General features: G+C 44.2%; 2 long non-coding RNA genes across 2 annotated transcripts; one reads left to right on the top strand and one right to left on the bottom strand.

Moving 5' to 3' along the window:
- The first annotated feature begins 17,505 nt into the window (after window positions 1-17,505).
- Window positions 17,506-18,484, top strand: LOC142142936 (uncharacterized). The gene is made up of 2 exons (XR_012689409.1): window positions 17,506-17,995; window positions 18,370-18,484. It is a non-coding gene; the product is annotated as an uncharacterized LOC142142936 (long non-coding RNA).
- Window positions 18,485-31,411: 12,927 nt separating this feature from the next.
- Window positions 31,412-70,304, bottom strand: LOC142144496 (uncharacterized). Its single transcript, XR_012689729.1, has 4 exons — window positions 70,204-70,304; window positions 48,628-48,686; window positions 47,385-47,593; window positions 31,412-32,146 (listed from the first exon to the last, which is right to left on the bottom strand). It is a non-coding gene; the product is annotated as an uncharacterized LOC142144496 (long non-coding RNA).
- Between the last annotated feature and the right edge of the window lie 1,785 nt (window positions 70,305-72,089).

Below are 72,089 nucleotides of genomic sequence, written 5' to 3'. Positions count from 1 at the left end.
GTTTTTGGGCTTATTTTCACTCCTACGCTATTATTAACCTCAATAAAATTCAATAACAATCATTTCCACTAATTTACAGTGTATTCTGAACACCTCACAATATTGTTATTAGTCCAAAACGTTGCAACGAGGTATCTTTCTGGACTGCGTAGTGGAGTGGTCCCCACAATATAATAAGAAAACCATCAACTGGTCTTAATTACACCAAAAATTGTACCTGGACTGCGTAGAGGAGTGGTCCCCACAATATAATAAGAAAACCATCAACTGGTCTTAATTACACCAAAAATTGTACCTGGACTGCGTAGAGGAGTGGTCACCACAATATAATAAGAAAACCATCAACTGGTCTTAATTACACCAAAAATTGTATCTGGACTGCGTAGAGGAGTGGTCACCACAATATAATTTAAAAACCCTCAAATGGTCTGAATCCCACCAAAAATTGTACCTGGACTGCGTAGAGGAGTGGTTACCACAATATAATAAGAAAACCATCAACTGGTCTTAATTACACCAAAAATTGTATCTGGACTGCGTAGAGGAGTGGTCACCACAATATAATTTAAAAACCCTCAAATGGTCTGAATCCCACCAAAAAATGTACCTGGACTGCATAGAGGAGTGGTCACCACAATATAATAAGAAAACCATAAACTGGTCTTAATTACACCAAAAATTGTACCTGGACTGCGTAGAGGAGTGGTCACCACAATATAATAAGAAAACCATCAACTGGTCTTAATTACACCAAAAATTGTACCTGGACTGCGTAGAGGAGTGGTCACCACAATATAATAAGAAAACCATCAACTGGTCTTAATTACACCAAAAATTGTATCTGGACTGCGTAGAGGAGTGGTCACCACAATATAATTTAAAAACCCTCAAATGGTCTGAATCCCACCAAAAATTGTACCTGGACTGCGTAGAGGAGTGGTTACCACAATATAATAAGAAAACCATCAACTGGTCTTAATTACACCAAAAATTGTATCTGGACTGCGTAGAGGAGTGGTCACCACAATATAATTTAAAAACCCTCAAATGGTCTGAATCCCACCAAAAAATGTACCTGGACTGCATAGAGGAGTGGTCACCACAATATAATAAGAAAACCATAAACTGGTCTTAATTACACCAAAAATTGCACCTGGACTGCGTAGAGGAGTGGTCACCACAATATAATTTAAAAACCCTCAAATGGTCTGAATCCCACCAAAAATTGTACCTGGACTGCGTAGAGGAGTGGTCACCACAATATAATAAGAAAACCATTAACTGGTCTTAATTACACCAAAAATTGTATCTGGACTGCATAGAGGAGTGGTCACCACAATATAATTTAAAAACCCTCAAATGGTCTGAATCCCACCAAAAAATGTACCCGGACTACGTAGAGGAGTGGTCACCACAATATAATAAGAAAACCATAAACTGGTCTTAATTACACCAAAAATTGTACCTGGACTGCGTAGAGAAGTGGTCACCACAATATAATAAGAAAACCATCAACTGGTCTTAATTACACCAAAAATTGTACCTGGACTGCATAGAGGAGTGGTCACCACAATATAATAAGAAAACCATCAACTGGTCTTAATTACACCAAAAATTGTATCTGGACTGCGTAGAGGAGTGGTCACCACAATATAATTTAAAAACCCTCAAATGGTCTGAATCCCACCAAAAATTGTACCTGGACTGCGTAGAGGAGTGGTTACCACAATATAATAAGAAAACCATCAACTGGTCTTAATTACACCAAAAATTGTATCTGGACTGCGTAGAGGAGTGGTCACCACAATATAATTTAAAAACCCTCAAATGGTCTGAATCCCACCAAAAATTGTACCTGGACTGCGTAGAGGAGTGGTCACCACAATATAATAAGAAAACCATTAACTGGTCTTAATTACACCAAAAATTGTATCTGGACTGCATAGAGGAGTGGTCACCACAATATAATTTAAAAACCCTCAAATGGTCTGAATCCCACCAAAAAATGTACCCGGACTACGTAGAGGAGTGGTCACCACAATATAATAAGAAAACCATCAACTGGTCTTAATTACACCAAAAATTGTACCTGGACTGCGTAGAGGAGTGGTCACCACAATATAATTTAAAAACCCTCAAATGGTCTGAATCCCACCAAAAATTGTACCTGGACTGCGTAGAGGAGTGGTCACCACAATATAATAAGAAAACCATCAACTGGTCTTAATTACACCAAAAATTGTATCTGGACTGCGTAGAGGAGTGGTCCCTACAATATAATTAAAAAACCCTCCACGGGTCTGAATTCCAAAAAAACAAGTATCTGGACTGCGTAGTGGAGTGGTCCCCACAATATAATAAAAAACCCCTCAACTGGTCTGAATTCCACCAAACAAGTATCTGGACTGCGTAGTGGAGTGGTCCCCACAATATAATAAAAAAAAAACCTCAACTGGTCTGAATTCCAGGAAACAGATGGCGGACACCGGATGGACGTCTAAAACCAACATAGCAGTTAAGGGCGCAGTTCCTTTTTTTTGTGACTGCACAAACAATTAACGTAGTAATAGAAATGACAGGTTTTTTTTGTTTTAAATATAGAAAGAAAGAAGGTAGTACTAGAAATGGCAGTTATTTAGTTTCTTTTAAAAAGAGAAAGAAAGAAGGTAGTACTATAAGTGTCAGTTATTTTATTTTTTTTAAATATAGATAGAAAGAAGGTAGTACTAGAAATGGCAGTTCCTCTTTTTTGGAACTGCACAAACAGTGATGAAAATGAAGGTGGAGCTGGTGGCATGTCACGGTCCTCTTCAGAGGACAATCTCCTGACCAGCAGGTCTTTGCACCGCTGTAGACTTGTGTCCGCCGGAAACAGAGACACAACATACGCTTTAAACCGAGGATTGAGAACGGTGGGCAGAATGTATTCCTCTGACTTTAAAAGACTGACCATCCTCGGATCCTGGCAAAGCGTACGAAGGGCTTCATCCACAAGAGCTACATGCTTGGTGGAATCGCAATGGTGTACCAGCTCCTCCCTCACTTTCTCCAGCTGCTTCTGCAAAAGCCTGATCAGGGGAATCACCTGACTCAAGCTGGCAGTGTCGGAACTGACTTCTCGTGTGGCAAGTTCAAATGGCTGCAGAACCTTGCACAACACGGAAATCATTCTCCAGTGCGCTTGACTCAGGTGCATCCCCACTCCTTTTCCTATGTCGTAGGTGGCTGTATAGGCTTGAATGGCCTTTTGATGCTCCTCCATCCTCTGCAGCATATAGAGGGTGGAGTTCTAGCACGTCACTACCTCTAGTTAATTTAGATTGCAAGGCTTGTTAATACTTTGAAGATAAAAAAAGCAGGCTGCACAGACTGTGGAGCTAGAAAGTGAAATTAAATGGACCACATTACTTTGGTGGCTATCTATGCCCCCCCCCCGCCCTACACTTGTAGTTGAATATAAAAAAAGCAGCCTGCATAGACTGTAGAACTAGAAATTCAAATATACAAAGAAATGGACAAAGGCAGTTTGGTATCTGTCTGCATCAGATCCCCTCTCCACTAGGAGTAAAATAGAAAACTATTCAGCCGTTATATAATCTAGAATATAAATGGAAATTGAGAAAGGCAATTTGGTATCTGTCTGCATCATAATCATCAACATCCTCAGCGCCAGCTACATCAATATCCTCCTCCCGGTGTACAACATTCACACCTTTATTAGCCAAATCTGTAACTGGACTGTGGGTGATCCTTCCAGCATATGCAGAGGGCATGCTGCAAATGCTGGATGGAGTCACCTCTTCCCGTACAGTGATGGGAAGGTCAGGCTTCACAACCACCAACACCCTTGGACTCGCCTTGGGGATTTGCGATGTCATCTGTTTAGAAGGCAGAGTTCTTTGCTGTTTTGTTTTTGTTGCTGACAGCATAACTCTCTTAAATTTTTTGTAGGGGGGGGAGGAGGGCTTAGATCCTTGGGTGAAGCTGGACCACTAGTCATGAACACGGGCCAGGGCCTAAGCCGTTCCTTGCCACTACGTGTCATAAATGGCATATTGCCAACTTTACGTTTCTCCTCAGATGATTTTAAGTTTCTCTTTTTGCTATTTTTTGAGAACTTGGGCTTTTTGGATTTTACATGCCCTGTACTAGGAGATTAGGCATCGGGCTTGCCAGACGACGTTGATGGCATTTCTTCGTCTATGTCATGACTAGTGGCAGCAGCTTCAACATTAGGAGGAAGTGGGTCTTGATCTTTCCCTACTTTATCCTCCAAATTTTGGTTTTCCATTATATGTAGCACAAGAGAGCGTACCCCTAAGCCACACACACTCGGCAAAGCCTTTAAAAATTATATGCGGCACAGGAGAGTACCACTGGACTTATACTGCTGAATCAGTGAACTTTGTAATATATCAGTACCACTGGACTTATACTGCTGAATCAGTGAACTTTGTAATATATATCAGTACCACTGGACTTATACTGCTGAATCAGTGAACTTTGTAATAGCAGTACCACTGGACTTATACTGCTGAATCAGTGAACTTTGTAATATATCAGTACCACTGGACTTATACTGCTGAATCAGTGAACTTTGTAATAGCAGTACCACTGGACTTATACTGCTGAATCAGTGAATTTTGTAATATATCAGTACCACTGGACTTATACTGCTGAATAAGTGAACTTTGTAATATATCAGTACCACTGGACTTATACTGCTGAATCAGTGAACTTTGTAATATAGCAGTACCACTGGACTTATACTGCAGAATCAGTGAACCTTGTAATATAGCATTATACCAATGGACTTATACTGCAGGATTGTTTTGGGATATTTTTTTTTTTTTTTTTATAATTTCTTTTTTTGTAATTTTTTTTTATAACTTTTTTTGAAATTTTTTATAATTTGGGAATAATGGGGAAATAACAATGCCCTTAGAAGGACAGAGCAGAGGACACAGCACCACTAGACTGAACAGGACACAGCACAGGACCCAGCAGCACCACTGAACTCAAAATTGACAGAGCACAGCACACAGCACCACTGGACTGATACTGCAGAACACAGCACAGCACAGCACAGCACAGCACAGCACAGCACAGCACAGAACTAAACAGCACAGCACGAGATCTACCAGGACAGAGGACCACCTAACACACCCTCCCTCTACCCTGATCAATGCCCGAGTGAAGATGGCGGCGACTAGCGGGCAGGGCCACCTTAACAACTTTATGGGCCCCCGGGCAATGCAGTGGACCGGGCCCCTAAAAAAAATATATATAATAGTGTGTGTGTGTGTGTGTGTGTGTAAAAAAAAATATATATGTATGTAAAAAAAAACGTGATTATATATATAATCACTTTTTTTTTACATATATATATATTTATATATATATATATATATATATATATAGGGGCCCCCTTAACTTACCTTAAGTCCAATCCTCTTCTTTTTTCCGCACCGCTGAGTCTCTTCTGCCGTCTTCCGTGCTGTGGTTGCAGTGAATGCTGGGCGTGACATCACGCCCAGCATTCACTGCGAGCACAGCACGGAAGAGGGTACCAGGGAGGGAGCCGGATCACCGCTGATGTGACCGCAAGGTAAGTATTTAAAAAAAAATAAAAAAATGTTTTTTTTTTGTTTTTTTTTAAGGGATTCGGACGGGCCCCCCTTGCCTGCATGGCCCCCGGGCACCTGCCCATCATGCCCAATGGAAGAGACGGCCCTGCTAGCGGGGAATTTATAGGATCCGAGTATCGCGAGATCCGACAGCGGGATTATGACTCCGAGCCTTGGTTTCAGGTTTTCATTTGGCGCCAATACCCGGATCTGTCTCGGATCCGACTCGGATCGGCAACGTTCGGGTGGGCTCGGATTCACGAAATCCGAGTGCACTCATCTCTAATATTATATATATATATATATATATATATATATATATATATATATATATATATACACATATCCTCACAGCGCTGGAGTCATGAGTTCAATTCCTGACCATGGCTTTATCTGTGTGGAGTTTCTATGCTCTCCCCGTGTTTGCGTGGGTTTCCTCCGGGTGCTCCGGGTTTCCTCCGACACTCTAAAAACAGTAGATTAACTGGCTGCTATCAAAATTGACCCTAGTCTCTCTCTGTCTGTGTGTGCATGTTAGGGAATTTAGACTAAGCTCCAAAGGGGCAGGGACAGATGTGAATGAGTTCTCTGTAAAGTGCTGCAGAATCAGTGGCACTCTATAAATAAATGGTGATGATGATTATATATATATATATTTTACACATATACGCACACATACATATACACACACACACACGCGCGATTTTAGGGGGGGGATCGCGGGGGTGCCCTCATTCTCATGCAGGGGGGTCAAGAGTGTGGAAGAGCCATGGAGTGCTGGGAAAGGGGGTGAGATAGCCAGGGGGTGCTGGGAGAGGGGGTGAGAGCCAGGGGGTGCGGGGAGAGGGGGTGAAAGAGCCGAAGGGGGTGCTGGGAAAGGGGGTGAGAGAGCCGAAGGGGAAGGGGGTGCTGGGAGAGGGGGTGAGAGAGCCAAAGGGGAAGGGGGTGCTGGGAGAGGGGGTGAGAGAGCCGAAGGGGTGCTGGGAGAGGGGGTGAGAGAGCCGAAGGGGTGCTGGGAGAGGGGGTAAGAGAGCCAAAGGGGAAGGGGGTTCTGGGAGAGGGGGTGAGAGAGCCGAAGGGGTTGCTGGGAAAGGGGGTGAGAAAGCCAAAGGGGAAGGGGTTCTGGGAGAGGGGGTGAGAGCCAGGGGGTGCTGGGAAAGGGGGTGAGAGAGCCAGGGGGAAGGGGGTGCTGGGAAAGGGGGTGAGAGCCAAAGTGGAAGGGGGTGCTGAGAGAGGGGGTGAGAGAGCCAAAGGGGAAGGGGGCGCTGGGAGAGGGGGTGAGAGAGCCAAAGGGGAAGGGGGTTCTGGGAGAGGGGGTGAGAACCAAAGCGGAAGGGGGTGCTGGGAGAGGGGGTGAGAGAGCCAAAGGGGTGCTGGGAGAGGGGGTAAGAGAGCCAAAGGGGAAGGGGGTTCTGGGAGAGGGGGTGAGAGAGCCAAAGGGGGTGCTGGGAAAGGGGGTGAGAGAGCCAAAGGGGAAGGGGGTGCTGGGAGAGGGGGTGAGAGCCAGGGGGTGCTGGGAAAGGGGGTGAGAGAGCCAAAGTGGAAGGGGGCACTGAGAGAGGGGGTGAGAGAGCCAAAGGGGAAGGGGGTGCTGGGAGAGGGGGTGAGAGAGCCAGGGGAGTAGGTGGTACAGGAAGATGTGTGAGAGCCAGCGGAGAAGGTGGTGCAGGGGGTTAAGTGAGAGGGACAAAGGAGAAGATGGTGCAGGGGCATAGGAAAAAGAAAGTGTAAAGGGAGAGACATCTTAAGAATTCGAATGTCAGGGATGCAGCTATCATAAAACACAAGTAGTAATGAAGAATGGAAATGCACAGAGGGGACAAGTGTATTAAAAAATAAAAAATCAAGCCTTCATACTCCATTCACTTATATTTTCTATACCTCCACTCCTAAATTTCTGCTTCGACCACTGCCCTCTATTCCTGCTCCCGACTGCCTGTGTGCAGGGCCCTCTTAAGAACATCTTGGGCCCCCGGGCACAGCAGTGCACCGGGGCCCCTTTATATACAAAAAAAAAAAAAAAAAGATTATATTTATGGGCCCTGCAGCCCAGGGGGGCCCGTCGGAGGAAGGAAAAAAAAAACCTGAACAAAAATAAGAAAATACTTACCGTGCTGTCAGCTGGCGATCCGGCTCCCTCCATGGTCTCCTTCTCCGTCGCGCTCCGCAATGGATGTCGGGCGGGCGTGATGAAGTCACCCTGCCGGTTATAGCGTCCAATTTGCCTGTCAGCTAACCTGTTTCTGTATCGTGTTGGTGACAATCTGTGGATTGATTTCTTGTGTATGACCCCTGCCTGGACTTTGACTCTGCCTGTTTGCCAGTGACCCTTGACCTATCAGCCTGTACTTTGGATCTTGCTACCGTGCCAGTGACCCTGACCTTTGGCGTGTTTACTGACTACTCCTGCTTGCAAGTGACCTCTGACCTTGGCTAGTTTACTAGATTTGCTGTCTGCCATTACTCCTCATTCCTGGGTTCTCCGCAGCCGGTACCCATCTCACGACCCTCTATTAGTCTGCAGCCAAGTCTGTCCCCACCACTAGGGGCAACAGTGAACACCAGACTTTCGGAGCAGACTCCGGGTTTTGTGGTATTGGCTGCTGGAGTTCCTAACAGGAAGAACATAACTAGATACTTACAAGCTGCAAAAGGCAAATCCTCCATGTCTTGATCTTTCTGCATTAAAATTAAACTTTCCAATCCTCCTTGATTACTGAATATTTTTCAGGTGAGCCAGACATGTTCCAGCTAAGGCCTGGTAGTACATAAAGAAAAGCCTTTAGTTTGGTCTATTTAAAATAAAACTCTACCAATCAAGCCTAATCATTTTTAAAATGGCTATGGCTATAAAAGTCACATCTGATAATCTCAGCAGGGGCAGAGGCAGCCCTTACAGCACCATTTCAATTTAGCAGAATTCAAAGGTACACTTTTGTTTAAGTCCAAACTATCTGGTGCCTGCATTTGTATATGTTTATAAAATGGAAACAAGCCTTTACTTTCATCACAATATAATTGTTTTTTTTTGGGATGACAGATATATTTCAAAAAGTGATAAACCATACTTGTCAGCTCTCCCGGAATGCCCGGGAGACCTCCCCGGAATTGGGGACTCCCAGGAGAGCTGACGATTTTCCCTCATCTGCCCACTTCCTAGTGAAGTGAGCAGATTTGAAGCCTCCGTGATGCAATTCTCTGGGAATCGCATAATTTTGGCCAACCCCCCCTTGTTAAAATGACATTTGCATCACTGCATCACCGGGGGCAGGGCCAAAATGACACAATTCACAGAGCCCCTCACACCCACCTCTACACCGAGACTCCCAGAGGACAATCATTAAACGTTGGCAACTATGATATAAACCATATTTGAAAACATTTTTGCCTTGCAAATCAATGTTGAATCTGAGGTGTTCTGTTTCTGGAGGGCTGGGGATCTGTTGGATAAACATGCACCAAGGAAAATTTCCAAAATCACATAAGATTTAAATTAATAGATATTAGTTTGAAAAGCTTCACAACACCACCCCCCAAAAACAAAAAAATATTGGGTTACAATTTATAAGACAAATAACACACATTAAAATGCACATAACATCTAAAAATAGAGGTGCACTGTTATTGTGTATCTTACAAACATTTAAAGTGTCTATAAAACAGTAAACTAAAATATAACTCTCAATACAAATAAAAGACCACTATTCACATCCCCAGCAGAAAAAAATACGCTATAGAGTCCTAACCAACTTCAAGTGTGCATGAGACATCCTTTTCTAGTGGATTGTAATGAAACAAGTATATGCAGGTGTATAGGCCCACTGAGGTATCAGATGATGAGATCTGATGCTGGGTCTATGCAATGCTGGTTAAGACAATCTATTGTTTCCTTTTATACTGATTAATACATGTTTGTGTTTTCTTTTTGATTGCGAAATGAATCTGATATGCATTAGCATAGACTTTCTTATTTTAATTTTTATAAAACAAAACATGATCCTTTATGTCTGTTACTAAGAAGGTGTGTGCAATTGTTCATTTAATTATGGTCATTAAGACTTTATTTTGCCAATAGTTCATGTGCTGTGTTGTATAGGTGTTTCAATCTGAAGTATGCCTTACCGTTTAAAGCCATGAGCTGGCAAGAGCAAGGTCATGAGTTCAAAATCAGATTCATGCCTGTATCTGTATCTCCATGTTTCTGTGGTTGTATTCCAGCGTGTCACTTATAGAAGAGTATGTTAGTATATGTTTTGGAGTGTAATATGGCTATATGGCATGTTGAACATTGTGTGCAACTACAACACAGAGAAGCAGCTGTTCAAAGTAACTTGAGTGCAAACACATAGGAAATATCCACAGATGAAAGCTAAAAAAAAAAGTGCCCAAAAAAAAGAAAAGAAAATCCCTTTTAAGTTCAATTATTATTATTAGAATTTGTATTAGTATTAGTATACATGACTGCATTTCCATATCCACAAATGTAAACTGTGCATGTGCCAATGCTTTCTGTATTTATTATTAAGTATTGACATTAATTAAAATTAAAAAATGAAGCAAACTTGCTAGGAGAGAAATTGCTGCTCAGCTTTTCTATTCTAGTCTAGTCTATTCCATTGCATATTGTATTCACCACTTGCACATTGGCGTAGCGGTTAGACCATTGATGGGCAAACCAGTCCTCAAGGGCCATCAACAGTTCATGTTTTTAGGATTTCTTTAATCATGCACAGCTGAGTTAATCTATTTGGCTGGGTCAGTTATTATCTGTCTGTTTCTACAGACAGAAATCCTAATGTTTGAGCTACATATAAAATATCTATTAGTTTTAATCCGGCTGCTGGAATGGGTCTGCCAGTACCTTAGCCATCCATTCCGTCAGCCGGAATGGAGGGAGAATTTACTCAGCGCCCCATTCCGGCAGCCGGAATGGATGGTTAGGGTATTCTAAGCCCCGGAATGGATGGGGAATGCACTCAGCAATCCATTCCGGCAGCGGGAATAAATTGGCGGAATGGATGGGGAATGCACTCAGCGCTCCATTCTGACATACATTAAGGCAGGTAGAATATATAACTAGAATATATAGGTGGGATATCCAATATGCAATACAATATGTGTAATAGTTGTTCAACATATTACAGAAAACATATCAGTGTAACAGAACAAAATACACTATACAGGCATAGAAAACAAAGCAAGTTTTACGCAAGAAACCAAGCAAGTCAGCTTACTATAGCGCCCTCTGCTGCTTGGTGTGTCTTGAGTAAAGCTTGCTGTGTTTTCTATGCCTGTATAGTGCATTTTGTTCTGCTACACAAATATGTTCGCTGTAATATGTGGAACAACTATTACACATATTATATTGCATATATATTGTATATCCCAGCTATATATTCTAGCTATCCGTTCGACCTGCCTTAATGTATGTCAGAATGGAACGCTGAGTGCATTCCCCATCCATTCCAGCTGCCGGAATGGACCGCAGAGTGCATTCCCCATCCATTTCGGCTGCCGGAATATATGGCTGAGTGCATTCCCCGTCCATTCCGACTGCCAGAATGGATCGCTGAGTACATTCCCCATCCATTCCGGCACATTCCAGCAGCCGGAATAAAATCTAAAACTATTTTATATGTAACTGTAATATTAAACATTGTGTATTTGTAAAAACAAACTACCTCTTTTTGAAAATTCTTTGTTTATTGTACAGAGAGATAAACAGGTTTACATCACATCAGATAATTACAACACATTTTCTCTATGTACAAATAACATTTTTCCTTTTTTTTAGACATACATGTAACATAAATAAGAAAAAAAATTAAAAAAATAAAAGAGAGCAAGAATGGAAACGGGGGGTGGGGGGGGGGGGGGGAAGGAGACTGACCAAGTCACTGGATAATGTAGCCTCCTAGTGTGTCTTATGATACATTCTACGGCATCCTATTAACACCAGTTAGTTGGCTATTTGCCAATCCCTCTCATTCAGGCTAATATTTATCTGAGTTAACCTCCATCTACCTTCCTCACAGATTCCTCAGTAAGGACCACCTAGTATCCTCAAAGACCCGCATGATATGGAGGTGAGATGATTCTTCCAAGGTGCCTATATACGCACCCCATTTAGCATGGAAGTGCTCCACTCCTTTTTCTAAATCATGGAAGGTTGCTCGTCTATCAAAAAATAGTGTTTCCATCAACTCCGATGTAACCTCCAGTATCGATGGGGTCCTTTTGGATGTCCAATTGCCCAAGATTGCTTTTTTAGCTAAGGTGACCATGATTGTGAGTATCGGTATAATCCGCGAACCTTCTATCTGTTCCTTCCAAGAATCAAAGACTGCGAACAACAGTACTTCATAATGAGCAGATACTTGTATTTTAAAGGTAAAGTTTATATATGTTACCAGTTTATTCCAAAACTTAGCAATCTTTGGACACGACCACATGTTGTGTATCAGAGAGGTCTGAGCTTTCTGACATTTCGGGCATATACCTGATTCTGTTACAACCATAAAACGCCTCTGCAGTTGCGAAATATATGCCCTATTAATTGTTTTGATATGGACCTCCTGGAGTCTGGCAGAACTGAGAGCTTTCATTGTGTGTTTCATATAACATAACATCTCTCCTGGAGGTCGTATATTCGGGAGATCTTGCTTCCAAGACTCCCATGTTTTGGCCCACACCTTATCAGGTACAACATCAATTAAGTCAGCATATAAATATTTGATCTTAAACCTATTTATTCTAGCAAAGACTAAGGTTGCTTCTAAATCACCTGTGCCTTCAACGCCATTGCTTAATAACCATTCTCGTTGCTTACTCTGAGCATAGTGTCGGATCTGTAGATACATATAAAACTGATTATGTGGGAAGGCAAGCTTTTCTCTTAGTTGCTGAAAAGAATATATTGTGCCCCCTGGGTCAAAGACATCTCTCACCGCCATAATCCCTTTCTCTCTCCAAGCTCTGAACATTTTATTTTCGAGTGAGGGCGAGAATTCTGGGTTTCCCCAAAGTGGTAGGTATTTTGTGAATCTCGGGTTGCTTTTAAACTTTTTATTTATTGCTATCCACGCCGTGTATGTATCTCTGAATAAGACATTGTGCAGTTTTACCGATGGTATCTTTGCTCTGGGTAAATGAAGTAGGGCGGCTGGGGCATATGGATAGAAACATTCTTCCTCTAGTGATTTATTAGTAAAGTGCTCAATCCCCAACAACCAGTCTGAGATGTAACGAAACATGGCAGATCTGTTAAATGCTTGTATATCTGGGAGACCGAGTCCCCCCTTGGTTTTTGCTAGTATCAGCCTTTTCCTGGCCATCTTTGGCTTCTTATTTTGCCATATAAACTGGCTAAACAATGTATTACACTTCTCTATATCCCTCTTACCTACTGCTATTGGAAGCATTAATATAGGATACGAGAGCTTGGGAAAAACTATGTTTTTGATGATTACTATCCTTCCCATTAGTGATACTCGTAGATATTTCCAGTTATTAAGCTGAGTCTGGATTTTGCTGATAATAGGGTTATAGTTGCATTGATATAATTTAAAGGGAGAGGGGGTCACCTGTATTCCCAAGTATTTTATTGCATCTTTCATTACTCTAAATACTCCAAAATCATGTTGTTATCTATCTATTGTTTGGGAGTTACCCAAATATAATATCTCTGATTTGTTAAAATTTATTTTGTAGCCCGTAAAAGAGCTGAACCTTCTTATTACGTCTAGGATTGTCGGAATCATCTCTTCGGGCCTGGAAATGAAGAGCAGCATGTCATCTGCGAACAAAGACAATTTTACTTCCTTTTCTCTTACTGTGATTCCTGTAAATGCCTGATTTTGCCTTAGAGCTATGGCTAATGGCTCTAACGCCAGTGCAAATAAGAGTGGTGACAGCGGGCAACCCTGGCGTGTTCCTCTACATATATGAACTGGAGGAGATGCATGGCCATTCACCACTATCTGTGACAAAGATCCTGTATATAGTGTCTTAAGGGTTTCTATGAATTGTATCGGGAAGCCAAATCTGGAAAGGGTCTCGTACAGGTGCTCCCACCCCACCATGTCGAAAGCTTTTTCGGCATCTAGGGACAGCAAGAGTGTCTGGTTTTCTCCCCTGCCTCCCCATTCTGATTGTAGTTCTGCAATAACTTTTCTGATATTTGAGACCGAGTTCTGGCCCCAAATAAAGCCAGTCTGATCTGGATGGATAATAGAGGGGAGTATTCCCTTAACCCATTCTGCATAGATCTTTGTGAATATTTTATAATCCGTATTCAGAAGTGATATAGGTCTATACGAGCTAGGTAGCGTCTGGTCTCTACCTGGCTTGGGTAACACTTTTATTATAGCAATGTTAAAGTGAGCAGGGGATTGCTTATCCGCTAATATTGCGTTATAGAAGTTCTGTAAAATTTTCGATATCCTAGGGAGGAGTAATTTATAAAACTCTCCAGAGAGCCCATCGGGCCCTGGCGCTTTATTATTCTTTAGATGTTTGATGGTTGCTATCACCTCTTCTTCTGATATCAGGGCAGATAAGGCAGAAATATGTGCAGCTGTTATTTTGGGTAACTTAATTTGGGACCAAAATTCTTGTTTATGCTCCATATTTGGATCCTCTTGCGCATACAGTGATTCATAAAATTTATGTAGTATCTCTGCTATGTCTTTCCCTGCATGCTTCACTACCCCAGAGCTGTCACTTAATGAAGTAATATGTGTAGGGGATCTAGTCCCTTGCAGCAAGTTAGAAAGTAGATGACTCATTTTATTCCCGTACCTATAAAATTGGTATCTGCCTCTCTTGATATGTTTGTTCCCTATCTGTGTGACCACATTATCAAACTGCACTTGTTTCTCTCGATACTGCGCCCTATTAGTTGGGTTAGGTACACGCTTCCATCTTTTAAAAGCTTTTTCAAGATCTTTTTGAGATTGCAGATATAACTCAGATTGTTCTTTCTTAACTTTCTTAACATAAGATATTATTTCCCCTCTCATCACAGCCTTCGCTGCCTGCCAATAAAGAGCAGGGTTTGAGATGTGCTCTATATTGTGCTGTTCGTACATGGTCCAGGCTGCATCCAACCTATTTCTAAACTGTTGTGAGGATATCATGCCTGATGGGAATCGCCATTGTCTATGTGTACCTGTGTTATTATTTAACTCCATGCTAAACCAGATCGGGGCATGATCCGATAAGCCTATTGGTTCTATTTCCGTTTCACTTACCCATTGGGTGATAGATTTGGAAATTAAGAAGTAATCTATCCTTGAAAATGTGTTGTACACTGCTGAATGGAAAGTATAGTCTTGGGTACTCGGGTGGTGCTGACGCCAGACGTCTGAGAGTTGCAACTGCTGCTCAATATATTGAATTCCCACTTTATATTTTCGTGTCCGGTGCTGGGGGCCCTCTTTGCCTGTCCAATGTGTCTGATAATACTATGTTAAAATCTCCCCCTAATATTATTTGCGAATCAATATGGGCATACAATTGGTTAGTTATTTTTAGATAAAACTTTTTGTGATACACTGTTGGTGCATATATGTTGCAAAGGAGATATTTACTACCTGCCATTGACACCTCTACACATACAAATCAGCCTTCTTCATCTACTTGCTTACTGTGAATTGTGATAGATAAATTTTTACGCATCAGGATTGCCACTCCCCTTGACTTAGAGGAATAAGAGGAATATGCTATCACTTGTTGGCCTAACATATTTAACTTCTCATGTTCAGAGTCTGTAAGGTGTGTTTCTTGCAGAAAGGTGATATCTGACCTCAGTTTGTTAACATAAGTTAGAATCTTTCTCCGTTTGATTGGAGAGTTAATCCCATGAACATTCCAAGAACATATTTCCTGAGCCTCTATGCATACCATTTGTAAAAAGCATGTACTGACCAGTATATTTCACCTCTTGGATCTCTTTGTTGATTTTTCAGTCTCAGCAATTGGGAATGGGAGGGGGGGGGGGGGGGAGGGAGAAAGAAAAGGAGAGAAGAAAGAAGAAAACATACAAATAACAAAAAAAACAATACAATAAACATTTCCGGTTGGTGGATACACATGAGGAAGAAGTGTAACCCACACCCCCGTATTTTACCGCAACTTGAGAAAATCTTCATCCTCATTTCTTTTAGAACACCAAACTAGTTATCAAAATAAGTGGTGGTCTCTGCCACCCCACAACTTGTAACTCTTTGTCAACAATCTTGGCGTATGCTTAGCTTATACGTTTCATATTCTAACAGTGCTTAACAATTTAAAGACAACTTGTACTTTCCTGGCACCGCCAGTTATTTAAAACTCTAATATTCTGAATGACAAACTTTAGATTCACATATTTTGCGTTCATAGGCATCATGATACTCTGAGTACTGTAGCGTTGCTTATCTGTCTCAGCCATTTCAGTAAGCTCTATGCTAACTTCCTTGTGTCTATAGAGAAGAGTGGTCAAGGACTATGTGTGTCTTGTACTCTAGTGAGTGCTAACACTCTAATCATTGAAGAATTCAATTTCGAACTATATAGAAGTTTAACTGTTATAACTTTGATATACCTCAACAATACCATTCTCTATCCTATCTATTACCCCATTCTAATGAAGTCATCCAACTATAGCTTATAGGAATCTCTAAGGTAACAATTGCAAACCCAAATGTGTTTTACTTATCCGCTATCTGGGCAAGTCTCTCAGAGTTCTCTTCGTCTAGGTAGGCTTGCGCATCTTCCACTTTATTAAAGTCCCGGAACTCTGTGCCCTGGAACAGACGAAGTTTGGCTGGGTATAGAAGAGCGAACTTCCGTCCTTCCTTAATAAGACGTGTACATACCGGCGTCATTTCTTTTCTAGCCCTGGACACCTCCGTAGAGTAGTCCTGGAATAGCAGTAGTTGTTTGTCTTGCCACAGGATTTTCCCTTTTTGCTTTACTGCCGCCCAGATTTTGACCTTATGGATAAAATTTAAACATTTAAAAATGACTGTCCAGGGTCTTTTATCCAGGTTGTCTCTAGTCGGGCCCAGTCTGTGTGCTCTTTCAATTTCTATCCCTTTCAAATCCTCTGAAATTCCCAGCAGAGATGGCAGTTCAGATGTAAGAAATTGAGTTAGGGCTTGGCCTCTAACGGATTCTGGTAATCCAACCAAACGGAGATTGTTGCGGCGCGATCTATTTTCCAAATCATCGATCTTGTTGAACATTTGACTCTGTGTCTTATGTAGCATAGTCACCTCTTGTTTTAAGGTAGAGACATCTTGCATGTTTTCTCCTATGCGCTGTTCATTTGCTACCACTTGTTTTTTTGTAGCAGCAAGTTGTTCTGAAAGTTCTTTTACAGCTTCTGCAAATTTATTCGCCTACAACTGCAACAACGGTTCCATGGTCTCGCGTATAGCTCTCACCACCTCTGTGTAGGATACAGGCGCCTCTTCCGGATTTAAAGCCATTACTTCTGTTTGTTGTATGTTTTCCGCCGGCGTGACTGTGTCATCATTAGCATCACTGTTGGTTACATTTTTCCTCGACCTTTAGAGCGCTGCTGTTTAGCCGTTGACGAAGGGGTATTCATAAATTTTTCCATCGTTGTCACTGACTATTCAAACTGCCATAGCACTGTTAATTATCGTTGTGGTAAATGGACAGAGACCGTGCCTCCTAGTCTCTTACATAATATACAGACTTTTCCTTTATTACACTTTAATTACACTTTAATTCCAATTTCCAGCTGGATGCCCTGAAGGAAACTGACAGTCATATATTTAGTAAACCCAGATGTAATGGTATTAATAGGGTCGCCACTAGATGGTGATGTTTACCAATATATTCTTTATTTAGTGCTATGGAATGTGCAGGGGGATAACACTTTAATCTCTGCTTGCTGAACCTCCGTACAAATCTCAAATCTCAAAGCCCAGAGGAGATCTTTCTATATATTTAGAGCTGCAGGGTACACTCACTACTTTCTGCACACACTCCTTTCTCTCTCCCACCTGCAGTTCGATACTTGTTAGTGTCGTTTTCCTTAACGTGACTGTACTCACAATACTGCCGGCCCCCGGGTCTTCACTGTGCTGTTTGGTTTTCTGCCTTTAGTGGTGACTGCTGCCTGTTGCGTGCTGTGTGTTGTGTGATTTATGATGCACACACGGGATCACTACTTTTTTTTTCCCCTCCACTGTTGTTGTTTGCCACGCCCCCCCGACCTCCCAACCTCTCCCAGCAGGCACTGCTCCGGCTCTCCAGCCGGAAATGAAGCTGGAAATGGCGTCCGCGACTTCCGGTCCTGGCCAGCGCAGATCTCATAGGGGATACCCACGTTTCTCTTCCCCACCTTTAACCCGGTGAGTACTCGGGTTTTGTATGTCTGTGCCGCTTCTCTCGCTGTTGTTCTCAGGTTTAGGTCCCAGACGCGTCTCCCCTCTCCTGTCCTGCTGTCTGGGTTGTTGCGTCCCACAGATGAGGTAGGGATAAGACAGCAAATCTCAATCCCGCGGGGATAGACACAGGCCCGATTTCCCCTGCCTTTTATTCAATCTCTCGGCCGGTCCATAAGGTCAGCTCACCGCGGCGCACAGGTTCCGCTATCTCGGGTCTATGGCCGAGTGTTACACCAGGTGTCGGGGGATCTAAAAGACACAACTCCGTTCCCTGCTCTCTCTAAGCCCAAAATCTGCTGTGGCAGCAAGTTAATATCTGCTTTTTTGGTGTTTTCTAGGGGGGAAACTGAGGAGCTCTGATGGAACACGTCCTCACTAGATGGCTGCCACGCAAACAACCTCTTTTTAATTACAATTGTAATAAATTGCAATGTAAAGTGGCTGATATGTCAACAGTTTGTTGGTAGTGTTTGTAACAAAACATCTTATAATACTTTAGTAATAATATGCAAAAAAGTTATGAGAATTAAACGGATGATTTGTGCAGCGTACTCTTACTGTCACGGGCACTAGGAGTCTTTACCCAGGGATCACCAGGTGATGGACTTACCAGAGTAATATAGGTGGTAATATGGTACTTTGGTAGCGGGGTGATCACGGAACAGGAGACAGCAGATGGTAGAGAATGCTCGTGGAAAGTCTATGACTAGCAGCACTGGTAATATATAGGTAATAGTACACGAGGAACTGAATGGACAAAGGAAACGTGAGGGTAGTCAGTGGTCTGCGGATAGCAAGTTGTACCACTGCTATAGTGAGGAGGAATGTCCAGAAGTAATGAGGAGGTGATGAGAGTCAGCGGTCTGCGTTAGCAAGTTGTACCGCTGTCTAGGTGAGGGAACGGAATCCAGGTGGAGGTATCCGGGAAGTCAGTGGTCTGCGTTAGCAAGTTGTACCACTGCTATGTGGAAGGATACTGGAAACAGGTAACACAGGGAACAGGAATCAGTGGTCTGCCTCTAGCAGTTGTACCACAGAAATATATATGTGAGGAGGAGCACAAGGAGATAAATGTAATGCAGAGTATACACGGGCACACTGAACTTGATCCCACGATGATATGCACAAAGTATTAATAACTGAGCAGCACTGCACAAATATACAAATTCACAGGAACTATCCAGACTACAAGGTAACACAGTCAAATGATGGCAATAGTCTCAGTGGATAGGTAACTCCAGAGAAGAACAACTCAGTCCAGCAAGGTATGCAATACACGAGCACAGTCAATGATAAGTATGCATACCGTGGTTCAGAAGAGCAGGCTGTCAGAAAGGAGTGCAGGGATACCTGAGCGGCAGGAGGCCGGCAGGATGCGAAGTCCCAGGGAAATAGAAGCGGAATCCAAGTAGGTGCAGCGCACAGGTAGGTAGACCAGCAACGATGGAAACAATACTCAGGAAGCAGTAGTATATAGGACTGGTCGCCTGGAGATCACTGAAGAGTAGAAGTGGTATGGCAGAGAAGACAGCAGCGGAGCGTTGATCCAATGCAGACAGGCGAGTTGACACAGGCAGGAACACTGTAGAAGCACGGAGAGCGGATCAGCTGGCTGCAGACACGAGGAGTACTGGAGGGTAGCAATAAGCAGGACACTGCAGATACACGGAGGTAGCGGATAGGAATCAGCAGGTGCAGTCACGATGAAACACGGGAGAGTTGAGGTAAGCTGGAACTGTTGAGCACGGAGACAGCGGATAGGAATCAGCTGGTGCAGTCTTGATGAAACACGGGAGAGTTGAAGTGAGCTGATAACTGTAGTGCATGGAGGCAGCAGATAGGAATCAGCTAGAGCAGTCATGATGAAACACGAGAGAGTTGAGGTAAGCTGGAACTGTTGAGCACGGAGACAGCGGATAGGAATCAGCTGGTGCAGTCTCGATGAAACACGGGAGAGTTGAAGTGAGCTGGTAACTGTAGTGCACGGAGGCAGCGGATAGGAATCAGTTGGTGCAGTCTCGATGAAACACGGGAGAGTTGAAGTGAGCTGGTAACTGTAGTGCACGGAGGCAGCGGATAGGAATCAGCTGGTGCAGTCTCGATGAAACACGGGAGAGTTGAAGTGAGCTGGTAACCACAGGAGAGTTGAAGTGGTCTGGAAACCACAGGGAAGTTGAAGTGGTCTGGAAACCACAGGAATCAGCTGGGCTGAATACACGAGGAAACACAGGAACACCTTCAGAGGCTCATGGGGAATGAGACTCCAAGATCAGGCAACGAGGTGTAGACAGCAGGTGCTCTAAATAGGGAGTGTTGCCTGATCAGCCAATTAACTAAAAGGAACATGTACTGAAGGTTTGAAAGGGCTGCACATGCGCAGACCCTCAGGATGGTGGACGACCACGGTTCCTAAACATACGGGAAGAAGCACTCACAGTCTGGTGAGTGACACTTACACTATGAACACACACACAAATATGGGAAGAATATTTATTGATCCCACAGAGACAAGAGCGTTGGTGAGAATTCGAACTCAGGTTTGCACTGTTGCAAGGTGGATTGTCTCACCACTACGCCAATGTACAAGTGGTGAATATGATAAAAATGAAATAGAATAGACTGAAAAGCTGAGCAGCAACTTCTGGCATGACAAGATTTTTTCATGATTAAATTTTAATTAATGTCAATACTTTGAAATATTATAGACAGAAATCATTGGTACATGCACAGCTTACATTATTGGATATGGAAAATCAGTCATGTATAATAATAATAATAATACAAATTATGATGATAATACTTGGACGTCAATTTTTTTTTTAGTTTCTTTGGTTTCTTGGACACTTAGGGCTAGATTTACTAAGCTGCGGGTTTGAAAAAGTGGAGATGTTGCCCATAGCAACCAATCAGATTCTAGCTATCATTTTGTAGAAGGTACTAAATAAATGAAAGCTAGAATTTGATTGGTTGCTATAGGCAACATTCCCACTTTTTCAAACCCGCATCTTAGTAAATCTAGCCCTTAGGCTTTTTGGGCTTTCATCTGCGGATTGGTCGTATGTCTTTGCAATCCAGTTATTTTTAACTGCTGATTCTCTGTGTTGTAGCTGCACACATTTTTCAACATGCCATTTAGCCATATTACCCAAAATGTAGGAGGAATCAAACTCATGAACCCACTGATGCAAAGGGATTGTTTAACTACTACGCTAACATGCATGTGGAAACAGTATGTGCATGAAATTGACTAGAAGGAAAAGCTGACCATCACCGTCTCTTCTAACAAACAGTTTAACGCCAATAATATTGGTCAATCAACCACTGGGAGTCAGATTTTTACATTGATTTGGAATAGCATTCACTTTGCGAATGGTCACGGAATGAAACAAACATTAGACTTAATCTAGAATCATGATGGGAATATCTGCAAGTAGGATCTGTCAGCGTGTGTAATTAATAGGTTGACCAACTTTTTCCCGTAGTAAGACCAATGCTTGCTTCAACATGTGTCTAAATGTAAGGTATCACAGGTACTTGCAAAGTGTTAGACATAATAGTACTATGAGGGAACAATTTCATTCTCCTTACACAGCAGAGTGACCATCCTCCAAAATGACAGGCAAGCAGTTAGTAATGACCACTGGCACACAATCCCTAGGGATATGTCAAACCCCACCCCCAACCAAGGTGAAGTTATAATTATCTCCATTCACTCAGCAAAGTTTTGTGTGCCTAAGTAGCTACTGGCGAGGAATATGCCATGGCTGCATGGCCATCCTGTGACCTAGAGGGACTGTGTTATAAAGGAAAGGAAAGCACTACCAATCTTGCTAATGTTAACTGTGCACAACCATGTCACAAAGCGATGGAGACCCCATAAAATCAAATACCCAAATTAAACATAAATATGAAAAACAAAATCACATTGTCCACCCAAAGCACTCAACACAAATTTGTACAGTTACACTAGGACAAGCCCTAACCCTACTATAAATCTTCCACCCATTCCCTAAGGATTTTCCACATATACTTTAATGCAAGTTAACTCAATGACAAAACTGACCCTATACCATTTAAGATGTACTTTTTATCTTCAAGTGCCCCTAGAGTGTCTGCCCTAGCACACATTAACACTGGAAATTCAGTATGTCTGTTTTCATTCACATAGCATGTCTGTGCTCTGCACCATACTGTGGTTGGATATGAGCCTTAAGATTGGTCATATATGAGATGGTGTAACATTATCTATTAGACTGTAGTTCATGTATTCATGTTAGTCTGAGGTTTCCTATTGTTGACTTATGGCAAAATGCTAAGTGTATGTGTATTCTCGATTTGTTGAAACATACATCAATAAATCGGTGTTCACGTTTCGCCGATTTAGCCTTAACATTACCTCTCTTTGTTAACATAAACAACCGGAGATCTAGCTAGGGCTAGTGACCTGTCCTCTGTAAAAAACTAGTCAGGCAAGTGTTTTTTTTTTAAACACAATGGACTGAATAACCAACATGACATTATGCTGTAACCATTTATATAGATTGTGTATATTTAGCCCTGCTATTAACATTGATAATTAGAAACACATTACAGGGTAACAAAGACATTTTTCAATATTGTGTTTTGAGATACATTACTAGGCAAACGAAATGATTTTTCGTAGTGTATTTCCAAGCACAACAGGGTGGCTATCTGTGCCTGATGTAATCATTTTAATTATGAAATATGTAATGTATTCCTATATCTTAATATCCTGAGACACAGCAGACAGTCAACACACCCCTACAGCCTGAAAAATCTCAAAAATATCTGGCTGCTGTAGGAGGTAATGGTTCTGGGTAGCTGACGGAGGATGGAGATTGTAAGAAGGACTGACTGTGACTACCCTTGTTCTTAATCCTTTGGCTACAGTTACCCCAGGTCTGGTAATTCTGTGTGCTTGACAAAAGCAAGGTGACAGAGAAGCCGGACCAGTGCTCTGTTGGCAGGCACTGGGGCTTCGCACTACAGGAAAGCATAAGCCTTTATTTTGAATTAAAAAATGCCCATAATAGGACTAGCATTGTATTGTATGTAGGACTCTCGTGTCCATTGTGCCTACCTGTAATTGAAATTCCTGAACCATATGTGAGATTTGTACCTGTTGTTGTTGTTACATTCATTAAAGAGACCATTGGTAAAGTAGGATATCTGCCTTTTTGGAAGTATTTACACATGTACGGGGAGCACTGTAGGCTGTTCAGCCTTTGGTGTGCACCGTTCACCCACACAAACCATGATACACTGCAAGTGCTGCAAATTATGTCTCTATTTAGAACCTAAGTTACAGTATGACAGTTTAACCACAATCCTCTAAATGTTTCAGGCCTTCACACCACACAATTTACAAGTAAAGCACACTAGAAGGGCACCTTTTTATGCAAAAATGCCAAATGGATTTTGGTTATAAGTACTAAGGTCTAAGGTCCCAAAATAAACATGTACATGCAACACAGAGCACAGAACAATGAAACCTTTGCTTGCACTATACACTTCTCTGGACCACACAATAAGGGACAGACAGCTCTAAATGTTTGGAGATTTTTCAGAAATGCGTCAATTAAGCAACCATGATACTCACTTTTAAAGGTTGTAGTGTACTCTAACGTTACACGCTTGTCCCTGTGGAACAAACTATTTTAGTGTCCTAAAGTATGCCTCGTAGTTTACTATGTACCTTTTAGTTTGGGGGTATTGTCTTGTTGTGGGTATGTGTATCATTTTACTCCACCCAAACCTTCCCCAAATAAGACATAAGATTAGAGTTTGCAAATACTTTGCAGGGCCATTTCGAACTGAAATGTATTTTAAGACACTTTGAAATGAGTGCTTAAAGTGATGTAGACTCAGTGTACTTGTTACGAGCCGCGGCGGTGCCCAGTCGCCGCGACTCTCTTACCTGCGTCCCGGCCGTCGCTATGGCGACCGGGACGTCACTTCCGCCCATGACCCGGCCGTTGCCGGGGCAACGGATGGACGCTTCAGCGCTGCGTCCCGGCAGTGAGAAGCCGGGTGCATGCGCTCAGTAAAGTTAATAGCCTGCGGGCTAATGAAATTAGGTGCAGGGGGGCTGGGAACTATCAGAGCCAGGCTCTGATTGGCTGTGCTCACTATTTAAGGCAATGAGGTCTGCTACCTCATTGCCGGTTATAGCTTCTGTCTCCCAGTCTGCTGACCTGCTTGTTCCTGCTCCTGTGTATTGAAATTCTGCTGACCTCTCGTGTATGACCCTTGGCTTGGATTTGGACTTCGCTTGTGTATCCCGTGACCCTGACCTTTGGCCTGTTTACCGTCTCTCCTGTTTGTCTGTGACCCTTGACCCCGGCTTGTTAACTGGACTTGCTACCTGCTGCCGGCCCTTGACCTCTGCGTGGACCTCACTCCGCTTGCCTGGGTTCTCCCCAGCCGGTACACACTTCACGACCCTCTGTCAGTCTGCAGCCCAGTCTGTCCCCACCATCAGGGGCTCCAGTGAACACCTGATTGGCAGAGTAGACTCCGGGTTGTGTTGTGCCGGCTGGAGTGGTTCCTAACATTATAACCGGCCCACTGAGACGACGTTGTGATGGATGGAAGCGGATCCACACCGTCTCCGGCACAAGCCTTAGTAGGCCATGTTGAGTCCTTGTACCAGATGATCCAGGGATTGGCTGAGCGATTGTCCGTTCAAGGGGAAGCCGCAAAAACTTCACAACCCGCTCCGAGTTCCACCTGTGAACCTAAGATGAACTTGCCGGATCGGTTCTCTGGAAATAGATCCCTGTTTCAGAATTTCAGGGAGAGCTGCAAACTTTATTTCCGGTTGAGACCCCGCTCCTCCGGTTCAGAGCAACAAAGAGTCGGGATTATCATTTCCCTCCTACAAGGTGACCCCCAATCCTGGGCCTTTTCTTTGCCACAGACCAGTCCTGCCATGCAGTCCGTAGACACCTTCTTTGAGGCATTGGGTCTACTATATGATGACCCGGGTCGAATGGCCTCCGCAGAAGCTCATCTACGGGCCTTGAAACAAGGCCGGCGGTCGGCAGAGGAATACTGCGCTGAATTTCGTAGATGGTCACCTGATAGTGGATGGAATGACCCCGCCTTACGTAGTCAGTTCCGTCTCGGCCTGTCGGAACAGATTAAAAACTCTTTGGTGCAATACCCATCTCCTACCTCTCTGGAGGATCTGATGCACCTCTCCATTAAAATCGACAGGAGGTTTAAAGAGCGGAAAACTGAAAAGGAGGCATCATCACCTCCATCCGCTTTCATTCCTGTTTCCACAGATGGTGAGGAACCGATGCAATTAGGAGCGTATCATCTCTCCCCTGAGGAGAGAGACAGGAGACGATCACAAAGCCTATGTCTCTATTGTGGCACAAAAGGCCATTTCTCCCGTTCCTGCCCAAATAAGCCGGGAAAAGAGCATGCCTAGGGAACGAGGGGAAAGTTCACCTAGGTCTGCAGATTGTCTCCCCAAAAAATGCTGTATTGATCCCTGCACAGCTCACGTTCAGTGCTCGTTGTGTGGACCTGTCGGCCTTCATTGATAGTGGAGCCGCAGGCAACCTCCTTGACATCGGGTTCGCCCGCGCTGCTGGAATTCCGATGGTTAAACTCAAGTCTGCTATTACTGTCTGTGGCTTAGATGGAAGTCCGTTACCTGGTGGCAAGATTTCCTGGGAGACCCCGCCACTACAGTTGAATATTGGAGCTCTCCATTCAGAGTCAATAACCTTCTTCCTTATTGATTGTTCGTCGGTTCCCTTGATTCTGGGCCACCCATGGCTTTCCTGTCATAACCCTGTAATGGACTGCTTAAAAGTAGAGATTGTCCAGTGGAGCTCTTATTGTACACAGTCTTGCTTGTCACTGCCACTGCGGGTGATTCAGTCTATTCCGGAGCAGCTTCCCTCACAATACCACGAGTTCTGGGATGTGTTCTCCAAGAAGGCTGCTGACACTTTACCACCACACCGTGACTTCGACTGTGCCATCAAGCTTATTCCTGGTTCCAAGTTACCTAAGGGGCGCCTGTACTCTGGTCCAGAGACCAAATCCATGCAGGAATACATTGAAGAAAAGTTGGAGAAAGGCTTCATTAGGCCATCTAAATCTCCCGTAGGAGCAGGATGCTTCTTTGTATCCAAAAAGGACGGAGGACTAAGACCCTGTAACGATTACCGGGAATTGAATCTTATCACAATCAAGAAAACCTATCCCCTTCCGCTCATCTCAGTATTAATTGATCAGTTGAGCGGTGCTACTGTCTTCTCAAAAATCGACCTTCGTGGAGCGTATAACCTCATCCGTATCAAGGAAGGAGACGAGTGGAAGATGACATTCAATACGCACTCTGGCCATTACGAGTATCTGGTCATGCCGTTTGGTCTTAGCAATGCCCCTGCAGTGTTTCAGGACTTGATCAATGAGGTTCTTCGGAACTTCCTCGGTTGTTTCGTGGTCGTCTATTTAGATGAAATCCTCATCTATTCCAGATCTTTGTCCGTACATCGGAATCACGTCAAACAAGTTCTACAAAGATTGCGAGAGAACCACCTTTATGCCAAGCTGGAAAAGTGTGAGTTCGAGGTGCAGAAGGTATCCTTTTTAGGTTACATAATCTCTTCTGAGGGATTCTCCATGGATCCAAACAACCTTAAGGCGGTGCAGAGGTTTCTGGGCTTCTCCAATTATTATAGAAGATTCATTCATGGCTTTGCGGACATCGTGGCTCCCATTGTCGCCCTAACCCGTAAAATAATGGATCCAACTAATTGGTCGCCCCAAGCAGTAGCCTCATTCGAAAGCCTGAAAAAAGCCTTTGTCTCCGCGCAGGTACTTAGACACCCGGATCCAGCTAAGACATTTGTTCTCGAGGTCGACGCCTCTGACGTCGGTGCTGGAGCCATATTATCACAGAAGGATCCTAATACTAATCGTCTACACCCATGTGCCTATTTCTCCCGTCACTTTTCCTCAACAGAAGCAAATTATGATGTCGGGAATAGAGAACTATTGGCAATCAAATGGGCCTTCGAGGAGTGGCGGCATTGGTTGGAGGGTGCTCCACATCAGATCTCTGTCATTACCGACCACAAGAACTTGCAATATATTCAATCAGCCAAACGTCTAAATCCCAGACAGGCCCGTTGGTCGTTATTCTTTAACCGGTTTAATTTCCTGATCACCTATCGACCGGGTTCCAAAAATGTCCGGGCAGATGCTCTGTCCAGAAGTTTCTTGGCACACCACGTTCCAGTTTCAAACCCGGAGGCTATTATTCCTCCTTCCGTAATCCATGCTGGGTTAACCCAGGATCTGAATATTACACTTCAGAGATTCCAGAGATTAGCCCCTGATTAACTCCGGAGCACCGTCTCTTTGTTCCAGTCCATCTAAGGAAGGCGGTTCTTGCAGAGGCGCATAATAGTAGGTCTGCTGGACACCCTGGAATTCACAAGACACTGGAGATCCTTTCCCATACGGTCTGGTGGCCATCCTTGTCTGCTGACATCAAGAGTCATGTCCTCTCATGTGAGGTTTGTGCCAGAAACAAAGTCCCCAGGACTCGCCCGGTAGGTCAATTGGTTCCATTGACCATTCCTGCAAAACCTTGGACACATTTGTCCATGGACTTTATTGTTGATTTGCCACCTTCTGCAGGACACAATACTATTTGGGTTGTGGTAGACCGTTTCAGAAAAATGGCACATTTTATTCCATTAACCAGGCTTCCTACAGCTCGAGATTTGGCCATTCTCTTCATACAACATACTCCGTCTCCATGGACTTCCTTCCGATATTGTTTCTGATCGTGGTTCACAATTCATAGCGCAATTCTGGAAATCCTTCTGCACCCTTCTCGGAATCAGGATCAGTCTATCATCTGCATACCACCCTCAGTCTAACGGGCAAACTGAAAGGGTTAACCAGTCACTTGAACAGTTCCTCCGATGTTATACCTCAGAATTCCATGATAATTGGTCCTCTTTGCTGCCCTGGGCAGAGTTTGCCTACAATAACTCATCTCACTCATCTACTCAAACTTCCCCGTTCTACTGTAACTTCGGTTTCTATCCTAGGTCTAATTCTCTGTATTCTCTCAAATCTACTGGTATCCCGGAGATTCGTTCCACAGCTGCTGATCTGAAAGTAATTTGGAGGAAAGTTCAGTCCTCCTTGAAAAAGTCCTCAGTATCGGCCAAAATTTTTTCGGATCGCCACCGTACCACCTGCTCATTCAAAGTGGGTCAGAAAGTGTGGCTGTCAACTCGAAATGTTAGGCTTAGACAGCCTTGTAAAAAACTGGGCCCTAAATTTATTGGTCCGTTCATGATTACCAAACAGATCAATCCGGTAGCTTTTAGATTAAAGATTCCTGGCTCACTAAAGATCCCGAACACGTTTCATTGTTCGTTACTTAAACCAGTATTATACCCAAATCAATCCCAGTCTACAGGGCTTTCTGTGGGAAATAGGAACACACCACAAAAATTTGTGGCCCAGAAAATTCTTGTGTCACTCACCGGACTGTGAGTGCTTCTTCCCGGACATTTAGGAACCGTGGCCGTCCTCCATCCTGAGGGACTGCGCATGCGCAGCCCTTTCTAATCCTTCAGTGTATGTTCCTTTAACTTAATTGGCAGATCAGGCAACACTCCCTATATTTAGCACCTGTGGTCAACACCACGTTGCCTGATCTTGGAGTCTCATTCCCCATGAGTCTCTGAAGGTGTTCCTGTGTTTCCTCGTGTATTCAGCGCTGCTGATTCCTGTGGTTTCCAAACCACTTCTACCTCTGTGGTTTCCAAACCACTTCTACTACTGTGGTTCCCATACCACTTCTACCCTCCTGTGTATCATCGTGACTGTTAGCTGATTCCTATCCGCTGCCTCCGTGCACTACAGTCTTCTAACCACTTCAACTCTACCATATATTATTGTGACTGTTAGCTGATTTCTATCCGCTGCTTCCGTGCACTACAGTCTTCAATCCACATCCACTCACCTGTTCATCATCGTGACTGTTAGCTGATTCCTATCCGCTGCCTCCGTGCACTACAGTCTTCAACCTGCAACTCGTCTGTGTTTCATCGTGACTGTTTGGCTGATTCCTATCCGCTGCCTCTGTGCGCTTCAGTCTTCAGCTCATCTCAACTCTCCCGGGTTTCCTCGAGACTGCTGCTACTATTGCTATCCGCTACTCTCCGTGATCAACAGTTCCAGCTCAACTCTGCTCTCCCGTGTCCCATCGTTACTGCACCTGCTGGTTGCTATTGGCTACCTCCGTGTGTCCGCAGAGATCTGCTGCTGCTGCTACTCTTCAGCTCTACTCGTCCATCTACTGCTGATCCGCTCTCCATGCTTTCCTGTGTTCCCGCTGGTCTCTACCCGCCTGTCAGCATTGGATTCGTGTCTTTCTACTTACCCCTCTGCTAGACCATCGCCATTCTCCAGGGCCCTCCAGGAGTCCAGTTCCACGCTCTACTGATTCCTGTATATTTGTTTCCCTGCTGGTCTACCTACCTGTGCGCTGCACCTACTAGACCACCGCTTCACCCATCAAGGGACTTTGCATCCTGCCGGCCTCCTGCCGTTCAGGTATCTCTGCACTCCTGTCTGACTGCCTGCTTCTGAACCACGGTATGCATACTTCTCATTGACTGTGCTGGTGTATTGCATATCTTGCTGGACTGTGTTGGTTCTCCTCTGGAGTTTGCTATCCGCTGAGTCTATTGCCATCATTGACTGTGTTATCTTGTGCCGGATTACTTCAAGAGACTTTCTATTATTGCAGTGCTGTTCAGTCATATATATATATATTGTGCATATTACTGTGGATCGAGTTTAAGGTGCCCGTGTATATCTTGTGTTGCAGTCTCTCCCCGTGCACCTCCTCACATATATATTCAGTGGTACAACTTGCTAGAGGCAGACCACTGATCCCTGTTTCCAGTATCACCTGTTCCAGTATCCTCTCACATAGCAGTGGTACAACTTGCTAACGCAGACCACTGACTCCCCGGATACCTCCACTTGGATTCCATTCCTTCACTCAGACAGCGGTACAACTTGCTATCCGCAGACCGCTGACTCTCATCACCTCCTCGTTTCTGTTGGACATTCCTCCTCACTATAGCAGTGGTACAACTTGCTACCGCAGACCACTGACTACCTTCATGTGTCCTTTGTCCATACAGTTCCTCGTGTATTATTACCTCCATATTGCCAGTGCTGCTAGTCATTGACTTTCCTGAGCATCTCATCATCTGCTATTTCCTGTTCCGTGATCACCCTGCTACCAGAGTACCATATTACCACCTATACTGCTCTGGTAAGCCTATCACCTGGTGATCCCTGGGTAAAGACTCCTAGTGCCCGTGACATCTTGACTCTAAAAAAGTGCAGGGGCAGGTACACTTCCTAGTACAATGGAAAAATCGTGGACTAGAGGAGCGATCCTGGGTCCCGCGAAGACGACTATATGCACCTAAACAGTTGAAGGAATTCTTCAAACAATTTCCAAGGAAACCTGGATGTCGGGGTCCCTCGACCCCTCCTCAAGGGGGGGGATACTGTTATGAGCCGCGGCGGTTCCCAGCCGCCGCGACTCTCTTACCTGTGTCCCGGCCATCGCTATGGCGACCGGGACGTCACTACCGCCCATGACCCGGCCATTGCCGGGGCAACGGATGGATGCTTCAGCGCTGCGTCCCGGCAGTGAGAAGCCGGGCGCATGCGCTCAGTAAAGTTAATAGCCTGCGGGCTAATGAAATTAGGTGCAGGGGGCTGGGAACTATCAGAGCCAGGCTCTGATTGGCTGTGCTCACTATTAAAGGCAATGAGGTCTGCTACATCATTGCCGGTTATAGCTTCTGTCTCCCAGTCTGCTGACCTGCTTGTTCCTGCTCCTGTGTATTGAAATTCTGCTGACCTCTCGTGTATGACCCTTGGCTTGGATTTGGACTTCGCTTGTGTATCCCGTGACCCTGACCTTTGGCCTGTTTACCGTTTCTCCTGTTTGTATGTGACCCTTGACCCCGGCTTGTTAACTGGACTTGCTACCTGCTGCCGGCCCTTGACCTCTGCGTGGACCTCACTCCGCTTGCCTGGGTTCTCCCCAGCCGGTACACACTTCACGACCCTCTGTCAGTCTGCAGCCCAGTCTGTCCCCACCATCAGGGGCTCCAGTGAACACCTGATTGGCAGAGTAGACTCCGGGTTGTGTTGTGCTGGCTGGAGGGGTTCCTAACAGTACTGATGTAACAATGTACTGACAAGCGCCAATATGTATGAATTTGTCCAGAAAGATTAATATGTCTACAATAACCAACAACCAAACAGTTATAAATTGAAATGTAATTTATTTTTTATTACACTATGTATTTGCCATTTTAAAAAAAATGAGAAATAATAATAAAAAAAAACATTATTTTTTTTAATGTTTTTTGCCACGCTGTGGTTTACAAGTCGTGCTTGGGTTTGAGTAACCCGTGATGTGGAGGGCTCAAGAGCAAGCATCCAAACTCTCTTGGTCATCAGGTTGTGACCGACGGCGTGACGAAGGGCCAGGGGGATAGCCACGGGGATTAGACACAGAAGGGGCAGCAGACACAGAAGGGGCTGGAACAGCAGACACAGAAGGGGCAGCAGACACAGAAGGGTCAGGAGTCGGAGAGTTTGAAAAAGGAGAAATATTATGATGAGAGATCTGGTGGTCTGGGGGGGAGACGGTAGCGTGTGTGGTATGGGTTGAAATGGGTGAAGAAGTGACAGTTGGTGGAGGGCGTTGGGAGTGAGCGTGATAGATTTTTTTCCAATAGGGTGCCAATATTTGATAGTGTATTATTTAAAGTGGTGAGTTGGTTGTCAAATTTTTGCTCCATACGGGTGAGGGTGGTTTAAATTTCAGCAACATGTATATCTAGGTATTCAGTGGCGGACTCAAAATGTTGATTGATGTGCGACAGTAACTGTTCCCTCAAGGGTCCTGCAGCCTGAGGGCATCAACATCACGGGCAGGCACCCCTACTTCTGGCCTGGCAACAGCCCCCTCCTCTGCCTCACATCCTGCCTCCCCCTCTCGTTCTGTATATAGAGAAAAAGAAAACAACAACAAAAATTACCTTCTAAACTGAGCAACCTAAAAAAAAACTCATTGGCCAAATATTATTTCTGCCCAAGTGTGATGCTTCCATTTTGCCAAGGCTGACTACAGGGAATTTAGCCACAAACATGCGATGGTATTCCAAACGATCAACCATGTTTATTAAGTGTATGTGGTTTTGACATTAAGAAATATTTATGCTTTGAATTAGATTGGAACAACACATTAACACATTTGCAAATCAGTGTGGACATTTCATTCCCTATTATGTGCTGCACAAACAGAATATGTGTCACACACCAGTCTCCTGGTATCTCCACTCGAGGATCGGCACGCCTGCCCTCACCCTGGTTCTCCCCATTGTGCATGCCGTCCTGTCAGCAGCAGTCTGCGCCTGTGCATGCCATCCTGCGCCTGTGCATGCCATCCTGTCAGCAGCAGTCTGCGCCTGTGCAACTGTCTCACCTGTTTTTCCTGGTCTATCTGTCCATTGGTCAGTACTCCTTTATAAGGCTCCTCCTCTCACCTTTCAGTGCTGGTTCTTCGAGTCTTCACCTGGCCTGGAAGCTCCCTTCTCCTCGTTGTGATCAATGCCCACTACCTATCCTGCATGCACCGCTGACCTCCGCTGATCCATTCCACTCCCAAGTGCTAATAGCTATGGTTCATCGTCTGCTGCATATCCTGTGTACCGCTGATCTCTGCTTACCTGTTCCACTCGTTAGTGGTAATTGCTGTGATCAACGCCCACTACCTATCCTGCATGCACCGCTGACCTCCGCTGATCCGTTCCACTCCCAAGTTGTAATAGCTATGGCTCATCTTTTGCTGCATATCCTGTATACTGCTGACCTCTGCCTATCTACTCCTCCATGGATGGCACTATCCTGGGTCATCGCCTCCTCCTCTCCAGTGTACTACTAGAGACTCTTGTGCTCTACCCTTCATTGGACCTCATTCCTCAGTCTCATTTTACCTCTCAAGTGTCACTCACCAGACTGTGAGTGCTTCTTCCCGTGTATTTAGGAACCGTGGCCGTCCACCATCCTGAGGGTCTGCGCATGCGCAGCCCTTTCAAACCTTCAGTACCTGTCCCTTTAGTTAATTGGCTGATCAGGCAACACTCCCTATTTAAAGCACCTGAGTTCCATACCTCGTTGCCTGATCTTGGAGTCTCATTCCCCATGAGCCTCTGTAGGTGTTCCTGTGTTTCCTCGTGTATTCAGCACTGCTGATTCCTGTGGTTTCCAGACCACTTCAACTCTCCTGTGGTTTCCAGACCACTTCAACTATCCTATGTTTCATCGTGACTGTTTAGCTGATTCCTATCCGCTGCCTCCGTGCACTACAGTCTTCAGACCACTTCAACTATCCTGTGTTTCATCGTGACTGTTTAGCTGATTCCTATCCGCTGCCTCCGTGCACTACAGTTTTCAGACCACTTCAACCCTCCTGTGTTTCATCGTGACTGTTTAGCTGATTCCTATCCGCTGCCTCCGTGCACTACAGTCTTCAGACCACTTCAACTATCCTGTGTTTCATCGTGACTGTTTAGCTGATTCCTATCCGCTGCCTCCGTGCACTACAGTCTTCAGACCACTTCAACCCTCCTGTGTTTCATCGTGACTGTTTAGCTGATTCCTATCCGCTGCCTCCGTGCACTACAGTCTTCAGCTCACCTCAACTCTCCTGTGTTTCCTCGAGACTGCACCAGCTGATTCCTATCCGCTGCTCTCCGTGCTCAACAGTTCCAGCTCAGCTCTACTCTCCCGTGTTTCATCGTGACTGCACCTGCTGATTTCTATCCGCTACCTCCGTGTACCTGCAGAGTCCTGCTGGCTGCTACCCCTCAGTTCTACTCGTGTCTGAAGCAGCTGATCCGCTCTCCGTGCTTCTCAGTGTTCCTGCCGGTGTCTACTCGCCAGTCTGCATCGGATCTACGCCTCGCTGCTTTCATCTCGTCTAGACCATCGCTACTCTTCAGGGTTCTCCAGGAGTCCAGTTCTACATACTACTGCTTCCTGAGTATTTGTTGCTATCCCTGCTGGTCTACCTACCTGTGCGCTGCACCTACTTGATTACCGCTTCACCCTCCAGAGACTTCGCATCCTGCCGGCCTCCAGCCGTTCAGGTATCTCTGCACTCCTGTCTGACAGCCTGCTCCTGAACCACGGTATGCATACTTCTCATTGACTGTGCTGGTGTATTGCATATCTTGCTGGACTGAGTTGTTCTCCTCTAGGGCTTAATATCCGCTGAGACTATTGCCATCATTGACTGTGTTATCTTTTGCCCGGATAGTTTCTGTGACTTTGTATTATTGCAGTGCTGTTCAGTCATTATTATATTGTGCATGTCATTGTGGATCAAGTTCAAGGTGTCCGTGTATCCTCTGTATTGCAGTCTCTCCCCGTGCTCCTCTTCACATATATATTCAGTGGTACAACTTGCTAGAGGCAGACCACTGATCCCTGTTTCCTGTGTCACCTGTTCCAGTGTCCTCTCACATAGCAGTGGTACAACTTGCTAACGCAGACCACTGACTCCCCGGATACCTCCACCTGGATTCCATTCCTTCACCTAGACAGCGGTACAACTTGCTAAACGCAGATCGCTGACTCTCATCACCTCCTCATTACTTCTGGACATTCCTCCTCACTATAGCAGTGGTACAACTTGCTACCGCAGACCACTGACTACATTCACGTGTCCTTTGTCCATTCAGTTCCTCGTGTATTACTACATATATATTACCAGTGCTGCTAGTCATAGACTTTCCCGAGCATCTCTATCATCTGCTGTCTCCTGTTCCATGATCACCCCGCTACCAGAGTACCATATTACCACCTATACTGCTCTGGTAAGCTTATCACCTGGTGATCCCTGGGTAAAGACTCCTAGTGCCCGTGACAGTAAGATCAGGCCATGACAGACCCAGATACGGAACCTACAGCCGAAGAGATGCTGCAGCATCTGGTCACCCGTGTGGAGCAACAGGATGCTCGCCAACAGCTGTTACTTCAATGTTACCAGTCGTTAGCCTCCCAAGGAACATCTGGACAGACCGTTACAGCTAATGTTGAAGCTCCTGTGCTTTCCTCCGTTTCCCCAGTGCCATCCCAGGTGTCTACGGCTTCCACGCTTCACCTGCCTACTCCGTCAAAATACGATGGAGACCCCAAAACTTGTAGGGGTTTTCTCAACCAATGCTCAGTTCATTTTGAGCTCCAACCTCAAAATTTTTCTACCCATCGTTCCAGAGTGGCCTATCTTATCTCATTGTTTTCTGGACAAGCTCTGGCTTGGGCCTCCCCTCTGTGGGAGAGAAACGATCCTGTATTACAAGATAGTGCCAAATTCATTTCCATGTTCCGAAGTGTATTCGATGAACCAGGTTGTGTGACCTCCGCTGCTTCCAGCATTCTTCGTTTACGTCAGGGTTCTCGTACAGTAGGCCAGTACGTCATTCAATTTAGGATATTAGCCTCTGAACTTCAGTGGAACACTGAAGCATTAATTGCCGCCTTCTGGCAGGGGCTCTCCGATAAAATTAAAGATGCACTGACTACCCAAGAGCTTCCTACGTCATTAGAAGATTTGATTTCTCTTTGCCATCGTGTAGACATGAGGTTTCGTGAAAGGGAATCTGAGAAAACAACTTCAGTTAAAGCACCTCTTCGTTCAACCCCTCAATTTCGTCCAGTTTCATCTCCTGTGATCCCCATGGAGATAGGACTAACCAAATTATCTTTAGAAGAGAGGAAACGAAGAGTAAAGAATAGACTTTGTATCTATTGTGCTGATTCCACACATACGCTCAGTTCTTGCCCTAAGAAATCGGGAAAAGCCAGGCCCTAACTAGTTCTGGAGAGGTGAAGTTAGGGTCCCTGGAGTCCTCTCCATCTTCTACGAAATTAAAAGTCTGCGCTTTTGATGTTACGATTTCCTTTGCTACCAAATCCTTTGAGTCTCAAGCACTGATTGATTCTGGAGCAGCAGGAAATTTCAGTTCTAAATCCCTAGTGAATCAATGGTCCCTACCAGTGATGACTTTGAAAACACCTATTACTGTGACTGCTATAGATGGATCACGTCTCATCAATGGTCTCATCACCCAGAGTACGTCTCCAGTAACGCTTCAGATTGGTGTGCTACACCATGAAGAGATTTCGTTTTTTAATTCTTCCTGTTACGACAAGTCCGATTGTCTTAGGCCTTCCATGGCTTCAATGTCATTCTCCCCAGATTGACTGGCGTACTCCTCAAGTTACGTCTTGGGGAGCTGAATGTCATCATCATTGTCTTTCTCAAGTCATTCCTCTTAAGATACAGCAATCTTCCATCTCACCTTCCTCACCGGGACTCCCTCCTCAGTATGCTTCATTTGCCGATGTTTTTGATAAAGCTCAGTCTGAACGTCTTCCTCCTCATCGTTCATGGGATTGTCCGATCGATCTTCTACCTGGCAAGACTCCTCCTAGGGTGTATCCACTTTCGTAAGCTGAAACTCAAGCTACATCTGATTACATCCAAGAGAATCTCCAGCGAGGCTTTATTCGACCTTCCACCTCTCCCGCTGGAGCCGGGTTCTTCTTCGTAAAAAAGAAGGATGGATCACTACGCCCCTGCATAGATTTTTGTGGACTCAATGCCATTACTATTAAAAATCGGTATCCCATTCCGTTGATCACTGAGTTATTTGATCGCATCAAGGGAGCTCGGATCTTTACCAAGTTGGATCTTCGTGGTGCCTATAATTTAATTAGAATCCGGCCCGGTGACGAATGGAAGACAGCGTTCAACACCAGAGATGGGCATTATGAATATCTAGTAATGCCTTTCGGGTTGTGTAATGCCCCCGCTGTTTTCCAGGGCTTCGTTAATGAGATCTTTCGGGACTTGTTATATGTATGTGTCGTTGTCTACCTGGACGACATATTGATCTTTTCACAGGACCTGCCTTCTCATCACCAACATGTGGCAGAGGTCCTTTCCAGACTCCGGAAAAATTCATTATTCTGCAAACTAGAAAAATGTTCATTCGAGTTACCCCAGATTCCATTTTTGGGGTATATTGTTTCTGGAGTTGGCCTGCAAATGGATCCAGAAAAGGTGAATGCTGTATTACATTGGCCCCAGGCAACTACCCTTCGTGCCATCCAGCGTTTTTTAGGTTTTGCCAATTACTATAGACGCTTCATTCAAGACTTCTCGTCCATTGCATCTCCGATTGTGGCCCTGACTCGTAAAGGGGCCAATACTAAGCAATGGTCATCCGAGGCTCTCCAAGCCTTTCAATTCCTTAAAGAGTCCTTCTCCTCTGCTCCCATTCTTCGCCAGCCTGATGTGACACTTCCCTTCTTCCTAGAAGTAGATGCCTCTAATGTTGGCTTAGGAGCCATTCTCTCCCAACGATCGGAGCAACAAAAATTCCATCCTTGTGCCTTTTACTCTCGGGGTCTCCTGCCTGCGGAGAAAAATTACACTATCGGGGACAAGGAGTTGCTGGCTATCAAAGTTGCATTAGAGGAGTGGAGATACTTATTGGAAGGAGCTCGTCACCCTGTGACGATTTTCACGGATCATAAGAACTTGTCATACCTACAGTCTGCCCAATGCTTGAATCCTCGTCAAGCAAGATGGTCTCTTTTCTTTTCCCGTTTCGAATTAATCATAACCTTCAAACCAGCTGCCAAGAACAAGAAAGCTGATGCTCTATCCCGAGCTTTTGTGACGTCCTCTGACGTTGAAGAGGTTCCCAACCATTCTATACTAGACCCCAAATGTATCTCGCTGGCTGCTTCTTCCACTAAAGTGCTACCATTTGGGAAGACCCTCGTGCCTCCTACTCTTAGGAGGAAAATCCTTTCGTGGTTCCATTCTTCTCGTTTTTCTGGACATGCTGGTGAACGCAAGACCTTTGAGATTCTCTCTCGAAGTTACTGGTGGCCCTCGATAAGGAGAGACGTCAAAGAGTTTGTAGCTGCTTGTGAATTGTGTTCTCAGTTTAAATCCTCCCGCAGAACTCCAGCGGGGTTGCTTCAACCACTACCCATTCCGTCCAAGCCCTGGACCCATATTAGTATGGACTTTGTTACTGATCTTCCGCCTAGTAAAAATTGTAATACTATTTGGGTAGTGGTAGACAGATTTTCGAAGATGGCTCATTTTGTCCCTTTGTCTGGTTTGCCTTCCTCGTCTACTCTGGCTGAACATTTCATCAAAGAAGTCTTTCGTATTCATGGATGTCCGCCTGAGATTGTGTCAGATAGAGGAGTACAATTCGTTTCCAGATTCTGGCGGGCCCTCTGTAAAACCTTGGGCATACGATTAGCACTCTCATCTTCTTACCATCCTCAATCAAACGGACAAACTGAACGGGTCAATCAAGATCTCGAGACCTTTATAAGGATGTTCTCATCAGCCAATCAAGACAACTGGGTAGAATTGCTTCCTTGGGCTGAATTCGCTCATAACAACATGTACCATGAGTCATCTTCCAAAACTCCATTCTTTGTGGTTTACGGTCACCATCCGTCTTTTCCGGAATTTCCTGCCCTCCCTCCCACCCAAGTTCCTGCTGTAGAGACTGTTTGTCAGACCTTCAAAAATATTTGGTCTCAGGTCAAAACCTGTTTAAAGAAGACATCTGCCAAATATAAGTCTTTCGCAGATAAGAAGAGGCGGGCTATTCCACCACTGAAAATTGGAGATCGTGTCTGGTTATCTACCAAAAATATTCGTTTGAAGGTCCCATCTATGAAATTCGCTCCCCGTTTTATTGGTCCATATAGGATCATTCAAGTGATAAATCCAGTTTGTTTCAAACTTCTACTTCCTAAGAACCTTCGTATTTCCAACGCCTTCCATGTGTCCTTGCTCAAACCTCTCATCATCAACCGTTTCTCGGCTCCTCCTTCAGCACCTCAGCCAGTTCAAGTTCATCAGGAGGAAGATTTCAAGATTACTTATGTATTGGACGCAAAAATTTCGCGAGGAGTTCTCCGTTTCCTCTTTCATTGGAAGGGCTTTGGTCCTGAGGAGCGTTCATGGATCAAAGCTGAAGATCTTAACGCTCCAGCTTTTCTTAAGAAGTTTTATTCCAAAAATCTGGACAAGCCCGGTTCCAGGTGTTCTGTGCCCACCTTTAAAAGGGGGGGTACTGTCACTCACCAGACTGTGAGTGCTTCTTCCCGTGTATTTAGGAACCGTGGCCATCCACCATCCTGAGGGTCTGCGCATGCGCAGCCCTTTCAAACCTTCAGTACCTGTCCCTTTAGTTAATTGGCTGATCAGGCAACACTCCCTATTTAAAGCACCTGCGTTCCATACCTCGTTGCCTGATCTTGGAGTCTCATTCCCCATGAGCCTCTGTAGGTGTTCCTGTGTTTCCTCGTGTATTCAGCGCTGCTGATTCCTGTGGTTTCCAGACCACTTCAACTCTCCTGTGGTTTCCAGACCACTTCAACTATCCTGTGTTTCATCGTGACTGTTTAGCTGATTCCTATCCGCTGCCTCCGTGCACTACAGTCTTCAGACCACTTCAACCCTCCTGTGTTTCATCGTGACTGTTTAGCTGATTCCTATCCGCTGCCTCCGTGTACTACAGTCTTCAGACCACTTCAACTATCCTGTGTTTCATCGTGACTGTTTAGCTGATTCCTATCCGCTGCCTCCGTGCACTACAGTCTTCAGACCACTTCAACCCTGCTGTGTTTCATCGTGACTGTTTAGCTGATTCCTATCCGCTGCCTCCGTGCACTAAAGTCTTCAGCTCACCTCAACTCTCCTGTGTTTCCTCGAGACTGCACCAGCTGATTCCTATCCGCTGCTCTCCGTGCTCAACAGTTCCAGCTCAGCTCTACTCTCCCGTGTTTCATTGTGACTGCACCTGCTGATTTCTATCCGCTACCTCCGTGTACCTGCAGAGTCCTGCTGGCTGCTACCCCTCAGTTCTACTCGTGTCTGCAGCAGCTGATCCGCTCTCCGTGCTTCTCAGTGTTCCTGCCGGTGTCTACTCGCCAGTCTGCATCGGATCTACGCCTCGCTGCTTTCATCTCGTCTAGACCATCGCTACTCTTCAGGGTTCTCCAGGAGTCCAGTTCTACATACTACTGCTTCCTGAGTATTTGTTGCTATCCCTGCTGGTCTACCTACCTGTGCGCTGCACCTACTTGATTACCGCTTCACCCTCCAGGGACTTCGCATCCTGCCGGCCTCCAGCCGTTCAGGTATCTCTGCACTCCTGTCTGACTGCCTGCTCCTGAACCACGGTATGCATACTTCTCATTGACTGTGCTGGTGTATTGCATATCTTGCTGGACTGAGTTGTTCTCCTCTGGAGCTTACTATCCGCTGAGACTATTGCCATCATTGACTGTGTTATCTTTTGCCCGGATAGTTTCTGTGACTTTGTATTATTGCAGTGCTGTTCAGTCATTATTATATTGTGCATGTCATTGTGGATCAAGTTCAAGGTGTCCGTGTATCCTCTGTATTGCAGTCTCTCCCCGTGCTCCTCTTCACATATATATTCAGTGGTACAACTTGCTAGAGGCAGACCACTGATCCCTGTTTCCTGTGTCACCTGTTCCAGTGTCCTCTCACATAGCAGTGGTACAACTTGCTAACGCAGACCACTGACTCCCCGGATACCTCCACCTGGATTCCATTCCTTCACCTAGACAGCGGTACAATTTGCTAAACGCAGACCGCTGACTCTCATCACCTCCTCGTTGCTGTTGGACATTCCTCCTCACTATAGCAGTGGTACAACTTGCTACCACAGACCACTGACTACCCTCACGTGTCCTTTGTCCATTCAGTTCCTCGTGTATTACTACATATATATTACCAGTGCTGCTAGTCATAGACTTTCCCGAGCATCTCTATCATCTGCTGTCTCCTGTTCCGTGATCACCCCGCTACCAGAGTACCATATTACCACCTATACTGCTCTGGTAAGCTTATCACCTGGTGATCCCTGGGTAAAGACTCCTAGTGCCCGTGACATCAAGTTACCACTCTGTTCTGTCTCACTGGGAACTTCCCTAGAGGGCCAAGACCTGCAGGGTGGAAGCCACTGAGCCCAAATCTCCTTGCGGGGTTCCCTGGTGAATACCTTCCGCTGTGTTAGACTCTGTGCCTCTGGGTGAAGTGTAGTCAATACTAGCTGAGACAGCAGGATCCCACTCAACCTTCGTGCTCACCCTGACGGTAAGAACCAGCCTTGACAGATCCTGAAAGAGAACCCTCCGCAAAAGTTTTACTCCAACACCTATTTGGTAGCCTGGAGCACGAAGATGCTGTGCAAATCCAATTACTTCAGTGCTTGCAGTCACTGGCTACCCATCTGGATACTTTGCAAGCTTCTCGAGACTCAGTGTACTGATGTAACAATGTACTGACATGCACCAATATGTATGAATTTGTCCAGAAAGAATAATATGTCTACAATAACCAACAACCAAGCAGTTATACATTGAAATGTAATTTATTTTTTATTACACTATGTATTTGCCATTTTAAAAAAAATGAAAAATAATAATAATAAAAAACATTATTTTTTTTAATGTTTTTTTCCACGTGGTGGTTTACAAGTCGTGCCTGGGTTTGAGTAACCCGTGATGTGGAGGTCTCAAAGCAAGCATCCAAACTTTCTTGGTCATCAGGTTGTGATCGACGGCGTGGCGAAGGGCCAGGGGGATAGCCAGGGGGATCAGACACAGAAGGGGCAGCAGACACAGAAGGGGCTGGGACAGCAGACACAGAAGGGGCAGCAGACACAGAAGGAGCAGGGGCAGCAGACACAGAAGGTTCAGGAGTCGGAGAGGTTAAAATAGGAGAAATATTATGATGAGAGATCTGGTGGTCTGGGTGGGAGTGCAAATCCAATTACTTCAGTGCTTGCAGTCGCTGGCTACCTGTCTGGATACCTTGCAAGCTTTTCCGCCTCCTCCTATCGCTGTACAGGCCGAGGTTCTTCCGGTAGTCCTGGAGACGTTTCCAGCCCCCTCTGCTCTACGCCTGCCTACACCTTCTAAGTTTGATGGTAATCCAAAGTCTTGCCGGGGCTTTCAGAATCAATGTCTAATTCAATTTGAACTTCTCCCACAGAACTTTCCTTCATCAAGGTCCAAGGTCGCGTATATCATTTCCCTCTTATCTGGGCAAGCGTTGGCCTGGGCTTCTCCTCTGTGGGAGCGGAATGATAATCTCCTTAATGATTGTTCTGCCTTCATTGCTACATTCCGAAGGATTTTCTATGAGCCAGGGCGAGTCATATCTTCGCCCTCCAGAATCCTCCGACTACACCAGGGTTTCGTTTCCGTGGCCGAATATGTAATCGAATATCGGACTTTGTCCTCCGAGCTACAGTGGAACGACAAAGCCCCGGTGGCTACCTTTTGGCAAGGTCTCTCCGACAAGGTCAAGGATACTCTTTCCTCACCAGAATTACCAGCTACCTTGGATGCCCTATTCTCAATATGCAACAGAGTGGACATCAGATTCTGAGAAAGATCTTCTGAGAAGGAGACGTTCATCCTTTTGGCTAGCTCCTCAGTTCCAACTTCCTAGCTTTTCTGATGAGCCTATGCAACTGGGTCATTCTTGCCTGACTCACGAAGAGATAGATAAGAGAATGAAGAATAAATTGTATCTTTATTGCGGGGATGATGGACATATCCTTAAACTATGCCCCAAGTGGTCAGGAAATGCCACAACTTAGCCTGCTCGGGAGAAGTCAGGCTAGGGGCATTTCACCACTCTCCAGATTTCTCTTTGGGACAAATTTGCTTGTTTCCTGTCACCTTACATTGTGCCTTTGAGACTGCTCATACCACTGCTCTAATGGATTCAGGGGCTGTTGGAAATTTCATTTATTTACTCCTAGTCGAGCAATTGGCTCTTCCCACTGTGCCACTGGAGAAACCTATCATGATTACCGACATTGATGGAGCTCGCCTCACGAACGGTTTTATTCATCTCCGTACGAGTCTACTCTCCTTACAAGTAGGAGCGCTACATTGGGAGAAAATCTCTTTTCTCGTTCTTCCTCTTGTCACCAGTCCTCTCATCTTAGGCCTACCCTGGCTTCATCTCCATTCGCCCCAATTGGACTGGCCATGTTCTCAGATTGTAGCTTGGAGCAAAGCCTGCTCAGGAAGATGTCTCACACAGGTCAAACCTTTGAGGACTCTCCTTGCTTCTTTAGACTCATGCACCTCCGCTTTTCCTTCTCTGTACTCCTCCTTTGCTGATGTATTTAATAAATTCTATGCTGAACGTTTACCTCCTCACCGTCCTTGGGATTTCCCCATCTAATTAATTCCGGGTAAAGTTCCACCTAGAGGATGTGTCTATCCCTTCTCTTTGCCTGAGACTGAGGCTACCACAAAATATATCAAGGAAAATTTACAACAAGGTTTCATTAGACTTTCTACCTCTCCAGCCGGAGCTGGTTTCTTCTTTGTAAAGAAAAAAGATGGAACTCTACGTCCCTGTATTGACTATAGGGGTCTAAATACCCTCACTGTAAAAAAACGCTACCCCATTCCGCTGATCACTGAATTATTCAACCGCATTACAGGAGCAAAAATGTTTTCTAAACTGGACCTCCGAGGGGTATACAACCTCATCAGAATACAAGCTGGAGATGAGTGGAAAACAGCGTTCAACACGCGAGATGGCCATTATGAATATTTTGTCATGCCTTTTCGCCTATGCAATGCTCCTGTGGTCTTCCAGAGTTATGCTAATGAAATTTTACGTGATCTCTTGTACTCTTCTGTGGTATACCTTGATGAGATACTAATCTTCTCTAAAGATCTCCAGTCTCATCGTTTTCATCTTGCCGAAGTTCTTTCTCGACTTCGAAAGAATCATCTGTATTGTAAATTGGAAAAATGCTCTTTTGAAGCTGCTGAACTGCCCTTCCTAGGCTACATTGTCTGGTTCTGGCCTCTGGATGGACCCTGAGAAGGTTTGCGCTATTTTGGAATGGCCCCGTCCCAATACGCTCAAGACTATCCAATGATTCTTGGAATTCGCCAATTATTACAGACGTTTTATTTCTGGATACTCCACCATCGTGGCTCCACTAGTGGGCTCACCAAGAAAGAAGCTGACACCCAGTATTGGTCCCCAGAGGCTGTTGAGTCATTTTTGTTTCTCAAGGAAGCATTTTCCACTGCTCCTGTCCTGAAGCAACTTGACCTCTCCCTCCCATTTTTTCTCGAAGTCGATGCACCTACAATTGGGGTAGGAGCTGTCCTTTTGCAGAAATACAGTCAAGGGAAACTTTACCCATGTGCCTTTTTTCCCCATAAATTCCTACCAGCTGAAAGGAACTATTCTATAGGCGACAAGGAGTTACTGCCCATTAAACTAGCATTGTGTGAATGGAGTTATCTTTTGGAAGGGGCCTGACACATTGTCACAGTATTTACGGATCATAAAAATCTCCTCTATCTCCAATCCGCCCAGTGCCTAAATCTGCATCAAGCCCGCTGGTCACTCTTCTTTTCGCGTTTCAACCTTCATGTTACCTTCAAGCCTGGCCAGAAGAATAAGAAGGCTGAAGCATTATCTCGAGCATTTGAGAGTACTGAACCCGAGGATTTTCGAGCGTCCCATTCTGGATCCAAAATGTGTCAATGCCGTCAAATTATCCAAACCCCCCACTCCCCCCTGGGGAAAACATTAGTTCCTCCCTACCTGCGGATGAGACTGTTGACCTGGTTCCATGCCTCATGCTTTGCTGGACATCTTGGAGCTTGGAGGACCTTCAAATTAATTTCCAGACAATAAATAATTAAACACAAAAATTATTGTGGTCTCAGCGCTTCACTTAGCATGCAGCCCTGTAAGTACTATGAGTTCCACCAATACTCACAATATAGATTAAACAAAATGCAAATTGTACATACATAAAGCGCTTCCTTTATGCACACTTGATTGGGCTTCAATTGAAAGTATGTAGATTACACGTGTTTCCATATAAATGATGATTAAATGAGAAGCCTACAACACATAAAACTGATCATGGTGCAGCAAATATAAACAAAGTGGCACTCAAAGAGGGACAGTCTCTCCAAATATCTCCGTGTCTTAATAGGAAAGTGCACCCTCAATCACCAGTGTCTTCACGCTTTGTCACCACCCTATTGGATGTATGCTTACAACATGTAAGTAGATATCACGTTTCACAACATAATGTCACGGAAATTTCGTTCCACAACAAAACTCCCCAGTCGGATGTGAATTCAAAATAGAGAAAGAAGCAATCTAGTGCATTATCTTTTTATTGAAAATGAAATCACATAAAAAACGACGGACCCGTACCTTGAGCACTAGATACAACAGGCATTGAAACAGGTAAGTGTAACAGGAATATCCCCCCCCGTCTGTTCAGCGCTCTCCACGGTCCATCACAAACAGCATAAAAACATTTAAAACCAACGCGTTTCAACTTAATTGTAAGTCTTTATCAAGATCTCTGTCTCAACTTCTGGGCATTCGGCTAAAATTCTCCTCGTCTTATCATCCTCAGAACAATGACCAAACGGAAAGTGTCAATCAGGACCTAGAGACTTTTCTTAGGATTTCTCCGCAGCTAACCAAGATGACTGGATTGATATGTTACCTTGGCCCGAATTTGTGCATAACAATGCCTTTCATGAGTCCACTTCAGCGACTCCATTCTCCATTGTCTATATGGCATATATATCTTTGAATTCCAGAATTTTCAGCTCTACCATCCACCCAGGTACCAGCAGTTAATACCTTGAGAGAGGATTTTCTCTCCACTTGGGCACAAGTTTGAGGGGCCCTGAAGAAATCCTCCTCTCTGTATAAATTATTTGCGGATAGGAAGCGCAGAGCCATTCCCCCCCTTAGTGTTGGTAACAGTTTGGCTTTCGACCAAGAATATTCGTCTCAGAGTATCTTGCATGAAATTTTCTCCCCGCTACATCGGTCCCTACAAGATCTCTCGAGTCATCTCTCCTGTGTGCTGTAAGCTTCAGCTTCCCTCTGCTCTCCGGATTACCAATGCCTTCCATATTTCGCTATTGAAGCCCCTGGTCACCAATCGGTTGTCTTCTCCCATTACCTCCTCTCCTCACCCTGAGCTTCAGCAAACCGAGGAATTCGAGATCAAACAGATACTGGACTCCAAGTATTCTAGAGGGACAATAAAATATCTCATGGACTGAAAAGGCTTTGGCCCTGAGGAACGATCATGGGAGCGGGCATCTGATGTCAATGCACCTCTTCTATTAAAGAAGTTTCATACTAAATTCCCCAGGAAATCTGGTCCCAGGTGTTCAGTGACCACCATTAAAGGGGTGGGCACTATCACACACCGGTCTCCTGGTATCTCCACTCGAGGATCGGCACGCCTGCCCTCACCCTGATTCTCCCCATTGTGCATGCCGTCCTGTCAGCAGAAGTCTGCGCCTGTGCAACTGTCTCACCTGTTTTACCTGGCCTATCTGTCCATTGGTCAGTACTCCTTTATAAGGCTCCTCCCCTCACCTTTCAGTGCTGGTTCTTCGAGTCTTAACCTGGCCTGGAAGCAGCTCCCTTCTCCTCATTGTGATCACTGCCCACTACCTATCCTGCATGCACCGCTGACCTCTGCTGATCCATTCCACTCCCAAGTGGTAATAGCTGTGGTTCATCGTCTGCTGCATATCCTGAATCCCGCCGATCTCTGCTTACCTGTTCCACTCGTTAGTGGTTATCGCTGTGATCAATGCCCGCTACCTATTCTGCAAGCACGGCTGACCTACGCTGACCCACTCCCAAGTGCTAATAGCTGTGGCTCATCGTTTGCTGCATATCCTGTATATTGCTGACCCCTGCCTATCTACTCCTCCGTGGATGGCACTATCCTGGGTCATCGCCTCCTCCTCTCCAGTGTACTTCTAGAGACTTCTGTGCTCTGCCCTTCATTGGACCTCATTCCTCAGTCTCATCTTACCTCTCGAGTTACCTCTCTGTTCTGTCTCACTGGGAATTTTCCTAGAAGGCCGCGCCTCTGGGTGAAGTCTAGCCAATACCAGCTGAGACAGCAGGATCCCACTCATCCTTCGTGCTCACCCTGACAATAGAACTGGAAAGGTTGCATTAAGGCACATACTGATAGAGGTGCCACATGTTCCTAAACACAACATAAATATTAACAGACAGAAATTTTTATTATTCCTCATGTACCTAGGGGAGATAGTGCCCTTGTTATGGGTGGGTCACAGCCGGTATCAATTCGACCCACTTCAACAATAGACTCCTCAGAAAGAGCCACACTCGCATGCTCCTCTAGGGGTGTTAGGCTTAGATCTTCCGGTGGCCCCCCACCGATTTGCTGAGCGTGCCTCCTTCCAGCAGCTATTTTGTTTTTCAAACGTTGTTTATAGTCTGCCCAGCTGTCGAAATTTGAAATAAAAATTTGGATTGAAATGGTTAGATAGTCAAAAACATAGCACATAATAGTGTCATTTTACTATTTACAGATAAATCCACACTACAACTACATTGTTAAATATGTGTGGCTTTTCAAGGGTGGATAATGGACCAAACGTGACCTTTACATTTGAATAAGTACACTTTCAGGCAACCATGGGCATTTTGTAGTTTCAGAAAGGGCTTAACAGACAAATGACTTACACAGGCACAATATGTGTCAAGCTCACAGTAGTCAGACTTTTACTATGTTTGGAGGCCTCAAAATGAAAATTGTCGTTTAGAACAAGCAATTTCATTGTACCGTTTCTGGACTTCATTGATTAGACGCAGACAGGGAGCTATTGCATTCAATTGAATGGTTATTTCTTCCCATATCCTTGATATTTCACAAGCTGACCGCCGTCTGTTGCAGGCATTGAATTTGTCCACCACTTGCTCAACAAGCACCTATAACTCCCTGTCGGTAAAACTTTGCAATTTTGAAAACTCCACCCCCTTAATTGAGTTTATTGCATGCTTAAACTAAGCAATGCATTTCTCAGACTCCTACATAGTTTACAAGTACATGCACCTAAATATATAAATGCTTGTGCTTTCTAAATATACACCTGTAACTTATAAAACAGGTTAAAAGGAGGTTATGGAAAGTCACAGAATCATCATTTGCAAAACACTTCCACTCAGTTATGACTTTATTACATTGTTATTCCCCCAATAGGTTTTGAAAGCCAATCCTTTTAAAAATGTGCAAATGCAACACCAGAAAAGAGGAAAGCAGCGAGTAACAAAAACAGCACCAGTTAAAAAGTCCATACAAGAAAGTTTTGTAACTTTGAGATCCAGGTGTCTGTAATTGAGATTAGCTGCAGACACTTCCCAAACAAATGTAATGGGCTTCAAGCCCCTTCTGAGGCCTAGATAAATGAAGGTCAATTGGTCAGTTTCCATTCTTATCACTAAGTAATCAGAAGTGTTTGAAGCACAGAAAACTCACCAATCTCCAAGTCAGATTCCTGAGCAGAGCTAATGTTGTAAACCAATTTGGTTTGAAATCTAAGGAGAGAGCAAAAAAGAGACATAAGCATGGTTGAGAGTGTAGACAATATTGTACATACATGCTTTTTGGACACCAAAGATAGTGGCTATAGACATTTCAATTACCGGTAATCAGACCAACACGGCTATAGTCTGCTAACTCTTGGGTTTTGTTTGGGAAACCCATTAGCAAAGTGTTTCTATAAATGTGACACTTTGCCTGTGCATATAGAGCAAAACCACACTATTTTTAAGTTGCCAGCACAGTAAAATTGCTTTATGCCTAACAAGTTGGGTTAATATTCTGAAGCTAAAATGTTGTATCTATTGAAGCATATTACATCAAATAGTACTTACTGTAAGAATGTTTGAGAAATCACACGAAAAAATAGCAACAACTCTCTTCTACCATCCAGATCCTGCCACCCAAAATGTGGAAATGAGCAGAAGTGAAGGAAGAGCCCAGATGCGTTTAAATCCAGAATTGAATTGCTAGGCCAGGTGTACATGAGTGTCATCCTCATTGCAACATTTACTTTCCTTAATGATTGAGGGTCAAACTCCAGAACATTAAGGCAGGTTTTGCATTCCAACTCTTGACCCCGGTGCTGTGATGCAGAAGGGCTACCCACTAAGAGCACTTGTTGACCTTACCTTAAAAATATTTTTAATATTACAGTGGCAGACGTGTTTTTGTTAATTGAAAAAGACTTGAACGCCATCTTTGAAAACAATGTCCACACTCAGTTGTCCATAGCTGATTTTCACATATTAGCAGAGCAAACAAAAATACCTACTGTATTATATCTACCTAATCAGTTCATTCATTATCTAGCTGTTTGAATTATGATGTGCCCCCCAAAAACTACTATTTGACAATTACTAAGTAAAACTGAGACAGTCCACATCCTCCTCATGTGCCAGGGGCACAGGAGGAGGAGATGCCAGAGGCAGAGGATGAGGAGGTACCAGAGGTGCAGGAGAAGGCTGACCAGGAGGAGGAGAGGCCAGAGGAGGTTGCGGCGGCCAGCCAAGAGGCGGAGGCTTTGGGAGATAGTAAGTATTTACATTAAAGCCTTTGCATAATTTTATAACATTTAGATTTCCATTATACTGGTAATAAATCCCTGGGGGTAAATGTATCATACCCCGGTTTTCTCAACTCGCGGGAGATCGGCGTCTTCGCAGCTTACATTTAAAGTGGCGCTGCCTTGTAAAGGGAAACTCCCCTTTACAAGGCAGCCCCGCTTTAAATTTAAGCTGCGAAGACGCCGATCTCCCGCGAGTTGAGAAAACCGGGGTATGATACATTTATCCCCTGATGTTACACATGTTCAATTAAAGTGGACATAAATGTCACAGGTTTCCATCATAATGGGACTATAAAGTATTTTTGGAAAATGCATTCTCCACGCCCCTCTCCCCTGGCCACAACAGATTTGTGTATATCTATAAAACTGCCACACAAAAGCCTTAGGCCTCTTGCTCCAACTGTATTTGGCATCCCATTAGACATTGCTCTCATTTTAATATAATGTAACAGTACACATCTCTGCTAACTTCTGTCTGTTTTCAAAATTAGGTGGCCTTGGATTTATTTGTTTTTAATTTTTTCTTTTACAGATCACGTAGATTTCTTTCATGTGGCCCAGACCCCCCCCCCCCCCCCCCCATTGTTGGCCGAAATTAGAAACAAATTAGAAAAATATTCAAAGAAAGTAAAGTAAAAATAAAAAAATACAAACAGAGTTGTGGAAAACTCTTTATGATTAATGTTTATTTGTTTTTGTTGTTTATGTAAAAGTTCAATATGTTTTCTAATGTTATAAATATGTTAAGCTAATCAAACAGAATCATTGGTGTGTGTGTGTCTTTATTAATATATTACAATTGCACAACATGTGGATATAAGGACAATAAAGAATGGGTATTTCAATTAAACATTACTAACATTTAAGCTAGATTGTTTTGTTGCTACTACATCATCACTGCCCCATTTATATAGCACCACTAATTCAGCCTCAGTGTACAGAGAAGGCAATCTGTCCCAAAAGAGCTTACAATGTAAAAGCTGTAACACAGACAGACTCAGGTCAATTTGTTAGCAGCAAATGAAGATACACTAGTATGAATTTGGAGTTTTGAAGGAAATCCATATAAACATGGGAAGAACACTAACTCCATACACATAAGACAATGGTCAGGATTTAAACTCATGACACCAGCACATAGAGGTCGAGGTGCTAGATACTAAGCCACCATGTTGACCCAGTGTTGGCTATAATACAAGATGGGTAAATAACATACAAGCAGTAGATGAGGAAAAAAGGGTTTGCATTTGTTATTTGCATTTCACAAAAATGAACCTGTGCCCTCAAACAACAATCCACCCCTCCAAGAGGTAGGCCATCCTTAGTAATAGCATACACATAGTGTACCCTGGGGGCCAGAATCCTTAAGGAAGATATATGCCAAATGCCATGTGAAATTAAAAAATTCCCCAAATCATGTGCCATTGGAATGCTAGTCAAATGTTAACATACAACATCAGAGTAAACCCATGCAAACATTGAAGAGAACAAACAAACTCCACACAGATAAGTCCATGGTTGGGATTTGAACTCATGACCTCAGTGCTGTCAGATAGAAGTGCAAACGACTCAAACCACCATGCTGCTCAACTGTGGTCAGCGTTCTTTTTGGGAAAAGCTGAGTACATAACATAACCTATAAGCCGTAGATGCAAAAAAAAGAAGGTTTCCAGACAATGTGGCATTTGAATCCAAGGAGCCTGTCCCCTCCAGATCAACACACCCCCTTCTTAGGCCATTCCTAGTAATAAATGTCAGCATGCACATAATAATGTGCATGTGACCTATGGGCCATCATCCTATGGGAAAGTTAAAACATTAACATTATCAGCAAGATAGAAAGCATCTTGCTCAAAGAAAGTTGCATTTGAGTGGGATATACATGTTAAATATGAGGGCAGATTTGTCATTGTGGTCGAGCGTTTATTAGGTCACTTTTGAACGACAAAGTAAAACACAAGATGGTTTTGGCAAAGTTATTGTGGTGTTTCTTTCATTAATGAATAAAGGCCATAAGCTGCACACAGATCCTATGGCCATGCTTGGTATTTGAACTCATGACGCCACTTTTGTGAGACCACAGTGCTAACCCCGAAGGTACCTGTGAGAATCATGATTGGCATATATTTTTTAATAATAAATAAGTGTACTATTAACTAGCACTTTCATCTGTAGCACGCATGCTGTATTGTTGAGCTTCTCACTCTTTTTTCAAAAAGTACCTTTGCATAGTGGTTAGCTAATCCACCTTCCAAAGTCATGAGTTCTAATACTGACTCACACCCTTTATCTGTGTGGAGGTTGTATGTATTGATTATGTGTCAGGCGCCGTCCTGCTGCCTCCTCGGGACGGCCGCCTACGTCATCATCCCGCGCGTCTGGATGCTAGGCAACCTGATCTTGATTTCAATGTGCATCAAGGTGGACTTGCGCTACCAGGAGCGCACTCAAGAACGCCCCTCTGGCAAACGGTTCCTACCACGGCTAGCGCCTCAGTTTCAAAACCCTATCTTGCCAGTCGATGAACCTATGCAAGTAGGACATTCTAAATTGTCCCCGGAGGAAAGAGAGAGACGTTTCAAGCAACGTCTGTGTCTTTAGAGTTTGCCCCAAGAGACCGGGAAACTCTTCCTCCTGAACGGTGGCGGGGAGGCCGCTTTAGGAGAGTCCACTGTTGCTCCCTACTCCAAAAATTCCCCAGAATTTCTTATGGCCGTCATCCTGAGCACCCCTAAAGGTACCTTCTCCACCACGGCCTTTGTGGACTCCGGCTCCTCCGGGAACTTCATTTCGGTGGATCTTGCTTCGCAGCTTTAAATACCCTTAAAATCCTTGCCTCAACCGTTATCTCTGATGGCAGTTGACGGTAGTCGTGTCACTCACGGCTCCATCTCCTCCGTTACCTCTCCTGTTCGGTTGATGGTAGGAGCACTTCATAGCGAGATAAACCCCCTCATCTTGTGGTTACCGTGGTTAAGGATGCATTCTCCCCAAATGGATTGGGGCCGCACTCAAGTTATTGTATAGGGCTCAGGATACCATCATAAATATTTGTCCAAAGTCTTGCCTCCGAGATCCCAAGTTATGGCCCATTCCAAGTTAATCAGTCTTCCTGCCGCTTACATGAAATTCCAATGTGTATTCAGCAAAGATTGAAGCAGAGACTCTGCCTCCTCACCGTCCTTGGGATTGCGCTATTGTTTTGTCTCCGGACCAACCTATCCCCAAGGGGCGTACTTATTCGCTATCCCGTCCTGAGACATTGGCCATGTCCCAATACATCACGGAAAACCTTAAACGGGGATTCATCCGTAAGTCCACATACCCGGCCGGTGCAGTCTTCTTTTTTGACAAAAAAGAAGGATGGGTCTCTTCGTCCTTGTATCGATTATAGTCCTCTTAATCGGATCACTATCAAAATCGATATCCACTACCCCTCATCTCTGACCTGTTTGACAGACTCAGTGGATCACATTTTTTTCTAAATTAGACCTCCGTGGGGCCTACAATCTGATTCGCATCAAGAAAGGGGACGAATGGAAAATGGCCTTTAATACCAGGGATGGGCACTTTGAATACTTGGTGATGCCCTTTGGTCTCTGTAATGCCCCGGCTATCTTTCAAACGTTTGTCAACTACATATTTTAAGATTTGTTGTACACTTCTGTGGTAGTCTATTTAGACAACATATTAATATTCTCTAAGTATTTGAAAACCCATCAGGAACAAGTAAAGGAGGTCCTACGCAGACTCCGGGAGCACCATCTGTACTGCAAATTAGAGAAGTGCGTATTCGAAGTAACTCAAGTACCATTTCTAGGCTTCATTGTGTCGCGTCAAGGTCTATGTATGGATCCCTCCAAGGTGAAGGCTATCCTGAATTGGCCTCAACCACAAGGCCTTAAAGCTATCCAAAGGTTTATTGGCTTTGCTAACTATTATCGCCAATTTATTCCAGGAAACTCCTCCATCATTGCACCAATCACTGCCTTAACCCAGAAGGCTACAAATCCTAGGGTTTGGTCCCCTGAGGCCACTTCTGCCTTTACAAGATTAAAAAAGGCGTTCTCTTCAGCCCCTGTTCTTTCCCAGCCAGACCAGGAACGACCCTTCTTTCTGGAAGTGGATGCATCCTCTGTAGGCATTGGAGCTGTGCTATTTCAAAAATCTCCTTCTGGTTCGCACGACCCATGTGGGTTTTTCTCCAGATGATTCCTTCCTAGTGAATACAATTACGTAATTGGGGATAAGGAGTTGTTGGCCATCAAGTCTGCCCTGGAGGAATGGCGACATCAGTTGGAGGGGGCTATACATCCTGTCACCATGTTTACCGACCATCGGAACCTAGTCTTCCTTCAGGAGGCACGTTGCCTTAACCCACGGCAACCACGGTGGGCATCCTTTTTTGCCCGATTCAACATGACACTCACGTTTTGTCCTGGTACTAAGAATGGATGAGCGGATGCATTATCTCGCTCATTTGACGATTCGGATCGCTTAAAACCTTTGGTTCCTCAGCATATCATTGATCCTTCTAAGATTGTAGCTCTCACTAGAACTAAGCTGTCCTCACCTCCCCCAGGTCGGTCTTTTGTAGAACCCCACCTTCGGCTCAAGACTCTACAGTGGGCTCATTCATCTGGCATTGCCGGTCATGCTGGAATAAAAAAGACTACAGCATTACTGTGTTGTCGTTTCTGTTGGCCTACTGTACGTTCGGATATATGCAAATTTGTTGCCTCTTGTACTACCTGTGCCCAACACAAAACTTCCAGGAGAGCTCCGTCAGGATTACTCCATCCACTTCCTTTTCCTAATGCTCCCTGGGAAAGTGTGGCCATGTATTTCATCACAGATTTACCCTCCAGTGCAGATTTCACCACTATCTGGGTGGTCATTGATCGCTTCTCTAAGATGGCACACTTTATTCCTCTAACTGGATTGCCTACGGCTGGACGTCTTGCAGATATCTTTATCAAAGAGATATTCAAGTTACATGGCTGTCCTAAGGAGATTATTTTGGACCGCGGAGTCCAATTCACCTCCCGATTCTGGAGATCCTTTTGTCGCAAGTTGTGTATTGAGCTAAAGTTCTCATCGGGGTATCACCCCCAAACCAATGGGCAGACGGAGCGGATCAATCAGGATCTGGAGACTTTCCTTCGATGTTTTACTTCTGACAACCAGAACAAGTGGTCTCAATTTCTTCCTTGGGCGGAATTCTCCCATAACCAACATGTTCATGAATCCACAGGGTTCTCCCCGTTCTTCATTGTTTATGGAAACCATCCTGTCTACCCGGATCCCTTTCCTGTATCTTCCTCATCAGTACCAGCCATAGATACCCTCTATCGAGAGTTTGCGCTCATCTGGGCCAAGACTAAGACGGCGTTACTCAAAGCCACACAGCATCACAAAATTTTTGCAGACCGCCATCGTAGGGCCACTCCTTTCCTGAAAGTGGGGGACCAGGTGTGGTTATCCACCAGGGACTTGAAACTAAAAGTTCCTTCAATGAAGATGGCTCCTCGTTTCATTGGCCCTTACACCATCCTGCAAGTCATCAATCCTGTGTGCTTCAAGTTGAAATTGGCTTCTTCTCTAAAATGTCATAACACCTTCCACGTATCCTTACTGCGACCATTGATACTCAATGAATTCTTTCGACCTCCTTGTCGGCCCCCCCCCCAGTACAAACTTCTGCCGGAACAGAATTTGAGATCAATCGTATCTTGGCCTCTCGTATTGTTCATGGTAAACAACAATATCTCGTCCATTGGAAAGGATACGGTCCAGAGGAAAGATCAAGGGTGGACAAGCAAGATCTCCATGCTCCTAGGGTTCTTAAGAAATTTCTCCAAACAGGAGGAGGAGGAAGAAGAAGAGGAGGGTATACTGTCAGGCGCCGTCCCGCTGCCTCCTCGGGACGGCCACCTACGTCATCATCCCGCACGTCTGGTTGCTAAGCAACCAGACGCGGAAGTTCCCCGCCATCTGAGCATGCGCATCCCGCTATTGAATAACGCGGCAGCAGCTAATTAGCGCTGCCGCCCATTACAATTGATTGGTCCCCTGGGCTTTATAGGCACTTCCTGCCCTGACCCCTGTGCCAGAGTATCAGGTCTTCCTGCCTCCAGCATTTGTGTGTATTACCAGTCTCTGCATTGTTCCTGATTATTCTTGTGCTGCCTGTGACGTTTTGACCCGGACCGTTTGACCACCTCTATTTGGATTCTGCCTTTGTACTGCACTACCTGAAAGTTACCGACCCGGCTTGCCTCACCATTCTTCTGGATATCCTTGTGTACCTCTGCTACCAGAACGTTACCGACCCGGCCTGTCTGACACCTCCTTGTATCTCTCTGTTGACTCTTGAAAGGATCGCGACCTGCGTGTCCCTGCAGCGGAGTCCATACTTCCTTGCGGGGGTTCCTGGTGAATACCAGGGGCACGTTAGATTCCGCACCTTCCTCTGAGTTGCGCCAACAATAGCAGGTATGCAATATAGTTGTGACATTATGGAAGAGTACACAAAGCATTTTTGGGTATGGGTGGGACATAATTAAAAAGCAATATAAATTTTATAGATTAATTGTGCATATTTATTTATGCAAGCGAATTACATGCATTTGCATCAACATACACTCAGTTCAACTAAAACACAAACAAATCCATCATACGATCTTTATTTTATGTAGCAGAGTGAGAAGGTGTGTGGATGTAGGTCATTAAAAATACTCCAAATATCATTGGTTCCAGGTTCACAAAACATGTACATGTGAAAAGGAATAATGAGGTTACAACTGTCCTGCATAAATACACACTGGATTGTGTTTTAAGATTTGTAAACAAACTCGTCGGACCTCCCACATTTGGCGTGACGTATATATTTTTTATCTTAACGTAGCAGAAGTAAACGTAGCAGAACTTTTTAAGTGAGCTAATTGCTTAGAATCCATTGCATCTTCTATTCCGTTGCGTAAAAGACTGCAGGTGGGTGTGTTTTTCGACATTGCGTTCCTTATTGAATTGCGAATCTCTTATCTGGCCCTGTTTCTACGTAAAGTACTCAGCGCAACTTACAATAGGGAAAGATAAGATCCGTTCCTTGATGAATCAGGCCCGTCATCTTCAACTGGATGAGTATACTTACCTCTTTTGTGTTATGCTTTCGATATTGGCTGTTTTTCCACATTTTCATTTTACACATTCTGGTTTAACATAATTCCTATTTCTTGCCTTTTCCAACCCAGACCTCCTCCATGAGGGTTGCATCTGGGCGCCGGTCCCACCCTCCCTTACACTGGGGAACTGGGGTTCCAATGCCCAGAACTCACTACCCGATGAGGGCGGGACATATCATATTTTGTAGTTTATTTATTGTTCACTGTTATGTGTAAATTTAATTTTCATCTATGTTCAGGTTCCTTTTAAATGTTACACTATCCCATGGTCATCATATTACTGTTTGACACTCTATGACTGTACTTACTGTGTGTCACCTAGTCCTCAACTGCATTACAATTTACCATTTAATGTTGGGGAGGATTTTTTTTTCTTCCCTCCTCTTTGACTGTGTTGTCACGTGGGCGGCTTCCAACTTTTCCCCCACCTCAACATGTTACCTACTTTGCCACTGCCTCTCCTCTGTGGCAAACACTCTAGACCTGTTTTCGGCTAGTTCTGTTTTTCCCCTTTTTGTTATTTTATTCCTGCCCTTCCCTTCCTTCCCTTCTTCCCCTCCTTTTGCTCATAGGACGCCTTTCTCTAACTAGTTATCGCCGTAAAAACTTTCCTCCTTCTTATATAGTCAATGGCCAGATTTAATAAGACGCTGCCTTATACTGGTGGGACTCCTGGATGAGTGACCATAGTCTCTTTATATGCTCCCAACTCTCACCAGATATCCTTTATTAAAACAGTGTTTGAGATAAGGTCTATGGTACAACAGGACCACTTGATTATACTGGGGGACTTCAATTTAACTTTGAACCCTAGAGTAGACAAATCTCAGACCCCCAGTTCATCTAGTGCAAATGTCTTAGTCGCCCTTTCCTTGCCTTTTGCAAGCTATTATCAGAACATGGGGCATGATTCATTAAGGATCTTAACTTAAGAAACTTCTTATTTCAGTCTCCTGGTCAAAACCATGTTACAATGCAAGGGGTGTAAATTAGTATTCTGCTTTGCACATAAGTTAAATACTGACTGTTTTTTCATGTAGCACACAAATACTTGATAGCTTATTTGTACACTGAAATTTAAAGTTGATATATGTGAGCTACATGAAAAAACAGTCAGTAATTAACTTATGTGCAAAACAGAATACTAATTTGCACCCCTTGCATTGTAACATGGTTTTGTCCAGGAGACTGAAATAAGAAGTTGCTCAAGTTGAGGTCTTTAATGAATCAGGCCCATGATCTCTATGATCTATGGCGGATCAATTCTTCAGATAGACGGACAAAAGGCTCCAATAGGGAAGGGATAACATTCTGGTATCATTACCTCCAATTCCTACTTACAGCACCCAAGACATCTTCTCAGGCACGCTGGGAGTCAGATCTTAATCTCTCTCTCTCTCCGCAGCAATGGAAAGCTATATATACCATCTCAAATCATATGTCTAGATGTGTTAACCACACTGAGATGCAGGTTAAACCAGTTAACAGACTTTGCCTCACCCTGGCCAGGCTCCATGTTATCTGGCACTCTTAATCCTAATTTTACTAGCGTTAATGCACCCACACTGCTGACATTTTCCATGTCTTCTGGGCATGCCCACACATTTAACCTCTTTGGCAGGACGTGTTTGATTTTATATCTGTGGTATTGAGGGTATCCATGGACTAAGACGCCGGTTGTGACATTGCTCCATCTTTATCCTACATCTGTTCCTAAGCAAGATCGTTATCTCCTAGGTCACATCCTGATAGCAACTAGGTCTGCCATAGCCCAAAACTGGAAAGCCACTGACCCCCCTGCTCTTTCTAGGATCAAATCCAGAGTTCAGCACAGATTCGAGATAGAGACGATTGATATGCCACATTCCACCTCAGCCTCAGCTCCCATTATGAAATAATTTAAGTGGCACAAATATACAATGGACGGTGCGGGAGCAATTCGGTGTTCTAACTCCTCCTCCCCGGTCCCATCCCCATTAGCCCTACTCGAACCCCCTCAAGATGCCTAATACATCCCATGCTGGTATCCTTCATTGTAATTGACTCAGTCATGTTAACTGTTGAAACTCTTTTCATGGTCTCTGTTTTTACACGTGTCAATATTTATTTATGGCAAAACTCATTGAGGAATTCCCCCCTTCCCCTCTGCAAACCCCCTCCCCCCGTCCTCCTCTTGTCTGTTCCCCTTCCCTCTTTCTTTTTTCTGTACCCCAAATAACTTGCAAAGCTTTGTTAAATAAAAATTATTGATGAAAACAAAAATGAAAATGATTTATTTCATCCGTACTCCCCCGCGGCTCTCATACATCTTCCTAAGTCTCAGTTACCCAAGAGGGTCTTAAACAACATTCTTTTTCATGACGCCTATAAGGCATGGGCATCTACCTCAAAGAAATTAGATCACCCTCGTGCCTCTACTAAATATGTAGTGATATTGGGAAATCCTACATTCACCCCGGGTATGGATAAAAAGCTATATGCCCTATGGAGAGGCTAAGGTCTTTCCTCAATCACACACTGGGGGGACCCTATTCTCATTTCAGCAGCTTAAGGAGAAATTCCAGCTCAGCAATACACATTTTTTATGTATTTATTGCTTTAGATAATTTATTAAATTTTTCAGAGAGACAGAAATTGAAAATTTGTTATATTAAAGTAATTTTATCGTTTTCAAATAAGCATTGCATAGGCGATTGTATTGTGTTTCTAATGCACAAAGTGATTTATTTTAGCAGATGTAAATTGTCAACAATTCAATACATTATTATATAATGATACAGTACAGTACAGCCAATACCAAAAGTTACATACATACCTCTGCGCATCGCTGCGCTAACCACGGGCACCCCTGGACAGTGATTCACCTTTGAATACTGTGATCAGTGAAGTCTGAGACTGGTGGGGGTGCCACTAGGATATATATTCAGTCAGTGTTACACAGTGAACAATAGAGATGACGTAGCTTGCTTCTATAGGTCCAGACAAAGGTGGTTCCAGGGTAAACAGGGCATAGGCTGATTCAATCTAAGGAATCCAAAGGTGGGGGTCGTCTCTCCAGGGGATATTCTCCAGTTACAATGAATTCATTAGCATTTCACATTCTGATATCACTCTGGCTATTTATTCCCTAACATTAATAACTAGAGTATGCAATATGCGATCTCTTCGGCGATGGAATCGGACAGCTGCTGATGAATAGGGGATTGGTATGATATCAGACATGAAACATTTCCCATAACCTGAACCTTAGATAACACTAAAGTGTACATATAATCATAATATATAAACTAATAATAAACCAAATACTGTCTGCTCATAAATTACTGTGTAATGGATCCAATATGAATATGAATTACATAAATAACTAAATGTTGTCATGCAAGTGTGTGCGTGCATATTTTACCATGCGATCGCACCACGCGCTGTGTTAGGTGGCGTAAGGATCTGTGTTACGTGGCGTACGAATAGCAATCGCACAGCAAAACAATATTAACCAATATACTTTCGTTCATCCAATTATACGACTTCGACAGTTATCTGTACCATGACCTTCTTTCACGAGATTTATCAAATTTCGGGAACCTGCAAAGTTTGGGCCAAAGATTCTGCAACACTCCCTTCCTCTGCAGATTTTGTTAAGTACCATGACAATGTCATGAAATGGTTACATTCAACCAGACTGCAGGAGGTACATAAAAACAAATTAAACAGAGGTTATGTATCAAAAAACAAGAGAAAGCACAATGTGAGAGAGGAGTCTTGCCCTAAATGTAATTGTACAAAGACTTCCTTTTTGCACAATATATGGGAATGTCGGCAAATCCAAACATTTGGGAACAATTTTTGGAATTTCCTTTGGGTACCCCCTGACAAAGTTGCTGTTCTTTTTTGTAACTTTCATTATTGAACTGCATTACTACCCCCAAGGGGGATCCAAGATGTAAATCCATTCCTTACTGTGATGCTTACCATTTCCAAATTAGCCATACTCCGACATTGGATCACTGCTGCCTCTCCCTTCCTTTCTGAAGTCAAAACTGAGCTTTTGGATTCTTTATATTTTGACAGAAGGGGAGCCCTTCACGATATTGAGAAGAAAGTGATAAAATTCTGGCTAAATGGGGCCCTTATAGTGAATCAAAATTCCCTGATTTGAGAAATAACATTATGAACCTTTTTGACGATATTACCTGGGTTCTGCATAGTGTGCTGGGAATGGCACAGCCCGTAATGACCTAATCATGCCTTCACAAATATGCGCTCAACACTAACTTTGAGTGCCCGCTCCTTCAAGCGGGCACTTAAAACTCACCTGTTCCTTAAGGCCTACCAACCATCCACTTAACCACTCACCCTTCTGTTTCTCCCCTGGCTCCTTTCCTCTCTCCCCGTTGCTTCACTGGCTCCCTTTTGTGCCTGACTTTGTTTACCCTCCCTTAGGATGTAAGCTCGAATGAGCAGGGCCCTCTTCCCTCCTGTCTCCATACCTGTTCTTCTGCTCCGTCTCTACTGTATCTGCCTGCTTGGAGTTTCTGAAGTACTGGTACTTTGTGTTTATTGTCCTGTACTGTTTTACCCTGTATAGTCTACTGTTTGTACCATGTTCGGCACTGCGGAAACCTTGTGGCGCTTAACAAATAAACGATAATAATAATAATAATAATATATCTGAGATTTAGTAATGGATAGCCTAAAAGTGGATCCTGCTTGCACCCCCCACCCCACCCTACCTCCAGTGTAGAGAGATTTGGGGACTTATGTGACCTAGCTGACGGGAGGTGATGTGCTCAGCAGGACGAGCATACCTCAATATTTATCACTTATAACTATTCGGGGCATTCATTGGAAGTTTGTTTGATTATTTATATTGTTTTGGTTGCTGTACTTGTATACTTATACATATGACCATGGCATCAGTTTTAAGATTTCTAAACAACGCTGATTGAGATATAATGATGCCACTCTCTTTGAACATTGTGTTGTAACAATCTTGAGTATGTTACTGCTTGAACATGTTTTGAATGTCTTACACATTATCTGACTGATAGACACAATTCAGATGTTTGTAATATTTGTACTTTATTTGAAAATCAATAAAACAGACGTTTACTTATAAACTCACTAACATGAACAATTAAAAAAATATTGTTTTTTTTATTAAACTAAAGTACTCCCATGGATGCGTCTCTACCAGTGTATGTGTGCCCAGTGTGTTCCGCTGCATGTGCGCACAGTGTCTGTACCAGTTTATGTGTGCCGATTGTCTGTCCCAGTGTATGCCGAGTGTGTGTACCTGTATTTTCTGAAAGTGACTTACCATAAGATGTCCAGGGACAGCGCAGCTTGGCCTCAGTGCGGAGGAAGTGCACTGCATGAAGACTCTGAGAGAATTTGCAGCCCCCACCCAACTCGGCAACAGGCAACCTCGCAATTTACTGCATACTGCTCTCCACTGATGGGACCACCCCCTTGCACCCAAGGAAGCCAAGAGCAGATCCCGAATAGGATGCGACTCCTATGATCTCCTTCAGAGCCGTTACCGTGCTGATTGCCCTAACGGTCTGCTTCCCAACTCATCACCCAAAATCCCCGCCTGCCGGATATAGAAAAAATTGCAGTAAATAACAAAAATAATAATAAAAAATAATCCAGAGATACATGAGACAGCCTCCGGGTGGCCTTGTTAGGGCACCGACCTACCAGTAAACCTCCCGTTAAGACCTATGACCAAACCGCCTCTGGATTTGGTAATCCTGGAAGACCACACCAAGAACCATGGCCACTGCCAGACTGCCTGTCTGCGATAGTAATGCCAGGGGTGGCCCTGATAAACACAACCAATCCTGGGAGTGCCTGGCAGTTACAATAAAATAAATGATATATATATATTGTGGAAAAGAGGCATATTTGTCACAGTTTCCCTATAAGGAAATAGGTAAAAACACAGCTAGTCTGCAGCAGCAGGCTGCAGACAGGGTTACATTTTCCCTAGGATCCTCTTTCAGCACATACACACAGGTGTTCCACATGAATGTAATTGGTTTGTTTTGCTGTGATTTGTTTGTAGTGCTTGGTTGGAGGATAAAAACACTGTTTGTATTTGTGGGCGGGACCACCAATGCCAGTAAGTGGCCGGCTAGCAGTCAGGGAACTATTGTTTAGCCAGATGTAGGTGGTGGGATATTTTGTAATACTTTTGCTGGATATGACTGCTGTACCATCGCTGAAACTGTTTAGCCATCCTAACAACTGCTAATAAACATGGAAATGGTTCAGCAAACCTGTGTGAGGCTCCAGTGAATGCAGTATTTTATCACAAGTGGTGTCATCATGGGATTTGTAGGACAGCTAAAACACAGCCGTCCTCGGAGCCTCCAGATGCAAAGGTGGTGAGTGGAGTCTGTTAAAAATCACTATAATGCATCAAACTGTTGTAATGCTTTGTTTCAAATGTTGTTGCTGTGAAGAGACAAACCTGTGTACTGGAAACTGATTAGCAGCTGTTTTGGTTGCAAAAGAAAGCAAAAGTTTAAACAGTGCTGGTCATTGTAGTGTCACAATTGTTAAAGGTTCAAACTGCAAGTTGGGTGTGGTCCCCCAAAAAGTTTTTTTTTATTTGTTTGCTATATTTCAGTGAAGGTTTCTAAAGCAAATGTCGGCTTTTAAAAAAAAAAAAAAAAAATGGGGTTTAAAAAAAACCAAAAACAATTTTTTTTCCTGGTAATTGTAGTGCCACACCTTGTGGGTCACTTAGTTGTGAATTGGGTGTGGTCCAGAAAGTTTTGTTGTTTGGCTGAATGTTGAGAAAAGCTAGGTTTCACTTCCCATTTGCACAAACTCCTGTGGCAATGAAAAATATTTTAGGAACCCTAGTGAATGTTGCTTCAGTGCAGGAGGAAAATTCCCGTCTTCTCTGTGAGGAGATTGCTCGGGGAAGACGGGACAGGAAGTCTCCAGCTACCCCCACGCTACAGAAATTAATTTCTGATGACATGGAGGCACATCTAATATCCTTTGATTGTGCCGCCACCCGAGCCAAGTGGCCACCTGGGACTTGGTGCGAACATCTGGCTCTCTGTCTTTCAGGAGAAGCACAGCGCACCTATGTAGACCTAGATGAGGACCAGGCTGGCGATTATCAGCGGCTGAAAACTTCCATCTTAGTAAGGGTTGGAGTCACCAGAGCAGGGGAGGCCCAATGATATCATGACTGGAGACTCTCCAAAGATTTATCAGTTCGGGCTCAGCTTGCTGAACTTGGTAGAGCACTAAAGAAGTGGTTGCAGTTAGAAAAGAACACTGCGGGCAGAATGATCGAAATTCTGGCCATTGACCATTGTATCCGGGGAATGGACCGAGGGCTCCAAAGGTAGGTACTACAGGCGGACCCTCTGTCGTATGAGGAATTGGCTGCTGTAGTGGAGAGATACAGCGCCTTTAGCATATGCCCAAACCTCTATTGCCTGCTCCAGAGTTTGTACCTCGGTCAAAATCTGGCATAAGGAACAGTCGACCGGATGTTGGTAAGGAGAGATTGTCTGATAAAAAGGCAGCTAAACCTGCATTAAGTCCAATCTGCTTCAAGTGCAAAGAGCCTGGACATTTGAGGGCTCAGTGCCCAACGTTAGTAGAACCTATCGATTGTTCACTAGCGCACACACAACCAACCTATCCGAGCTGCTGTACAATGAGTCCGGTTACCGGGAAGTCCTGCTTATTCTGCATGACTGTTTGTGAATCACCATCTGGTGCTGGTTCTGGTGGATTCGGGTAGTGAACTGTCCAATGAGGACTCAGACTGGACAGGTTTGTCTAACTTGTTTCCACTAAGAGACTTTTGCCGTTGGGAGATGTTGCCTTAGCTAATGTCTATAAGAATGTAGTTGAGATTAATTGGGTAGAGAAGGCTAACAAGCCTGCAGAAGGTATTGCCTATGATATGGTAAAGAATGATCTGTTGAATAGAGTTGTTAATGTACAGGGTAGAACTGTAGAGCAATTGTTAGTGCCACAAATCCATACACCACTTGTTCTCAAAGCTGCACATACGGATCGTTGTGGGGGACATTTGGGGGAAGATAAAACACGGAAGCGGATATTGCTCATGTTCTTTTGGCCGGGAGTGTACGAGGCAATAAAAAGGTTTTGCCAGACGTGTCCAGTCTGTCAAAGAACATGTCTGAAGCCAGACTAATGGGCTCCGCTAGTTCCCATCCGTGTGGTGCAGACCCCGTTTAAGCGTATTGGTATGGATTTGGTAGGCCCATTAGAGAAGTCGGCCCACAGCCATCAGTATGTATTGGTCATAATAGACTATGCCACCAGGTATCCCGAGGCTATACCTTTGTGCAATATAAAGTCCAGTACAATAGCAAAAGGAATCCTTCTGCTATTGTACCAGGTTGGGTATCCCCAAAGAAATCTTGACTTATCAGGGTACTCCCTTTATATCCCGTCTAATGAAAGAGCTATGCCGGTTGTTTAGAGTAAAAACGTTACACACATCAGTTTATCACCCGCAGACTGACGGGTTAGTGAAACGTTGTAATAGGACACTCAAACACATGGTGAGAAAGGCAGTGGCGCAGGAAAAATGGGACTGGGATGTGTTATTACCCTATTTAATATTCGCAGTGAGGGAGGGGCCTCAAGCATCTACAGGGTTCAACCTTCGAATTGTTGTATGGCAGGCAGCCAAGGGGTATTTTGGATGTTCTCAAGGAGGGCTAGGAGCAACAGAGTCCAAAAGAACCCTATGTGATCCAGTTTGTGTCCAAGTTGTATGACAGGTTGGGGAAGATAACCCTGTTGGTACAACAACATATGCATGAGGCATAGGTGAGACAGAAAAGAAACTACGCTAAGTCAGCTGTAATTAGGGCTTTCCAACCAAGTGATAAAGTTCTGGTCCTGGTACCCACATAAGAGAGTAAGCTCTTCACCAATTGGCAGGGGCTATATTAGATGATTGAGGCTGTGGGGCCTGTTAATTATAAAGTCAGACAGGAAGGCATGTGACAACCTATTCAGACATATCATGTCAACTTGCTGAAACCTTGTCATGATAGGGTGGAGTCAAAAGCCACGTTGGTAAACGCAGTTCTGCAGGAAATCAAGTTCCCATAAGGAACGATTTGTTGCCAGGGCGGAGAAGACAGACTGAGTAAATGGTTCAGAGGAACCTTGACGTGTTTTCTGAGGTGCCAGGCCGTACCATGCTCATAGAACACAACATATTTTATACCTCCAGGAGTGGTGGTGAGATTAAGCCCATACCGTATTCCTGAAGCTAAACGTGAAGCTGTGAAACAGGAGATTAAAAAAATGTTGGACCTTGATGTCATTGAGGAATCCAATAGCAACTGGAAGAGCCCCATTGTATTAGTGGCTAAGCCAAATGGGAGTAGTCTCCCATTTTGACACATTTTCGATGCCCCGAATTGATGAATTAGTGGAAACCTTAGCCAATAGTTGGTACCTCACAACGTTGGATCTAACCAAAGGCTACTGGCAGATTCCCCTAACACCATCTGCCAAGGCTAAGACAGCCTTTTCAACCCCGGATGGGTTATTCCAGTACAAAGTTCTGCCTTTCGGGCTACATGGGGCTCCTGCCACCTTCCAAAAAGGCATGAATCGTCTCTTAAAATCACACCAAGAGTATGCAGCTGCCTACTTAGATGATATTGTCATCCACTCCCAGGACTGGGAGACACATCTACCCAAAGTGGAGGCAGTATTAGCCTCACTCAGGGAGGTGGGTCTAACTGGCAATCCTGAGAAATGCACATTGGCCATGCGTGAGGCCAAATACTTGGTGTATGTTGTGGGACAAGGTTAGGTCAAACCCCAATTTGACAAAGTAAAGGCTGTCCGAGATTGGTGCAAGCCTGAGCGGAAGACCCAGCTGAGAACCTTTCTGGATCTAGTTGGGTACTATCGCCGGTTTATGGCTAATTTAGCCACTAGGGCTGCTGCTCTTACAGAGCTCCTAAAAAAACTTGTCCGGACAAGTTGATCTGGTCGGAAGCAGCGGAGGCTGCCTGGCAAGGTCTTCAAGTGGCTCTGTCTTCAGCACCAATACTCCAAGCACCGGATTTCAGCGGGAGATTATATCTCCAAAAGGATGCTTCTGGAGTAGGTTGGGGTGCTGTGCTCTCGCAGAGGTTTGATGGAACAGAGAAACCCATCCTCTAACTGAGCTGCAAACTTCTGCCCAGGGAGAAGAAATACTCCACTGTGGAACAGGAGTGCCTAGCCAGGTACTACCTCTTGGGTAGAGAATTCACCTTGGTCACTGACCATGCACCACTGAAGTGGATGCACTGGAACAAGGAGGTGAATGCCCGGGTAACTAGGTGGTTTCTAGCGCTACACTCCTACCACTTCACAGTGGAGCATAGGCCAGGGAGTCTGCACAAAAATGCAAATGCCCTTTCTCGCCGAGATGCGCTCTCCGCAGTGTCCGCTTTACCGAGGTTGGCGATGCTAAGTGGAGGGGTATGTGGCAAAGAGACATATTTGTCATAGTTCCCCTATAAGGAAATAAGTAAAAACACAGCTAGTCTGCAGCAACAGGCTTCAGGCAGGGTTACATTTTCCCTGGGATCCTCTTTCAACATATACACACACAGGTCTTCCACATGGGTGTAATTGGTTTGTTTTGCTGTGATTTGTTTGCAGTGCTTGGGTGGAGGATAAAGGCACTCTTTTTATTTGTGGTTGGGACCACCTATGGCAATAAGTGGCCGGCTAGTCGCCAGGGAACTATTGTTTAGCCAGATGTAGGTGGTGGGAGATTTTGTGAAACTGTTTAGTCATCCTGACAACTGCTAATAAACATGGAAATGGTTCAGCAAACCTGTGTGAGGCTCCAGTGAATGCAGTTCTCTATCACAATACATATATGTGTGTGTATATATATATATATATATAATTATGGAGATGTAAAAAAAATTACATTTCTACAAAGTTCTGGGAGGGCATGAGGTATGCCTTCCCAGAACTATGGTTGATTAGGATGAACCTGCCCCTCTGGCTCCTTCTAAATCCAGCTGGAGGACCACCAATGATTGGGGGATTCTACGGCACCACAGCCCTCCGATCCCACAAATAGGGAGCAACACCAGAAACCAACCAGGTGAGCCCCAGATCCCCACTGCACCAGCGAGGTAGGAACCATTTATTTTATTAAATATACGTTAAAACTAGAGATGCTCGCTGACCCCCGTGTTTTGGTTTTGGATCTGGATTACCTTCGTGTTTTGGTTTTTGTTTTGGATTTGCCAAAACCGCCCTTGCGTGTTTCGGTTTTGTTTGGTTTTGTTTTGGTATTTTCTACAAAATTCCATTTTTTGGGCTAAAATAATATAATTTAGGTATTATGTTGTATCTACATTATTATTACCTCACTAACACTAATTTCCAGTCATTTCCATTCTATTTTGACCACCATAGGTCACAATATTATTTTCATACACTTTCAAGCAAAGATTGCAGCAGATCTTGCCAGTGATAAGAAAAAGGCCATTGTCATGCCTGGGCATAAGACCAACAATCCACCTCTTAAGTGTGGAATTATTTTTACACAAATCCTGACAACAGTTGTCTAGCCATTTGTAGCGTTTTTAAAGCCACACTCAGTAGAGGTAGGGACCTTAACCATCTGGGATCCTCATCCATGTTTGAAGCGAGTTCATGGAAAGCCGTTGGGGAAAATCAGAAAATTATGTTAAAAAAATAACAACAAGCAGTCCAGCATCATCTACCTCCCTTCTCTCATCTAGATCCCAGCACCTGCAATCTACACCCCCAACACCTTCATCATCAATATCCCCAGAAGTGATGGGAGTTAGTCCTGCATCCAAGTTCCTAATTCTAGATGACTCCTCCACTAACCATGATTCCTCTGAAGAATTATTGAGCGTTGGTCTCGCTGCTGCTGCTGCTGGGGGTGGATCTTCAACCCAGATGAAGACTACTAGTCGTTTATAACAATTGACTGTTAAACAATCCTTTGCTAGAGGAAGAAAGTAAGAAAGCTGTCACCCAGTCGCAAAGCGGATCACATACACCATGGGGACCATGCTAGTATTAGATCTGCGTCCAATGTCCACTATTAATGCAGCTGGTTTTAGACAGTTACTTGAGGTTTTCTGTCCCTATTACCAAATTCCATCACACACACCATTTTACTAGATAAGCTATTCCTCACCTCTACCAGAAGGTTCGTAAAAATGTAATTATTGGGCCACTAAATGCCATTTTACCCACTGTACACTTAACCACCGATATGTGGACAAGCGGAACTGGGCAAACTAAAGATTATATGCAGGGCCGGATTAAGACACTGTAGGCCCCTGGGCTAGGGGTACTGTGAGGCCCCCATTTGTCAAGCGACGTATGCCCAATAGGATATTACTGGGGGCCCCCCAGTAATATCTGATTGGGCATACGTCGCTTGACAAATGTTTATTTTAATATACCTACTCTGTATTTTCAAAAACCAAAAAGGATATCTATGGATTAATGTACCTTATGTATGTTCAACAATTTGTAGGAGTGCAATAGTTTGAAAGCAAATGATTTTATTAAGGTTAAAACAATGCCAACTGGTTTTAGCATAGGTAAATAATAAATGGTTGTTACAATTATAACCAGTTAGCATTGTTTTAACCTTAATAAACCACTATTTGTTTTTAAACTATTGCACTATTGCACAGCGTGTGGGCAATGTGCACTACGAGACCAGCCAGGACCATGCACAGCTCACTCCTTAGAGAGTGGCCTTTTTGGAACTAGTTTCCACCACATCCAGACACTGTTAGTCTCCTAGTAGAATTTGTCATTCATTTTCACTCTCATTAAAAAAACACTAACACAACACCAGTAGGAACCTGGCCTGTATCTTTGTATTTTTATAAAATACAATTTTGATTAAATTAATATTGCATATTAAGGAATATCACTTAATATATTAATGTAATCAAAGACATCTTTATAATATAAACATGATATTGTTAGCACTTACAATCTTTATTATATATATTTTTTTATATTATAAAACATTAATTAGCACTTTTTAAGAAATAAGAACACCATTTTCATTACATTAATTGTATTTTCAGGGATTTTGGTTAGGAATAAAATATATGCAGAGCACACACATGACTGTACTTTATGATGTGTTTTTTTCTATATCAGAGTGCTCTGGAACCCTTCTTTGTACCAATGTCTTTCTCCTTAACATATACAACTTACTTTTCAGACATTTCAACAGGAACAGGTCTGGTTACTTCCTGTGTCACATTCTGTCTGCTGTCTGCCTCCAACAGCTGCACAGAGAGACGCTGCTTCAAGTGTCGGGAGAGGGGAGAGGGGGGGGGGGGAGTACACACTGTTCCTACCAGGGGGCGGTGATTGGCAGCAGCAGAAACCAATTAGGGAGTTGCACAGTGACATCAGTGACTCCCTAATTGGTTGCTTTTCCGGGTACCAGGGAGACAGAGGGAAAAAAAGTCTCTGCAATAAGCTGTAAATTTTCTGGAGTGCCCAAGCACCATCGGAGCTGGTGCCCACGCTGACCCCTACACCCTCCCCCCAAAAAAGAGAGGAGATGCAGTCTCAATATTGATACTGCCCTGTCTGTAATGTACAGCAGGCGGCAGTATGCTAAAGTTTTGGTCCGTGGAGGAGGGGTGCCTTCACTGACAGCGATCGCCGGCAGTATGAAAGATATATATATATATATATAACGCTGCCGGCAGATCTTAGGGGCCCCCCAGCTGCCTGAGGCCCCTGGGCTATAGCCCATAAAGCCCTGCGGTTAATCCGGCCCTGATTATATGACTGTGACAGCCCACTGGGTTGGTGATTCGCCTACACCAGCAGGGACAGCTGTAACGTGTACCCAAGAACTTCACATTTTTCAGAGGCAGGCTACTGTGTGTATCAGCGGCTTCACTAAGAGGCATACAGCTGACAATCTGTTAAAAAAAACTAAGATTTCATTGCAACATGGCTAATCCTGCTTGGACTCTCCTGAGGATATGTGATTTCTGATAATGACCCCAATATTGTTAGAGCATTACAGCGGGGGAGGGGGGGGGGGAAATCCATCACATTTCTTGTTTTGCTCACCCAATCAACTTGGTGTTACAGAACGTTTTAAAAATGACAATGACATGCAGAATATGCTGTTTGTGCCCCGAAAAATTTAGGGACATTTTCGGGATTCTGCAACAGCATGTAGGAGAATGCAGCAGCTGCAAGAAGACTAGCATTTGAGGGGAATGTACAGCGAAGTAGTCACCTGTGGAGAGAGTGCAGGCACGGTTAGCTTGAGTCAAGTGATTGCCTTAATTATACTTTTTGAGAAGCAGCTAGAGAAATTTTACGGATGAAAGTAAATCTGCTAACTAGATTTTAATTGTAGATCTAGGGATTAATTCGCTTTGCCAGGATCCAAGAGCTATCAACATCTACATCTAATGATGTCTACTCCTTCAGTTTCTCTGGCAACTGCTTCTCAGAAAAACTTAGCTTTCCCAAGACACCCAGTGGTGATGCAGATGAGTCAGCACCACATTTTGACATTTGCTCTGCTCTAAAAGATTTGCCCAAAAATCGTGACCGCTCTGCTCTACTAATTCCATGAGGAAGGCCATTATCGGCAATTACATCAAAGTACACAGACTATGATGCTGGATTCTATCGGGGATGAATTTATTATTGTTTGAGGAAGATTAGCACTGAACCCCACCACCTCTCCTGATTCTGAGTGAGCTATGGCACAATAAAATTTAACTGCAGATTTAGCCCAAGCCAGGCAGGCCTATAATTTCTATTTCAGCAATTACAATTAGCAATGGCTCTTCTCTTTGGGTGTTACCTATATAACGCAGAAGAATTCTCCTGCAAATTCTACAGACAAGCTTGCTTGTCTTCCTCTTCATTTTTAAATTCTTAGCAATGGAGCACTCGTCTTTGGGTGTATATTACCTTATTAGTGCAAATTAGGAAAAATACTGTTTAATCCCTGCTAGGCCCTCCTTAATTCTACAGCTACACACACCAATACAAGGTGGCAGGCAATATTCTAAAAAAGAGCTATTGACATTCATACCAAAAAAGGCAGTTGGGTGTCT

The sequence above is a fragment of the Mixophyes fleayi genome, chromosome 3 (genome assembly GCF_038048845.1).
Source record: "Mixophyes fleayi isolate aMixFle1 chromosome 3, aMixFle1.hap1, whole genome shotgun sequence".
In the NCBI taxonomy this organism is placed as follows: domain Eukaryota; kingdom Metazoa; phylum Chordata; class Amphibia; order Anura; family Limnodynastidae; genus Mixophyes; species Mixophyes fleayi.
The sequence above is the reverse complement of the archived record's forward strand: the minus strand, read 5'-3'. Positions and strand labels throughout refer to the sequence as shown.